Genomic DNA, 60,948 nt, shown 5'->3' with positions numbered 1-60,948 from the left:
AATGTGATCAGAAGTACAATATATCCCGTATAGACTTTTTCTTTTCTTAACTTGCAATTATGAATTATTTCTAATGGTATATACCACTTTATATTTCATGATACTTTCAAAAGGATACAGTTTGCTGGTTCCTTAAAAAATCCATTTTCCACCATATTGCCAAATGGTAAGAGTATGAACACAATACACATATATCTGTGTCTTCAATATTTGTTAAAGGGAGTAGTTAACAAAAAGTGTTCTCATATACTGAGTGCCAAGGGGGGAGCACATGAGTAATTTTTTGACCTCAGGCATGGAGAGACTGATCAAGGCGCCATTTTGTCTGTGCTGTAACAGTGGTAGCTGCATATCCATTCAGTTCAGTTCATTTCCTCCTGAAAAGTGCATCCCATCGCAGTACAGATACATTTGCTTTTATGTCTTTGGATAATGGAATAAAATTCTCTTCCATGACAGAGTCTTCATACATTATACATGTTCCAGCTTAATAGTGAAACACAGTGGGGAATGCCAAACAACAGCAGTTCAGAGAGACCCCATATTTTCTCCCTTGCAGAGCAGCCCTAGGGACGCAAAAATCTCAAAACTTTGGAGCGAAGAAACTTAATAAATGACTTTGGAAACATTTCTCTGGATTCCTGGGCTGTGTAATTGAAGAAGTTTTGTGGATGGGCAAGAACATCAAAAAGAGCCTTCATGAGCTTCTTGTCCTAAGGAGAGGATTTAAATATTTACAATGTGTTTACCAGTCTTGGGAAAATATAACACTGTACTCAAAGAGGGTAGTTGTCAAACTAAATCTCTGCATTTCACTTTCTGTCCAGAAGAGGGTACTGTTATCACATATATCTTAACAAACATGTCACTAGAGCTGCATTTTAGACTGGTGCTGCTGTCTTTAAAAAAAAAAAAAAGTCAGAACTTTACAAATGTACTGAATTATCTTTTGTAGCTTTAAAGCAATAAAAACACATTTTGTTCATCATACCTTCAGAATTTCTTGGTGATTCTCAGAGGCATATAATCTTCCATCCCTAACAATGTCTTCAATAAGCTCCTGGTAGTCCTCTGAGATAAAGCATATACATAATATTATATAACATTTTGTTCATCAGGGTCATACTGCAAAATCTGTTTAACTCCACCCTGATAAAATACCATTTTTGTCTTACCATCGTAAGTTACATAAGGCACCTGGAAGCCTTTCCCACTGTTCCCCTCATTGGATCTGAACTGGATCCAAAGTCGCTTTGAGCGAGAGGTGAAAGCAATGGGCCGTTCATACGTCTGACATGTCTCATAAGTCGTCACAGAATTCGGGAGAGCTGCCAAGAAAGGAAATAACAAATCTCTCTTACCAGTCCACTCGCACTCATACTTCCACAGTGCTCTCCCAGTAGATTTCTCTGCCCGCAGGAGACTAGGAGACTAAGAGATGACCCCCGCCCCCTCCAAACACACACACACACACACACACACATCCCCCAGCCCAGAAACTTCTTTTCGATATCACCATGTGATTAGCAATGGGCTAATTCACATACTTTAACACATGATCATTGAGAAACAATTTTACTGCTTCACAACACTTACAACTCTTCCTCATGACTAAATAGTCCCCACACTCATCCTCAATAGGGAGGTAAATCTCTGGCACCACAATGAGGATCCTGCGTTTGGGTGGAGGGTTGATAGTCCAGGTGCACTCAACATTGGCAGGATAGTTCCCTGGGTAGTTGGGGGACTCGATAAAGCCGGTGTAATCCCCCAACTCTCCTCCGCATCGCCTATCTGTGACACGACAAGACCACGTAAAATGCTTTTTATCCTTTGTGTATTGTGTATCAAAACTAATTATTTACTGTGCCATGTCAGTTATTCTCTCTCAACCCACATACATGAACCCATACTTACTTTTGCACTGCATAATGTTTGTGGAGCCATCAAAATCAGTGGTGGTGTTTCCAGGACAGGCCACACAGTAGTTCTGGCCAAACTCTGTCTGGTAGGTTCCCACAGGGCAGCGGATGCAGCGGTGTGTGCTTGTGTTGTAGTAATGCCCCGGTGAGCACTGGACTGTTGGCATAATGATGTCATATTACAGCCCGGTATCCGCGACGTACATTTAAAATCTTCTATATCGCTAAATCCAAAGTCAGAATAAAAGTTTGTGTAATTCTTCCCATTCAAAGCCTTCACAGAAAGTTGAATTTACCTTTAGTCTCACAGCTCTGAAATGACACTGCACCCTCATGCTTGGTGATGAGATTTCCTCCACATGGGAAACAGGAAGTGCGCCCCACCTCTGGTTGGTAGGTGCCCCGAGGACAAGGAAGGCATGGCACAAAGCCATCGTGAGAGTATTGCCCTGGAGAACACTGACCTGGTAGTCAAAGAAAACAGCGAGAGAAAAACAAAGCAGGGTTACTAAGCCACAGTGTAACACAGAGGATTACCCATTCAAACTGCACGGCAATGATGTAATGCAAGTTCATTATCTATGACTGCACAGCCTTTACCATGTCTCCTGGATGACTTCAGCAAACTGGCTGCTACTGATATAGTCCCACTAGTCTTTTGTTTTGTCTATCTGCAAACAGCAGAAGATGAGATCTGAGCCATAGAGACTAACTGGTTACGATAACAGTGTTTGTTAAGCAAGAACATGCTGGTGATTTTTCTCCAAGCGAGGCAGATTGGAGACTCTTTGTTGTTGTAAAAGAAACCAGGAAAAACAAGGAAGCAGGGATCCATTATTTCACACAACAAAAACATCTGCTTTCATGATTTTTATCAAGACAGGTACTCTTCCTGCCCATTCTATAACAAAAATAAAATGTCATTCATTCACACTCCTTCAAGATCTCCAAGATTAAATACACATATACAGATATTTACTTACATACAAGTACTACCAAAAGTTTTAAAAATATATCGATATTATCAAACCATAAACTTTGGTGAGGGAACATCTGAAGGTTAATAGATTTCGTGAAAGATTTCTTTATAATGTCTCACCTCCACACTCCGAAATGTTTCGAGCCCCTGCCGACCTGGGAGTTCCCCTTCCCTCGGGCCCTGGACACACCTCACATGACACCTGCCCCTCTTCATCTTGGTACGTTCCAGCGGGACACAAAACACACCTTCCCAATTCCCCGTCAAAGTACGTTCCAACGCTGCAGCTCACTGGAAGAAACCAGAGGCAAAGAGGATGAAAAGAAAGTAAACTTGAGACACTTGCACACACACATCCAGGCCCTGTTCAGAGGCCCCACATTAAGCTGTTAAAAAGGCACTGAAAATCAACCTGATACAGCTATGCCAAAAATTCAGACAAATAAGAGAACAGAGCTTTTCCACAGCTGTCTAGTACCCACATCAAACAATTTCATCCACGTGAACAATCCCATCATAAGTACCTTCTTCTTACCAAAGCAGACCACTGTGGTAGCTCAAAGGCAGTGTTTCACCTCTTACCTCACAAGAAATTATAGGGGGAGTTTTATTTAATGTTTGCTTTGTAGACTGTACTATTTAGAATAATTTATAGTGAAGCTTTCAAATGTGTTTTGCACACTCGAGAAAACAGCTGAATCTCCTTTCTAAATGGGACAAGTAAGACTGGAAAAAGTACCTTCAGATCAAAGCGATTCATTTCGGATCTTAAACCAAATGAGTGAGTAGATTTGGAAATGATCTATGTCCTGCTAACAGTGCTGTGCTCGGAAGAATCCTGCTTTCACTCAAGAAGGAATCCATGGCAATGAGGATAGTTTGACAAAAGCTTAACTGCATAGCCATTATATGCTCCTCCACAAATTGCTTGATTTTCAGAAGAAGAAAGAAAACGTAATTCTCTCAAGAGCAGTTCATTTTTTTTCCTTTTGTTTATTCTGAATGACCATGAAGAGCCACCACCACATTGTCTCCATCAGCTTTTATTTGTCAGAAAGAGAGAGGGAGAGAGAGGGAGAGAGAGAGAGAGAGAGAGAGAGAAAGAGAGAGAGCAAGAGAGGAGAGGAAAAGAGGGAGATGAAGAAAAAACCTTGAAGCTTTTCAAATGCAAAGAGGCGATTCTATTGAGTCCTCCAATTGATGGCCCAAAGAGGTTTAAAGGACCTTTCACCTCTATTCAAGTTCCCAGCTCTTGCCTATTTGATGACATAGGCAAACACTATGGTATCACAGTGGTAAGGAGCTGAACCCAATAAAAGGGGTCAGGACTGTGAATCCCCCTATTCACTGAAGCCCAATCGCTGCTTGCGCCTATCAGGCAAGAGCCCAAACAGCTGATGCTAATTGATTCCCATGGTGTCGCCGAAGTCAATTCTCTCTAGCAATTCACTGGCTGGGGTCACGCAAAGTGGCCCTGTCTGAGGAGGAATGTGGCACTTAAACTACTCGCTTGAATAAACAGCAGTCCGAAATGTCTGCCCCACAAAAATAAACACCCAAACAATAACTAACACGTTTATTGAGAAAAGGGATGTCAGCAAAAGCACAAATTTAAACAAACACAGTGGGTTTCAGTTACTTGTATCAGTCTAGCGCTGCTTTTGATGGGTTGTTTTCCGTTCTCTTATACTTCCACCCAAACTCTAGTTAATCATTTTGTCTCCCATCAGTATGGTAATTTTAATCACGTCTAGAGACTTCCGTATTTACATTTCTTCTTAACAAAAGGGATTTAGCCCTTGGTTCATTTTGTCAAAACAATCTGATGGCACTGATTCACCACATACAAGAGGAATGAGTGCATCTTTTTTAGGTACACAGATAAAAGACTGTTGAGCGGGAGGGAGAAGAGTAAGTAGGTACTATTTTCCTTCCTTGAGGCAGTGGCCATGTTGATGTGGGGATTTTCCCCACTCCTGCAGTAAGAACAAGTCCCACTGGGATTCACAATGGAGTGGGCAAACTGAAAAGGCTAAACTGCACTTAGTGAGCCGAGCCAGTGGGGGAGGTGGGAATGGGCGGAAAAATATAGCTCCTTTTAGAAAGGGGGTTAAGGCTCTCGTTCAGTGGCTCTTAAAAACTGCACATTCATGGTCTTACTCATCCATTCAGTTGCTTAATGATGATCTCCATTTGCCCTGTAGGAATGGTAGTATGAGGGAAAATATTTACTCTCTAGCCAATTCTGTTGAAAATATACGTAAGTTGCAAAATGTATCACAGAAAAAAAAATGTACTCAGAAAAGCCAACTGTAAACACTGTTTTAAAGAGTGCAACTTAAAGGTGTCGCCATGCCTTGATTTCTAAACAGCTCAAAACTGCACACATGGCTGTGAGGCTCTTTGTGAAACTATTAGAGAGGGGGCTCCTCGCCGCTGGTTCTCTCTCTCTCTCTCTCTCTCTCTCTCTCGTCCACTCGATTCTCATTCTTGAGAGGAGGCTCTCAGAACTAGAACTGATCAAACGCATAAAACCCCCTCCCTGGTCCAGTCCATTACAGTACTCAGACCCTGTCTAACACTCAGAGCAGTCAACTGCAGTTTTGCGTAAAGCTCTCTGATGCTTTAAACACACTGGCCAGGAGACAGAGAAAAAATGATAAAAGCTAAGCGCTGTAAGGCTGTCAGCCAAACAAACTCACCCAAACAAACTCAGATATACCTTCCCCCTATAATGCTGACGGTTGGCATAATGTTATTCCTTATGATCATTATAATATGACTATTAAGACAAAAAGATCAAGCTTCAGGAACCTCAGCCACTAGGGAGACTGAGGTTAGTTGTGTGGGAAATATTTCTATCTGCCTATGTCTACTGAGCTCACTTAACATGTTAATGAAAACATAAGGGACTGCTGTACCTCATAAAACTCAACTTTTGAGGTACTTTTTCCAAAGGAGCCTGTGAGACAGAGCTCAATTTGTGTAAAAAACATTGTACATGGCAGCCTTCAGATATTTCAATGCCAGCCTTCTCTCTCTGTTCAGGGCTTTCTATTCACAGAGGAGTAGAACTCTACCCTCTGGCAGGAGCCTGGGGCAGCCCTGTGTTCTGCAAGCTCCTTCTGCACAAACCACACTGTTCAAAACCAAATATAACATTGACCATACCTGCACAAAAGCCATTCAAGGCAGTCAAAATGCAGCATTCACCATTTCCATATGTGTCTCTCATTCAGGAGTGACGGGACAGAAAAGGCTGGAAATAAAGGTGCTCTCCCATAGGAGAAGAGTGGGAAGAGGCTCTCAGATGTTAACTGCTCACCACAAATCTTGTCAACCAGCACCTGTCCTGTGCTACAGTGCTCAGGTAGGTCAGCAGGTCGGCTCATCTTCTTCGCCAACTCATACTCAGAACCAGCGAAGTGCAGGTGGAACTGTTCTCTGTTTATTGACTTGCGCAGGGTACGTATTGTCTTCCGTAGCCGCTTCTCAGAACGGCGTCGCGCACAACTGAGATCACAGCCATCTGCTGAGAGAAAACACTCAATTCATCCATAACTACATATATATACATACAAATACTAACAACATAGTACAGTTACAAGAACACACACACACCTCTTGTAAAAAAAAAAAAAGACAAAAAGCACCCAGATCCAAATGTGAATTAACTATCCCCAAAGCACCCTCCACCTACTCGGCCACCTCAAAACAGGAGATACTTTCGACTGCTGACATGTTTAGTAACACAGATGAGAGCAAAGAAAGGAGGAGCAAGCAAAGCAGTAAGATGCAGAAGAAGGCTGAAGCTCCGGTAGAGTCAACACAGCAAAACTAACCTGTTACCTCCTCTACGTTCACATCAAGCTCAAACTCAGCCGTGATGGAAGAGCCCTCCTCCTCGCCTGCCTTCCGGCCGTGACGACTGCGCAGCCGCCTGCCTATAGAGCTGCAGCGCAGGCTAACAAAGCTGAATTGGACATTTTCTGTGTGCAAGGGTTTCCTGTCTATGGACACACACAAAACTCTATGTCCAAATACACACAGACAGAAAACAAACTTTATAATTTAATATCTTGTTGATATGGAGGGTTCCCTCTTCGTGTCACTGTATCAGAAAAATTATACCTCTGGTCATTAGAATAAAAAAACACTTCTTTTTTTCTCTACTTCATTCTGCCACTGAATAAGAAAGCAATGAAAAATAACAGAGGGACAAGAAATCCTTTACAGCATTTGCCTCTAAAAGAAGACATTGAAGGATGTAAAATACCATGCTGCGACCCTTTTCAGAACCAGACTGATCCAACAATCAGTGGTCAGTTTGATTGATGGCTGGGTAGGACCCTGGTGAAAGGCATGCTATGGCTAATTTCATTTTGCCCTGCCACTACTGGACAATGTGAAGAGACATTCAAAACATCCAGCCCAGTCTGGTCCACTTCCCCAGTGATTCTAAGATTACTCTCTTGAATGTCTCCCTTTTTAACATTATGTTTAACCGGGCACAAAGTCTGGTTTGTTTTGTCTGGCACGAGAACTGCGGTCACTGTGAAGTAAACATATATTTGTAAACATATAAATTTTTGCACAGAATACATTTAAGGCTTGCACATTTCGGTCTTTTAATTGTTTACTGAGACATTTGCAGGACAGGGATGGATCCAGCACTCTTGCTGCTCTGAGGCCGGTTTGTACCTGACAGAGCTGTATTGAAGCCTTCTTTCAGTTTCTCCTGACTCCGTTTGAGATTGCACTTTCCCTGACTAGACTTAAACGTTGCAATGGTTTTGATTCGTAGTGTGGAAGTAGCATCTGAACCTGGATCGAGAGAGAGAAGTGAAGAAATTCTGTTTCCAAAGGCATAAAAGTGGTAATATGCAATTATTAAATATTCCTGGATTCATTTAAAACCATATACAAATGGTATGTGACTTAACAGCATCCGTCCTTGTTAGTGTTTTTTTTTTTCAGCCCAAGAGCAGCAGGGCGTATAACCTATGATGTGTACTTACCCAGGCAATATGATCCACTCTCATTCCATTGTCCTCCAGTCAGGCAGGGTAAAGGCATTCCACAGGTCACTGTGTAGGAATCCTCAGCTCCTGCAAATGCACATGAGGGCATGAGAGCACCAGTGAGACAGAAAGACCGCGGAACAATGGCAAGGACATTCTGTGCAAACAGATGGTGTGTCACAACTTAACAAACCAACGAAGGCACCAGCGGAACAGGTCTACTTACCACTGCTGATGTGAATCTGAGACTGACAGCTGAGATAGCAATGGTCACCTCCTCCCTGCTTTGTGCAGTTCAGGGTGGGTCTAGCAGGTGGTATCACAGCAGGGGAAAAACCTTCGACTTCTGGATAAAAATCATAACACACTCACAGGTAAACAAACACCTCCCTGTGGAGGAGATGAGGGCGCTAAAAGGAGGAGGAGGAGGTCAGAGAGACCGACATCACAAAGCTCATTGGGGTAAACACATCAAGCAAGGAAACAGATGGAGCTTAAGAAGTCTCAGTCACTTAGGAGACTGAAGTTAGTTTTGTTGGAAATCTCATTTATCGGCAGAGGCACAAAGAGTCAGAGCATGAGGTAAAGAGAATGAAAGACAAAGTATCTCCTGTTTTTAGCTTTTCATGGATTCAAAACAACGTGTGGGAGGACACAAATGATTTTCAATTGAGTTCATTCAGATCCCTAGCACACAGATGAATATCAGATGAATATCAGATTAGAAGCTCATAGGTGTATTAAAGTACAATCTTACCAATGCAGTCCTTCTTGTTCCAGTGCAGTTTGTAACCAGGGTGGCAATGACATTCAAACCCTCCCATTGTATTCTCACAACGGTGTTCACAACCTCCATTATTTACACTGCACTCGTTTATGTCTGAAGAAAGAACACAACACAGTATCTCTGAACATCTCTGAGCACCATTTCAGGCCATGTTACAAATGAATACCCACTCGGTTACACCTACATTTATTCACTGAATTCAATACTTTGTGTGGTCTTACCTCCGCAATGAGCAAGGCCATAGAGGGTGTAGCCTTTGTTGCACACACACTGGAAACTACCAGGTGAGTTCACACAAGTATGGTCACATGTTCTCTCAAAGAAGCACTCATCAATATCTGTGATCAATCAGAAACAATGAGGACAGAGAAACCTTCATAGAAAAGTACCAATAAATCACAAACCCTCTGAGTTATAGTTTAAAAAACATTGACTAAGAATAGTAAAGACAATAAGAGTGTTGTTTAATAACAGTGTGGAGAAGTGCATTCCGCTGAGAGGTTGTATCAAGGGGAACCTGTGCGCTTTCACAGAACTGTATTTTTAGAGCTAAGCTTTATACTCGCTCCATCTTAAGGATCTTCAAAGGCATCCAGCAAGTCGAAACTGGCACTGTTCAATCAGCTCCCAGCCTTTCTTATCTCCCTTTCTAACTCCACGCCCCTGCCCCCACACTGTCATACTGAATATGAGGAGTGATGTTGGACATGGGTGGGGGGGGGGGGCTTACCCTGGCATGAGCGCTCATCTGTGAGCAGTTTAAAACCCTTCCGGCAGCTGCACTCAAAGCTGCCGATGGTGTTTCTGCAGAAGTGGTCACAGCCGCCATTGTGGAGCTCACATTCATCTATGTCTGAGGTACAAAGAAGAGCATGTCTTTAATGGAACCGGATAAATCTAATACAAACACAGCTGAGAGCTAGCAATGGCTAATGAAGACTATTCTGTATGAAAGAGACATTGAGGCGCCTATTGAAAACAGCAGTGTCTGACCTTTGCAGGTTTTGCCATCAGGCTGAAGGGTGAAGCCAATGGGACAAGTACATCGTACACCTGTGGATGTGTCCTTACAGGTGCAGTCACAGCCCCCATTGTTCACAGCACACGTCTCTGAAAGCACAATTCAACAGCTGAAGTAGAAGCCTTTGGAAACCCTGTCTTACTACAGCATAATGTATGTAATCAGCACCTAGGAAACACCAGGTGATGATAAGTACTGAAGATCAACTCTGTGAAACATCAATAAATGGATCATTCGAATGATGATGTGTTCGATAACAACTTCTAAGGTCATATCATAAACATTGAAAGGTCACTGTTTCTCCACAGAGGGGAGAGTTTCTGGCACAGAAACACAGAGAACACTATGTCAGAGACTATCAGTTCAAAAATAGACCAGGATGATTGTCAGAGCTTTACAGTAGACCTTCATACCTTCCTACCCCTGCAGTGAGTAAAAAAACATGTGAAATGTACCATACGGTCACCAGGACATATTTTACAGGAGAGATATCAGAAGTGAGAAAGTAAAGGTTCTCCAGTCATTTCACAGTTTGCTCTAAAAGGTGTGGGTGGAATGCTCTGCACTGCTGTGCGACAACTCTCTATCTACCTAAACACACATTTCACCGCAGTTCCCTATCGCTTCCTCCTGAAATGTTTATCACTGGATAATTGAGTGTATTCATACCGTCCGCTTATCCCACAAAATCACTCTGCACATAAGAGAAGAGCTTTACCCATGAGTAATCGTCGCTTGACGCGTTTGTCCACTTCGGCAAGCGAGGTGGCGTTGTGATCTGAGGTGTCAGCAGCTGCTTCATCCCTTTCTGAAATAGATATGTCACAGAATATCAGCTCTGAGATCTCACAAATGTTTCTCTATCTCCCTTTCTCACAGGCACATTTCACTGTACACAGAAACAATTTGTCCTTCTCAGCATATGTATAAACAGAGGCATGTTTATGCCTAAATATACAATTAACTAAGGTTACCTGAATTATGCAATATCATGAATGTAGATATACACCAAAACAGACTCCAAAATTCATATACACAGTAACGTTTTGCTTGTAACATGGCAAATCAAGTACAGTGTTTATCACAACAGTGATGTGCTTGGATGAACATCTACTCTGACTTACGTTTAACAAGCCAAACATTTGAGATAAGTGTGGAAAATGCAGTAAATACAGCAGTGAATGCAGGTCAACAGCAGACCTCCCTCATAGTCTGTCTCTATGTAACCACTGCAATGTTTACACTTGACTCATGTTCACATTGTATGCTATGAACGCGATAAAGCAGAAAAATCATGGACAATGCTGGTAAGATGGAGCAGGAGACAAGGCTAGTGTAATCCTGGAGCCCACACACAGCACTAAAGGAACAGACACAGCCTGCAGGCTCCAGCTGTTGCTCTTCACTATCTGATGTGAGATCTTTATCACACACTCTATGTTGAATCGGAGGAAGGACAGATCAGCTATGAGCAGAGCTCCAATCCGTGCTAAGAGAATAAAGTTGTTTTATCCACAGACTTGCAGGCAAATTCAATAATCATGTAGGGTTTCAGAGTGAGACATAAATAAAGGGGAGATACTACTGAGGCTGAAAAAGACGGGGGGGGGGGCTGAAATGGATGGGAGCCGTGGTTGTAGCTGTCGAGTCGTCTCGACTTCAACTTGGCCTTACCTATACAGGATCTCCCATCTGCATGCAGGGCATACCTCGCATGACACCTGCATATAGGACCCTGCTCAGTGTCTTCACAGATGTGCTGACAGCCCCCGTTGCCATGGTTACAGGTTACTATAGCAACAACATAAACAGAGTCAAATCAACAAATTGGTCATGTGCTTCCAGTGGTATTTCTCAGCTCAATGGTGCTTCAGAATTGTATTCACACGTACAGATACAGCCTCTTTGGTTTTTGGCCAGCTCAAATCCTGGCCTGCACTCACAGGCCACACCCCCTTTGGGTGTCTCCTTGCAGATGTGTGCACAACCATGCTCCTTATTCATACAGCTGAGACCCTCTGTAAATAAGAGAAATAGTTTAAGGTTCACATGGAAAAGATAGTCAGTTTTGTGTTACCACGTATTTATATGAATATTATGTTTTTTGCTGTTTTTTTACTGTGCTATATTGGTAGAAAGGTTGGTTTGGTGATAACACATACTCTACTATAAAAATCTTTGGTTTGTGTCACTGTAATAACACTGAGATTCTTTTCTTTTTACAAAGAAACATATGGTGTTACAATAATTTGAACAAAATTCTTAACAGCATGCCACGGTTAGCATTTTCATAATAGTTTGAGTAAACAATGTTTTAAGGGGTTTGATGTATTCTACCACTGAAGTGGAGCAGAGCCAATATTGTGGAATAAAAAATAGTGTCAGTTGGGCTAGTTCAGCTTCATTCATGAATATTAGAAAGAGGTGGGATTGAAAGAGAGGCAAAAAATGGGGACAAAAGCTGCCTCAAAGACTTGAACTTCAGAGAAAAGAGAAAAACGGCAAGCAAAACTGTCCGATTAAACAACTAAGACTGCTAAATTAAAAGAAAACACACAATATATCCATGTTTTAAGAAAAAACTCAAAAAGCCTTCTGAGCAATCTCTAGCAAGCTTTTGAGCATTAAAACAACAGTTATGCTAACTGTCATAATTCACACTCATTCCAAACACAGAGTAGCACACATAAGCTACTTCACTCCTGATTCCTTTCATTTATTCAATAAATATCGTTTACTGCTAGCCTACCATCAAAAGCACCCCAGCAATTACTCCAGAGGGCAAGGTCTCCCCATTCAAGTTACAACCCTGTGGATGTGCTCACAGGATTTGGTAAGTTTGGCAAAAGAAACCCAATGGGGTGGAAAACCCTGCAAACTTGGTTCAATTTACAGAGGAAAACAACAATACTTGCAACTCAGAAGCTTCAGACACATAAAAAGGTGCTTTATTCTCATCTATGACACTGACAACAAAGCCCAGAGTGTTGCAGTTATTAACTTGTTTTGTTCCCCAGAACATGGGCTCCGTTTCCCACAGCATGAGTTCTTTAGAGCAGGAGCACTATAGATAATGCCACAGAAAGAAAACCCAACTTAAAAGCTGTCATCGTCTATTGGGCTGTCAATCACATTAGTATTTGTGAACATACATGAATTAACTTCATTTTATCTACCCCTTTGCTGACACAGCTTAACAGTACCTTTACAAACACTCCTATGGACATTCAAATATAATTTTCAAAGTATTTCCATCAAAATATCATTGCATACCACGTTTTCTGTAAGGCAGGTTTGAGTACTTTTTTTTCCTTTTACACAAAGTTGCTGTGTATTAAACCTTGAAGTTTTAAATGAAGGGAGATTCCATCTCACTCATCATAACTCATCCAAAATTTCCAGCCTCAGGGAACTTTCTATATAGAGATTCGCCGAGGAGATGGGGGGGTTTACACTCCTATACGTGTGTTTGTGGTACTCACCCACAGACCGATGGATGCATGTGTGCTGGTTGTCACTTAAGAAAAAGCCTTCCTTACAGCGGCACTCATAGCTACCCATGGTGTTGACGCACACATGCTGACAGCCACCATTGTTGAAGACACATTCGTCAACATCTTTGAGGAAAATAACACAACAGAATTCTGACCACATTTTCTGGAAAAACTCAGACTCCTCAGTACTTTCACGAAAAGATTTCCTCTGTGCAGTTTCAAACGAATATTACGATATATATGGTCATATTAAGCAATATTTACTGTACAGGGCTTCACCTCTAAGTTTCCATCACAGTGTTTTTTTTAATCGCTTACTGCTTGGAAGAACATTATCCTATCGCAAATTTCAACTAATTTCCAAGAGTAAACATAACTTTATTTTATTCCTTACCGAGACAGTTATGTCCATCGTGTGCCAAATTGAATCCATCGTAGCAAGTGCATCGATAATTGCCTGGTATGTTGTTACATTCGTGCACACAACCACCGTTGAACTCGATGTCGCATTCATCAATGTCTGGGAAACGGATTCAGATTTGATAAATTTCTGTATTCATTGCTGTATAGTAAAGAATTTGTCTATTCATTACAGTATGAAATAATGCCGATGCAAATTGCAACATCTAACATTAATTTTATTAAAACGCAAACCAAATTTAATTTTTACTCCTCTATGACATCTTACGACAGTGTGATCTGACCTGAGCTGAATATAAACTCAGTCTTACTACTGTGATTGGTAAGGAGAGAACGTTACCTTCACAATGTTTACCGTCCCCTTTAAAGCCCGATTTACATGTGCACTTGTAAGATGCTTGAGTATTTTGACAAATAGCATCAATGTGACAACCATCACTTCCCTCAGCACATTGGTCGGCATCTGTATTTTAACAGCAGGCAAAAATGCATGAACAGAGTAACAATTATATTACCACAACAAATCTGTGTGATGAGACAAGACACGTGTTTCTGTAAAGGAACGCTTCTGCAGTAGAAGATACTCTAGAAAACGCTGCTATTATTACACTTAACTTTCCTAAGTGAATAATAAACATACAAGAACATTGAGAAATCCAGGCGCAGCAGAAAACAAAGCGCAAATAAATTCCACGTATTTCAAACTCGTGCGTAAAGAGGTGGGCTTACAAAGTGAGGAATCTTACCACTATTCTGAGGAAGTGCGGCGCTTTGGCGAGTATTTAACAAGAGTAAAAACAAACAGAAGTCCCTTGCAATACAAATAGCTCCCATGGTGATATGATCCAAGTTTAGAAGTATCCTCAAAAAGAAGCGTTTACACTGAGGAGGTGCAAGAGTATACGCCTCATTTTCATTCTAGTTTGTCAATCGACTTGCGACAACGAGAGGTTTAAAGGAAGAGGGTGAAAGGGAGAGAGAGAGCGAGAAAGAGCTCTGTGTGTGTGTGTGTGTGTGTGTGTAAATGGGAGGGGGGAGAAGCAGACGTTTTCGCTATTGATCTCTTTTAGGCAATTTCATATGGGGCAGAGCTGACCCTAGTCACACAAAATTCACTTCTTTGGGGGTGAAAATCATATGTAGTTTTAATGCACAGAGAAGAATTCCAGTTTGAATTCGTTAAACGTTAATTCCAGTGATGTCTTAAAATTTGTATGAAAGTGTTATATTATATTATATTATATTATATTATATTATATTATATTATGGTATAGTATAGTGTAGTGTAGTGTAGTGTAGTGTAGTGTAGTATGGTGTACTATAGTATATTCACACGTGTCGCACAGAGAATAAAGAACATGCAAAATAATTTATCAGAAATTTCTCTCGATGTTCTCAGATTTTCTCACTCTGACATTGTTAGTCTTCTACCCCAAAACAACTATGAAAGATTAAACATTTGAAATCAACAACTGAGCCATTATGCAAATGATTTACCACATTATTATATTTTACTTTAATGCATTCAGTCAGCACAACCGTAGAATTAAGCATTACGATAAAGTGTGTCTTGTGTGTCTTGTGTATTTTATTTCAGAGAGAGAGAGACAGAGAGAGAGAGCTCTTATTTAACTGACATAATAGATAGATAGATAGATAGATAGATAGATAGATAGATAGATAGATAGATAGATAGATAGATAGATAGATAGATAGATAGATAGATAGATAGATAGATAGATAGTATTCTCTCTCATATATACATGCGTACATTTATTAGGGTGATCTAGATCGGAGTAATTATTCCTGTTACGTATGACAGGTAGATGTGACCCTTGATGCATTAAGGTTTCTGATCATTCAGATTACCTCTGTGCTGCTGTCTCATTGTATTTCATTTAGTAAACTCGGTTTTAAATGCTACAACGACACCCTCAGGCAAATGTCTGAACCAACACCACTGAGAGCGAGGGGAGGACTTTTCATTTTTTGACACATTATTTCATTTTTAATTCAGAAATAGTTTACTGAAACTCAGTGGAATGGTTGGAATGGTTAAACTGGAGGTTCACTTTTATTTATCACTATATGTAAGATAGTTGTTACCAGTTGTTCCGACAAGCCGATATCATCACAAGGATAAAAAGCCGTAGTTATTTGGTAAGCGTAATGGAAAGGGATACATTCCTTATAACTGTTCAAGATATGATACAAGTAAATTACGGTGATTGAGATCAAATATCTCATGTGTATTTATTTATTTAGATTACGTGGAGGTTTCGTGCTCATAGTGGTAGGCAAGTACAGACAGTATGAGGCAGGTTGTACCTGCTCTGAGATGAAGAACCATGTTATTAGGTGGAAACACATTTAAAACACATATTCGAAATACAGCTGAACTCTTTGACTGCAGTTATCACATGAAGCTACGGACCGCACGAGGAATATTCGCCTTCCATGAAACAATTCTTTTCATTGGGTCTCCGCGAACGCTGGCAAAGCACTATAGATGTGTGCCTTAATTTCAACCACCAAGCATGTACGGTAGGTGGCAGTAGAGGGCACAGGGTTGTCAGGTGACGATGAAACAAAGAAGAAGAAGAATAACCGGAAGAAGAGAGCCGCCATTTAAAACTGTATTTTGAAATTGTGTCAGTACCACTATGGACCCCAGTACCACAATTCTTCGAGTTAAAAGGAAAAGGGGGACAGACCCTGCGGATGCATTATTACTGGCCTGTAAGCGAATTAGACCCGAGGCCTCGACTCAGCCCGCTGGCGAATCTGTCCCCGAGCCCGAAGATGCAAAAATTGAAAATTCTGTCTTCAAACTCGTGGCAACTGTAGCATCCCAGGTAACTAACGTAGCTAGAGGGCTTGCTAGCTACCTGTGCGATGACTGTGGTTAGGTGATGTTTGGAGATGCGAATTAAGTGTTGTCAGTGAGGGTTTCAGGCAAGGCACATCCCTTTGCCCTGGTAAACAGGCAACTTTACATCATTTGTAACTGTTCGGACAGAAAATTCAAGCTTAAGGGTAGGCCAGCCAGTGAATGGAGTCTGCGATCCAATAGCTATAGCTAGCATTGTTGACATATCGCGTTAGACATCGCCACTTCAGTTAAGTTAGAAACAGATGTTTTTAAATGTTAGCCAGCGTCTCTCAGGAAAAGATGGTCAAAGAATCGCTTTGAAGTACCTTTCCATCCTGCAACAACTACATAACATTTATGATTGAGGTTGACTTGGTGCGATCTGGTTTGTGTGGAAAGTTGCTGTATGAGCTGAATGGTTCCAAATCCAGAACGTTGGGCAAGATGGAGTCACATTTAAGTCTTCTTTTTAGGATGTTCCAGTTCAAACACATGTGCGAGAGGCTCTCAGCCGCCCGCGGTTGGTCCACGCGCTACGGCCATCTGGGGGAAGCTCACAAAGGATCATTGGAGACCTGCGCAGCACCAAGTGGAATACCAGGCGAGAAGAACGCTACCGAATTCTCTCCAGTCATCGTGCTGGGCTTTCAACGGAGCCTGCTCTTGCTGGAGATGGAGACGGAGAAGGGAAATCAGATCAGCCCGACTCAGAGGCTCGTTTATCGCTCGGAGATGTGCAAGTGTTTGACATTGTTCAGGAGGAGGATGATAACATCAAGGCTCCTGGCAAGGTCAGCGTTGCCCTTTATGATATGCAGAATAAAAGCCTGACCAGTACAATATTTTTTAAAATAGCTGTTTATCACAACAGGCATAACTAGGCTGTTTTCAGTTTGGCATAAGCTTAATTTTATTTCACATTTTTTGGTAGATTGTCAGGTGACCTTTAAATGAGATACACCTTGTTTATCTGTAATTTTTGCCATCTTAACAAAAAAAAAAAAAAACCTTTCAGTCCAATGAGGAAGAATTTTGAAATAGGTTCAAAAAATGATTTCTTCTACAAATGCTCCAATGTTGTTGATTCATGCCCTTTTTTTTTTTTTTTATTAATTCTTTAGGCTGTCGCCTCGGATCCAGAAACAATCCTCTGTAACTCGGTGAAGATGATCCGGGAGAAGCTGACAGTATCTGAGGATGGATCTGGTACTGAGCACCGGGAAAAGGATGATGATTATGTGTACGACCTGTATTATCAGGAAACTGTCACGCCAGGCTGGATTCAGGACATTCTATCAGTCAGGCCCTATATGGAGGAAGGAGAGCTGGTAAGTAAAGCAAAAGCAACAGATCCTTGTTCTTACAGTCCCATCTGTTATATTAGAGAGCTGTTGGTTTTAAAGACGGAGCATATGTGAAGGGTGTAAAGGGCTGCTGTTCACGTGAATGGACATGCATTAACAGGTGCCTGAAGAGGTGGCTTTGGAAGAAGAGGTGTATGATGACGAGGATGATGAGAATGAAGAAGGGAACTGGAGGAATGACTACCCCGATGAAGAAGACAGCGAGGACGACAGCGGCACTGAAGAGCGCTATGGAGGTAACGATTTTAAATCCAGCCCATTTTTCCCTCCTGAGACCTCAGGATTGTGACTCTGGCTTTTTAAATAAAGCAAACAGTCAGACTTTCAGCTCTTAATGTCAAAGCTCTCGGCAGAAGAGACAGATGACTATTGCTTTTGACTATTGCTCTACTCAATTCCCCATTTGTCATACCCCCAGTTAGTTTTCTGTTGGGGATCATTTAAGGTCTGGGTTTTTTTTTTTTTTTTTAAGATTGCTGGAGCGAGGAACACTCCTACAGTCGGAGGTCCTGGGGGCAGTACCGGAGAGACGTGTTACGGGAGCTGGAGGATGAGTCCGATGACGAGGATGAAAGGGAGGGCTTTGATTCAGACTGAGACCCTCTGGAGCTCTGACCGTGAGAGTGGCAGTCTTTTCTTTTTTTTTTTTTACTGAGACGTGTTGGGTGAATCTGTGTGTAATTTGTGTGTAAAGTGAATGTGTCTGGTAGACTTAACACAGAAAAAGCATCGTGCTTTGCGTTGTGTGTTAGTGAGATGAGTGATTGTTATTTGCAGTGTTACTGACTGTTTGACATGCACAGTACTATGAATGACTATACGATTACAACTTTGAGTATGTGAATGTGTGGAGTGCTTTTTTTTTTTTTTTGTGGTGTGTGTTGTTTGTACCAACATTCCCGTTCTACAAGGGTTCGTATTCAAATAATTGTAAATATGTAGATGTGTATAAAAAAAAAAAATAAAGCTTTGAAAATAATATACTCAAAAGAACTTGTAATTAATGCTGGCAGAAGAGAATTTCACAATATATGCTCTGAACACACATCAGACAAATTAAGAAAAAAAATGGTTTATTGCTAATCCATACAATAAATAAGAAATCTTTCACCCCGGCTTTCTTGAATACATTTCAAAATTATGTGAAGTCTGTAGGACAGTCAATACAAATCTGATACTTAAAAAAAATAAGGAAGAAAGAAAAGAAAGAAAATCAGCCGTTTGCTTTATTGTGGCTGTAAACACAAGCCTTTTGTAGTACAGTCTGAGAACTGTTTTACTTATGTCAACAAAATGTGACACATCATGAAATCTATTGGGTGAGGTGCTACTGCACATTATCCATAGAAGGCAACTAGACCTCAGACACAAATCAGATTTTTGACATAAAGACTTTGTAGGATATCCCCTTACAGGAACCATCTGAAATGTAATTCCTTATATGCTTGTACAACAAAGAAAAGACAACTGGAGCAATACTTACTAAAAAGCTTTAGCATGCACACAAGTATGTAGCTGGCAGAGCTTCAAAAAGATTATTTTTCCATCAGCTGATAGCTAAGTTACTCTTGTGTATCATCTGTAAATCTGACATTAGATTGATTTCTAGAACATTTCCATGATGAGAGGTCCAGCCCCAATACTGAAAGGGAGAAAAGGTTTAATGCATACACTGAGTAACTGCTGGTTTTCACTCAAATCCAGGTTAGTTTGTCAGCCTCTCCAGAGCTTCAGAGCAAACCATATAACACTCCATACTTATTCAGGACTAAACTTTACAGTGTGGTGAAGACAACTGAAAGCTGGAATACAACTGTGGTACAGAACCGTAAACATTGTAGCAGCAGAACTGATAACAGTGAATCTGTTCTTATGCCTTTCATTCAAAATCAGTTAAGGCATGTGATCAACCCTTAGTAGCTTTAAAACATTCCAAAACGACTTGCTCAGCACATCTGAGTACATCCCTTAAACCTGCAATTAAATATCTGTTCTACAAAAGAGACATATTAAACAAATAAAATGTGGGAAGAATCTGTGAATGAACCCTCTGAGCTGTAATTTAAAACAACTGGACAATCTATACAGTCCCTGTAAACCCATGGGGTAAAACATTGCTACATTATATAAGAGGTCCCTCAGTTTGGAGAAAAAAAAAAAAAAAAGAAAAGAAAGAACACGTAGCATGCGCCCTTGCCCTTCTGCTATACCACATCCCTGAGGAGCCCAGATGAGTGTGTGTGGAAACAGATTCCTGAAATGGGAACACAAACCGAGATATTCTGTGCACAACAACAGAATTCATGATAGCTTTCCATGTCAAAACCAATAATGACGACTCTCATATGTGCTTGTGTAAATGTGTTTGCGTGTGTGTGCTTGTGTGTGAGAGAGAGAGGTTTGAGGGATGTGCAAGGGTTCCCTTAATTCCATGGCATAGAGGTCTCTCTTTCCAACCCCCTTGTCCTCCAGCTGTGTAGTTACATATGCTGTCAGGTGAACGTGTGAAAACTTGGTGAAATGGAGATTATTCACTCTTGTCCAATTCGGTGAGAACGCAGAAACATGTGAATTGTGTGAAATGTGTAATTGCACCTATATGAAAGAAAGAGACACAGTATGATACAATGTTAATGTTAAGTTTGTGCACGCTAGAGTCCATAACAGAAATAATTTTATTTGACATGCCATGACACTGCTAAAAAAATAAATAAATAAATAACATTGGACCATCTGTGCAGGGTGTAGAGAATAAGAAAGTAGAGATCAGTGTACTCACGCAGTAGTTTGGTGATAAAAGGAGGGCGATTTGATTCAGGCAGGTAGATTCCCAGGAAGTAAACTGGCACGCCAGAGAGAGCAATGGCAATGCCAATGAGGGAGTTCAGTGTGTCACTGTAAAGTGGCACAGCCACCAGAAAAACAGTGCACATGCAAAAGATAATGGGATACAGCAGAGACAACTGTGGGGCGCACACACACACACACACACACACACACACACACAGGGGAGAAGAAAAAAAGACAATTATGATTATGTTTATGTTGTACCATGGAACAATGAAATGAAATGTTAGTCGTCAGCTCACCTTCAGTGGTCTGGGTCTGTCCGGCTCTTTCCAACGAAGATAGATCTGACCAGCAATAGACAGGCCTACAAAGAACCAGTAGCTGAAGCTGTAGTAGTTGATCAGTTGGAAGACGTCCTCTACGGTCAGATATATCAATGCCATCACACACTGGGAAGAGAACCAAGACATGAGACTAATCTGCCATGTGATATGCACAACACATATGAGGGAACATTTTATAAGATTTCAAAAAACTCTGGAAGACAAGCTGTCCCCACTGTGAGAAGAAAATCCTTGTATTGATAACCCAAAAAGATTTTCGACTGTATTCCAAAAGAATCAAAAGAAGTAGTGCAAGTGGGAACAGGAACTCACATTGAAGAGCAGAGCAGGGATCGGTGTGAATCTCTGAACGTGTATCATGGACAAGGCATCTGGGAGGTGACCTTCCCGGGAACCCACAAAGAACAGTCTGCCAATAAATTCAAGGGTGGAACACACTAATAAAGGATAACAGAGTATAAACATTTGTACAACCTAGTCTTATAAGGACCACTACCACCAAAACAGAGGCAGGAGACTTTTAGATTAGTTCAGTGGGAGATGTTTACATCTCACAACACATCCCAGTAACATACTGTACAACTTTATAATTCCAAAGTTCCTGTTAGACTACATACGCAGCGTACACACCCCCGGGTCATTAACATAAAGCAACTCCAGATGGTGTCTGCAACAGAGACAGACCCTACGAAAAGCACAGCAGTAGAAGTAATCCAGAGCTGCAAACAAAGGGGGGGTCTGCTCTCAGCTCTTAAACAATCTGTACTGAGCTAAACACCATCATAAAGCCCATACGCTACAAGTCATAGGAACCGTGCCCCTCAAACCAACCTGTACAGTACAGCATCAGTGAAGGAATCATAAACTGTGTCTGAATGCAAGAGCTGAGTAACAATGAGGGGGAATCTAACAACACTCAGACTTTTGGCCAGGTATAAACAGCTATGAAGTGGTTAAACAAATGGAATAAAAATGCTTTCTAAATGCACTTTTCCTCCGAGTAGCACTTGACATTTGTAGACAAAAGGGTCAGATACCTATGTAGTTATGGGTACCGCCATATCTTTACATTCTCCTCCAAACACATTATGGTTTTCCACAATGCTACACAATTCATAGTGTAAAATTGCAGGCTTCACGGTTGTTGCAGGAAGCCCTCTCAGTGACATAGACTGAGGCTGACTTCTGTCAGACGGGTAATTTGACCTGATGTTTTCTCTAGCTCACCTGGATGCAGCGATAATAGAAGCATTGAGTCCACCATAGCAGGACAATGCTACAGCAATTGGAATGGTCCAACTCATCACTCCTAGGGTGTGGTCCGCAAACGTCTGAAAACGGTCATGTGCATATTAGGAATGAAGCACAACCGTTCTTGTGTCACGTATGCATTTACTTCCATGTCTAACAGTAACACAAAATGACTCTTTCACAAACCCTACTGAGGTGTCAACACAATGCATGATTTTCTACACCCATAGCAATGTGTTTTCTGAGTTCATGACACATATTTGTCTTATCAGCTTCATGAACTCAGAGAAGCTGGTGCGGGGTGTTGAAAAACAGATCTGTGAAACTATGAAGCCTGATTGTCTGATATGCTTCTCCGGACTCTCTCTAAACTCACCACAGCCACGGCGTCACTGGCCAGAATGGCACTCATGTCCAGTACTGCATAATAAGCCACATTAGTAAGAATGTAGATCACTGTGACGACAGGCATGGAAATAGCAATGGACAATGGCAGGTTCCTATAGAAAACAAAAACGTGGAAACCATATAACATGTTTTTATTTCAAAAGAACACTGACAGTTTAACACATGTCCTTCCCATAATTGAATTTAGCAGTTTCCTCCAATCTCAAAAGTAAAAGAAGATCAAGGTATAGGACTGTTGGCTTGTGCATGTCCTGGTGTATTGTTTTTGTTTTTCTTTTTGTAAATGTGTGTGTGTGAGTGAGAGAGAGAGAGAGAGACAGAGAGAGTCACAAACAGAGAGGGGGAGGAAGAGCCCTGCAGATGCATGCGTAAGAGCAGTTTGAATCAGTATACCTCTCCGGGTTCTTTATCTCCTCTGTGACAAAGTTAAGCGTGTCCCAGCCTGAATAAGAGAACAGGGCAGAATACAGAGCCAAGGCAATGTCCCCAGGGTTTGTAGATGAACCTTGGAAAGAAGCCTCGAAGTTCCCTGTACTGCCTATGAGACAAACATATACCAAATACACATATAAATAAACAAGACAACAGCAAAGCAAAACATGTCATTTTCCAACAGTAAAATAAAATGTAAAACAAGATATTAACTTCACTTGGAAGTCCCCAGTGGGACTGATTATGTCATCAGGAATACGTTCAGTATGTGTTACACTTCTGACTTCCTTTGGTTACAACCCAGCAGTAAACTGGGCCACATTGATTCCACATTCTGATACAAGGTTCACACTGTCAACAGACGTGCAACACTGTCTCTCACCCTGGCACAGTCTGACGATCCCTGTGATGATGATGACTATCAGTGCGGCAACCTTGGCGTACGTGAAGACATCCTGAACCCTCGTGCCCCACTTCACATAAGCAGAGTTTATAAACGTCAGGAGACCTAAACCGGTCAGAGGTCAAATTAAGCCATGAAAACATAGATCGCAGAGCTATGGCCAAGAGCTATGATTATGAGATACGAAAAACAACATTTAAGTGTCATCATGTGATTCACGTATAAAAAAAAAAAATCTACTTCCTGAAAGATTAGTATTCATGCAAGCCCTGTTACCCAGTGATACATTCCATACCTACTGAGTTTAAAAACCTCTGAGTTATTTTGGAGGACCGTTTGATTGGACTGTGCTTCTTTTTTTTCAGAATCAGTAATAGTTAAAGTCTGAGTATAAACCTTGTAGGTTCAAGACAGTTCAGAAAAACACAAGCAGAGCTGAAAACCTGAAAACCGGAAAATTAAAGCCTTCAGGCATAGAATGTACAGAGTCAATGAAACCAAGACAAACAGACGTAGTAGGAGAGGTTTTCACAAAACCAGAGAAATAAGTTCAGTGACCTCCACAATAAATAACTGATTTACCACTTGAATAAATTAATAAATAACAGATACTCAATGCCTCTATTGTGTATATATATACAGAATGTGCTTCAGTCGTTTATCAGGCTGGATCCAAAAAAAAAAACAGATATAGCATGAAAAGACAGAGATCATAAAAAGGTCAAAGCAAAGAGAAGTGGAGGGGGAGCTGAAGTGGAAAAATAAAAAGAGATTTAGATTGTTTGGATAAAGTTAATTGAAATGACATTTGGGAAATGGAGTAGAAATGAACTAAGAATGCGAGTACTGCTGTTTTCTTGTGTCTTGGTATTTCAATAATCTTCTTTTTAAACCACCTCTGATGAGTTGGGTCTTGTCACTCCTCTGGGATAAGTATTATTCAATGTTTTCATGCACTACTGTTATTATCACAAGTAGCTAATAGAGCTCAGTTTGGGGTATTTTTATACTAGGTCCATTTTGGCTGATTTAAGCGAACTATGGGCTGTTCACTAAAAAGATCAAGGCACATATAAATGCTGAAAACATAATGAGGGCACCTAAAATGAACCAAACTCTCAGATGGTCTTGGGACAATTCATTTAGTGGTTCACTTGATTTTCCCACTGTGAACTCTAAGTGTTTCTGGATCCGTTCACATGCGAATGAGTTTCTGTCCCCTGAGCTTTTGTCCCTATACACAAATCGGAGGACGTACACTTGCTCTGTCTGCCAGAAAGCTTGAAAAAACAAACAAGAAACCACTGTGGACGAGGAGATGCGCAGTCAGGACACAATTTTTACTTACTGAGACTCAGGAGGAGGAAAACAATATGTAAAAACAGTAAAGTTTTTTTCTCACTGAAAAAAAACATGTATAAAACACCTTGAAACTGGATATCTAGTACTAACAACCCAACAGAATGTGTGAAAACATCCTGCATCCAGTTACATGACAAAATCACATCAGCATACCAAAGCAATCTGGACCTCTTGATTGTTATCTATAGGTATTTTCACACACTATCTAAGAGTACTTCACCCTCTTTCAAAGAACCAAGCTCAATCCTCTTGATCAAAAAGTGAACCAACTGAAAAAGATTGTAGTTCTCTTTGCATTCAAATTGTCTGTTGACTTGAAATTTCTTTTTCTAATCCCTCTCCACTTTTATGGGATCTCAGTCCACTTTCTGTTCATATTCTTTTGAAACCTGAACTATTTTCAACTGTGAATTGTCACCAAACATATTAAGAATGTACATTTAAATAGGACTACCTGTGTAATATTGTAACTTCATTATCATTTGAAGAGACAAATAGAGCGAGAGAGGCTGACAGAGAAAGAGAAAGCGGGGGTGGGAATAAAGCATATTTTAACATAGTTCATTTCTTCACTGTAATTCACTGTATTTCTTCACACCACTGTGAAGCCATCCTGTTGAAATTTCAGGTTTTTACTTTAACAGAAAATGGGGGGGGGGCACTTAACTGTTTTTAGAGGTTGTTTTCCTCTGACCTCTGTTTCCTCTTTCCTCTAACTCTTTATCTGTCTCTAGCCATGATTTCTTGCTTGTTCTTACAAGTCTTCAGGTAGACAGAGAAATTTTGTAGCAACTGATACCTGTATGGTGACTGTTGGGGGATGAAACTGTCATGAAAATGGAAAAAAGAACCAGGAATGCTGTGTGTTCACAAAGGGAAAATGAAGAGAACCATGGAACATATTTTAAACAAACTGTACTCAGACCATCTCTTGCTGGAAGCATCACACATGCTCCCAAAAGTTTGGAAAACTGCTAGAAGTTCACTTTAACAAAGTCTGAAAACACCCTAAACTAAAATACGTTAAGTGGTAACATAAGATAAAATCTCAAACTGGCTACAACATCCGAACCAGAGCCGTGATTTCCAAAATTACATGTTTGCTTTGTCTTCATTTCTAGGGTAGAAAAAAACAAATGTCACCACTTTGTCCGACCAAATAGACCCTCAAAATCCCTCCAGGAGAAATCACTCACATATGCAGGCAGCTGCGATGAGGCGGGATGCAGAGTACGGGGGCTCACAGGTGGGGAAAAGCGGCTGCACCAGGTAGTTGGCAAAGGTGATGGCAATGACCGCCTGGCTTGTAGGCTCAATGATGAGCAGTGATGTCCACAAACGGATAAAAGCAATGAAACCTCCGAAGGACTCCAGTATGTAAGCATAACTGGCACCTGACTTGGTTATGGTAGTTCCCAGCTCAGCATAACAGAGTGCACCCACTACAGAGAATACACCCCCTATGGCCCAGATAACCAGTGATAGGCCATAGGAGGCGCTATATATAAGTACACCTTTTGGTGAGACAAAGATTCCTGAGCCGATCATGTTTCCCACAATGAGACTGATGCCATTGAGCAGTGAGATCTCCTTCTTCAGCTGCATGCTTTCTTTCGGTTCCGGAGAGCCCAGGGTTGGCTCAGGCTGACTGGGAGAAGTGTCACGACCATTCAGCTTACTGGTTTCTGTGTGATTCTCCATACTGTCCTCCGGCCTCAAAATTGGCTTGGATGGGGGGGGAAACAGGGGCAATGTGTCTGACCTATCTACAAGAACAAAGAGCATAAGAATTGATCATAAGAATCAGACAAAGGAGACAAAGGAGTCAAGCACACATCACATGTCATTTCAGATGAAAGAGTAGCCTAAGCTAAACGAACGTGTGTCAGCGTGAATCTGTGTGAATGTGCAGCTCTGACCTCATGTGGAATATTAGTCGTGAGTCAGTGAGCTAGGAAGAGACAAGGTGAGGCAAGTAAGAGAGAAAAGGAACTGACAAACATTTTTAAGTAATCTGGACAGCTGTAAGGTCATGCACAGCTGAATCACTAAAATCACAAGTAGTCTCTAATTTCTTGTATAGCCCTAAAGTCAAGAGTGTCAGAACAATATGTATTACATGTGTGTCAAATGTGGTTATGATGATGCAACACTAGGAGCCTTTATAGAATATGCCATCAAAAAGGCTGGATGATCAGGGCAGACAACAATCTCAGCAAATATGAATATTTACTTATATAATTTAAAAAGCAACTGAACTCTACAATATTCAAATTCAGATGAATATAACATGATTTAAACACAATGTTGCCCGACGAGTTTAACATCTCCACAGACTTATCTTTTGTTTCCTTCCCTGAAAAGATTGGATCGATTACCTTTCACATCTGCACGAGTGACACATTAATTCCCAGAACTACACGGACAAGAGCAAACGTTGCCCTGGAAACCCAGCAACGTCACCTTCACTGCGACCTTGTGACATGTTTTGGAGGGCTGTGCTGTGTGGTGAATAAGTCTGGCTGATTCATGGCCTTAAGGCATGGCACTGTTTTATGTTGTTTTGCACTTTTTTGCATGGTTATTGTCTCGTTGTTTGTTTTTGCCAGATCACAGAGCCAAATACAATGCTGTAGGCTTGTTTTTTTCTCCCACCAAAGCCATAAAACAATCTGTACTGAACAGATTTGATACACTTAATTACATTAAATTTAATTTCATCTAATTTAAATTAATTTAAGCATAATCAACACAGATGTCAATCTCATATGTTTTTATAGAATTATAAGCAATAACAAACCATTAGACATTGTCTCCTGGACATAAATGAGGACATTTCAGATTCTTATACTAATGGCACAGATTCCACGGTTCTCAGACTTTTTTAGGTAACGCTCGTTCTTCTTCTGCTTGTAATACTTCAGCGACTCACCAAAAAATCGGGTATGTCCACCCAAACTGAGCAAACACATGTCTACTTGCCTATCACTGAAAGGCTATTAATCATGTACCTGCCAATCGACCTCTTTACATGTCATATAATCTGCGGCGACGGTATGGTTTTGACTTTTTCCATCAGCTAAATTTCGACTACATCCTCGAAAGGCCACATGCCATATTCGCTGGTCGACTTAAAATTCAAACCAGACGGCGATTTTTGTGTTTCTTTTCTTTTCTTTTTTTTAAAAGTTCCATCTCGAATGACTAGACCTACTTAATGCGGAGACGCAAATAGGCTGTATCGACTTTCTAAGTTTGCTTTCAGAGGAGCAGAACCCCAACTTCATTAGTTAATTTAATTAATTTTTTACGTGAACAAGAATTTATCCGGCAGACTGAAATGGACTGGGATGACACAGCACATAACAATCACACAAAAACACAGTGCTTGGGAGGATCAGTCATCTCCCTCGTCAACATCGCTTGCTCAACATCTGATCCAGCCTATGCCATACTGCTAGTGTTAAATAATTATTTTCATGCTATATATATTTCTAAAATAGACTTTTTGTGGATTAGGCTACGTGCTTGTCGGTCAGCGCTTTCAACAAAGGATTTATTCCTTTAATGAACAGGATATGTACGAATCTAGGCATATGGCAAATTTCATTGTTTGCGCAGAGAGCACATCCTGTTTTTCAAACGAAGACGGCAGAGACACCTCCGAAGAACAACTTTCATTTTAGCAAGCGATCAGAAAAGATACTTTATTCTAGCATTTGCGGCGGCACATATGTCGCATCTGTTCTAAACGCTGCAGTGAATCAGGGTATTAGGTGATATATTTTAACGTCCGAGGAAAAAAAAGAAATATCAAAGCAGGTAAGAATGTGCACATTCCAATTCGTATCAAAACACATTACAAACATCCACATTGTCTTCAGCATCTGGTAACAAACCTTGCTTACCTTTTCTTGTACACCGTTTATCGCTCCCAACTAAGCACGAACTGAGACACAGACAGCATCTTTGACTACGAAGGAAAGGCGAACGCTGTAGACAAATTGCCCAAAAGTCACGTGACACCCATAATATTGTAGTCACGTGAGTAGCCCTTTAAACATATGTATTATCTCTCCATCTAAGAATGGGGATAACGATTACACCTTCCTTTAAAATCAGGTTAATTCTCATCTGAATCAAAGATAAATTTTGCAGAAACTCACTGTGTTCACGTCATATGGCACTTATTAAATTCCCTCCCAAATTTGATATAGCCGGCATGATCCAACAGTCTCCTGATATACCATGCTGGATCTTTCTGTTTCTTTTACTAAAATATATAGAATATATAGCATAAAATATGTAGAATAATATACATAAAATAAAGGCAGTAAAACAGTTTAATCAGAGGTACCATACAGCTGTCCTGGCAGGGTATTTTTTAGCATTTTTATATATATATATATATATATATATATATATATATATATATATATATATATATATATTTATTTATTTTGTGGCATTCTCTCATCACTATATCAGCTGTGACCTCTTAAAAATGCATTCTCTCAGCTCTTACATTAGCTTCCCACTTCCAAAGCAACATTAGTGGCAATTTTAGCACATACAGCTAGAGGCTCCCTTTAGAGAGGGCTTTCACGTAACACCAAATGATGGTATGGTGTGAAGAAACAATATGCAATTAGATACAGCCTGTGAGGAGGCATGTGGCACTGTATAGAACACAAGAAATGAGCCGGTAAGACCATGTGCTTGCTCACACAGATGTGACCATGGCCAAGGTTCGATTTTACATACAAACAAAAAAAATGTAAAAGGACAGAGGGAGGGAGAGTTCTCTCATGAATAAAGGTACAAAAACATATCTTGATTTTTTTTTTTTTTTATTACAATTTCACACACAGATACAAATATATCATTATCTTGCATGTTAACATAAATCATACTGTAAGAATAAATAATTCTGACATTCTTGTTACAAGATACAGCACCAGATCAGACAACTGAACTGGATGGTTAACTAACAATGTGAGCCAATGTTCTTTGACGTACAATATGTACATTCTGAGCAAGCACCCTGCACCATGCTCTTAGAGAGACACCCATAAGAATAGATAGATACCTATGATGAAAGAAAATGTATCTGAAATAAAAAGGGCTTTTAAACATTGATTATTTCATGTGTAAGAACATACATGAAACTTCATAGGAGCTAAGTTTTGCTGATACATACTAAATATTAACACATTTTAAGCTTTGCAAGTGACAGCTTTAAAACTGTTTGCAACTCAAACATGTTTCTTTAAAAAAAGTGTGAGTGTGTGTGTGGGTGTGTGTATGTAAGAGAGAGAGAGAAAGAGAGAGAGAGGAATAGGGAGAGCTGTCATGTGAATACAGTAACAGACAAAGCAGTGTGTCTTAAGTACAATAAATGATAAATGGCAAGTGTACACGATCAACACCAATGAGTGTTTAGCACTCACAGCACTGGTGTCCTTTTCATATGGGTCCAACCTCAGATATGGTCGGCTGCTTCTGAAGGAAAGGTGTGGGCTATCTTTGGTCGTTCGGGTTAACAAGAAAGACATCGCTCCACTGATGGAGTATTCTGCAAGACTAAAGGTATTTGAATAGCCCCAAGTCAAGCATTTAAAATGTGTAAAAGGAGTAACAATGGGACCCTGAGATCCTAAATGGCTAAGGTTTGATGTAATCAATTTGTTCATAGAGATTAGGTTTTCCTCACTGCTATTCATCAAAGTCAGTGAGTAAGAATGCAACAGCACAAAGGTTCAGCATATCCATTAAGCCCTTCTGCAGTCATCTCTTCAGAACACTTTCGATTGAACAGTCTTAATAAGTGCCCGCTCAGTACCACAGAGAACACCCACACTCTGCCCTCTGTCTTTATGGTACCAGCTGAATACGTCCCCTGGATCTCTCCACAGAAACTAGACCGAGAGTGGTAGCCACTAAGGCGGCAACATTCTCCCCCAGACACGCACAAGTATCCAGCAAACTGCGTGTACGTGCCGCCAGTGTCAGATCAGCCATGATCTGTTCGTAGGCCTCACGGGTCACAGCCCGTCTGGCCCGCAGGACATCCAGCAGGTTGTTTAGGCGACCCTCTGTCATGTAGCGCACTATGGTTTCACGTCTCTCCTGGAGCAGGCGGCCGCAGCTCCATCCCACGGTGTCAGGCATCTGGCATACAGCTACAGACCAGAGGAGGAAAAGGGTAAAAGTGAATGACCATTTGAAACAAAAGAGTTTTGCGGTGTATTTGCATGTTGGTTTGAAAGTAATGCATACACTATTCATATTTCATCTTTAAGCTGCCATGAGACCTGATTCATAACTGAAAAGAGGCACCCGGTGAGAGCTGATACTGTTTGGCCTCAGATCATCACTGGCACAGCCACGATATCCCCTGAGACCACTGTTTAGTCTTTAAATGTACACACGATGCGTAGATTCCTTATTTCACTCCTGGATTTTCAGAAAGATCTCACAAGTAGGTCATCAAACTATAGAAACATGATTTTCAATTCACCTTTATGCAATTTACTCACGCACACACAATAATTCAATATTATATTTCAATGTCTGTGAATATTTTATTCATCTCTCAAAACTCTACGGCTAAACACCTTGTGATTTTTGGCTCTGGTCTCTCGCTAATCACTCATATCAAAACCACAACCAAAACTGCCTTTTATCATTTCCGTAATATCGCTAAAATTAGTATAACTGATGCAGAAACCATTGTTCACATATTCGTCACGTCTCGCCTTGATTACAGCAAAGATCTGTACTCTGGTCTGCCTGACTCTATTACCAAAAGTCTTCATCTGGTCCAGCATGCCAGAATCCTGACCAGAACAAGGAAGTTTGACCACATTACATGTGTCCTGGCTTCCCTTCATTGGCTCCCAATTCATGCAAGGACAGATTTTAAGGTCTTATTAACATATAAAATTCCATGTGGGCTTGCTTCGGCCTACCTATCTGACTTAATTACACCCTATAATCCCCCTCGTACCCTGTGCTCTCAAGATTCTGGACTATTAGTCATTCCAAGAGTTAAAAAGAAGTCCGCTGGCTACCAAGCCTTTTCCTACTGCTCTCCCTTCGTCTGGAATGGTTTACCTACAGAAATTAGGGAGGCAAACTCTCTTCATAACTTTAAAACCAAACTAAAGACTTATCTATTTTCTCTAACTGATGGATAATATAATTTTGATTTGACTTTGTTATGGACATGTAAAGCCCTCTGAGACTATAAATAGTGATATCGGGCTCTAAATAAACTTGAATCATTATTGTTATTATTATTATTATTATTTAATCACACATATAATCATTAATAAATAGCAACTGATGAATTGGATTAACCGATAAGCAAGAATAACAAGATCAAAGTTTTAAACACTGATGAACATACTTAAAGAGCTTAGATAAACTTCTAAAACTGTGCTATAGTTTGGTGTACTATGTTCACACTCATAATAAACATCTTCTGCGTTTATAAAACTTCACACAGACATTACAGAAAAAACCTAGTGTATAAACAGACTGAGATTTTCTTTCTCATTCTACTTCTCTTCTAGAGTTTTCTGAATTTCAGGAGAAGCGTAATGAAACAAAGACTCAGTTAAAAACAGTGTATATAAAGGAACAAAACTAAGACCAATCTGGAGAAAAACAAAACCCCTCTGGGGAGGAAACGCGCTGGATACAGATAAGGCATCGGTGAGACTGCCATACAGGAAGCCAGCCAGTGCAGTCCCACAGAACTGCTTACTATGCAATGTGTAAATACACCCAGACAGCCATGCACCATGCGTGGGAACTTAAAGTCATGTTTGTGAAGGTCTCATTTGTTTTTTATGCTCTTAAGCCAGCAATATTTTGGTATATGTAAACAAAGGTTGCCTAGCTAAGTGGCGCTGCCATTTAAAGTCAGTCACAGACGAGCCGAGGCATCAGAGCCGTCGGGTTCGTCACGTTTCCAGAGCTTTCAGTGAGTTACGACGTTGCGTGTGCTTTTCTTTTTGATAACCACATGCTAATTCAACCATATGCGTGATTTTCACACCATTGCAAGTGTCACTTTCGTTTTATGACTTTAGTAATTGGTGAGTTCTGACGCTGGCAGTCAGCCATGCACAGAGACACAGGCGTCCACTCTTACCCGGGCTGCTGACTCTAGGACGCTGCAGAGAGCTCTTTAGCATGACCGAGGAGGAGTTGTATGAAGGGTTTCGCATGTGAGGCGTTGTCCAATCTATATCACCCTTCCATAGACCACAGCCGCTGTAAGAGGCACTGAGAGATCCGCTGGTGGGAGCAAGAATCCTCTCAGCATCTAAGAGAAACACACAAAGCAACCTCAAACACCTGAGCCTCTGTGTGACTGAAAAAGAAGTCAAATCGTTCCTTGGTTTGCTGCTGTGAAATTAAAAAGGTTCAGTTACACTGTAATACGTTTCAATTCTTCAGCGATCTTTGCATTGTCACAGTTATGAATCCAAAGATAAAAGTTGATCCTTAGCAGTGTGACTGTTGGATATAGTGAGCTTGTTAAATTACATGAGGGTAGTCTGTACATTTGCTCCATTCATTAGACAATAAATTAGAGTCTGTTTATATTTACTGACCTCTGCAGCATGTTGCGTTGGGACTAGCCCTCACTGCTGTGGGGACAGAGGGGCTTACATTTTGGGAATCAGAGCAACACGGAACTTTTGTAACATTTGTCTGAAGTGGGTCTCCTGGTATCACTTTTGTGATCATGGTTTTTTGCCCTCTGCAGACATCATAGCCCTGGTGAACAGATATCATCAGTGATCTGGACCCAGATGAAAAATTCCTCTTCTTCCACAACGATTTTAATTTTTAAGAACAAATACTGTAGACTGTCACAAACAAATCAAAGGTAAAATCAAAGTATTGGCTGACTTAGACACAGATATGAGACAAATATTTACAACAGAAAAGAGCTCTGACCAAGCATTATTAGTCAGTTCTTTTACCTCCAGATTGTTTATCTCTATAGGCATCTCCCAGGTCAGCCTTTGTTTGCAGCTGAGCAGTGCCCTCTCCTGGTGACAAGAAAAACACACATAAACACAAACGCAAACACAAACACAAATATGCCGCTGATGAAATAGCTCCCTTATATATCACAAATGGTTCAGTTGCTGAGTTGTATTTGGTGATACACTAGAGTATTCATGACTATTCCTGACTATTCATCATTTGATTTGCTCATAACTTGTAAAAGTCATTTTCCGTAGGTTGGAATACTGCACAGGCAAAGTTCTGTTATTAGAGTGAGCAAGACACAGAGGCATGTCAACTGTTTTGTTAGCTACCAGAAAGTAACATGAACAGTGCAATTTGTCATTCTGCTAAATAAATAAACAAACAAACAGACAAATCTCTACTATATCATATACTGGTTATAATGTTGTTTGTTGTAAAAGACCGATGAGGAGCAGAAGAAAGGACACCAGAATTTTTTTTAATTCACGTCACAAATTGATAAATTAAACAGCAAATTGTCTGCCGGAGACCCTCACTTCCAATAGTTATGAGAGGGTAGAATAGGTGTGTCAGTGTATATTCAGATCTGATATTCACATATGAATGGTAAGTTGTACCTTGTACATCCTCAGCTGAATGGTAGCTTTGGCTGAAGCCTGCGGTTCGAATGTTTCCATGGCTTTCCTCAGTTCCAGGACACACTCTAAAAAACAGGAGTGGGAGGTTAGGAGTACATATCAGAAGAAAATTATCATGAGTAAATTACATGCTGTGAGGAGAGTTTTTCCACCAACCACTGGCCAGCGGCCGTTGTCTCGGCTCTGTATTCAAGCATCGCATCATCAGCTGGGTGAGGGCGTGGATCTGGGGCGTTTCTTGGGGGAGTAAATCTCCCTCCATGCCCAGCTCCACCCCCTCCTGAGCAGAAAGCAGGAGAATCTGCAGCTGATCAATACCTGTCATGACAACATATAACAAGAGCCACTTATTTCCACAGAGTAAACATACACAAGAATACTAACAACTGATTCAGTCTGAGATGATGCCACTCAGGTATAGTGACCATGTTGAATGTGGCCTTTAATGTGTCTCTTAAGCTAAAAGACTTAGTTAGTATGTGAACAAAACATTCTTATTGTTTAATACAATTGTTGGAAAATATAAGTATACATCCATATCAGTATAAATTGTTCTCCTCACACTTAATAAAACACCAAAGTACCATAAATCAGTGACACTGAAGTCCAGTTATATGGCAATGGCAGCTGTGATCACTTACCTTCACTTGGACGCCTTCTGTTTAAAGTCTCCCAAAGCAGAACACCAAAACTGATGAAGTGAGATTACAGCCCAGATTTAGTGGCCTACATATACACAACTAACAAGGCCAATGTATGAATGACTCTGTGTGTGTGTGTGTCTGTGTGTGTGTGTGTGTGCGCGCGCACGCATCAGGTGTGGTCTCGTACAAGAATCTCTTTGAATCACAATATTTTTTTCTGAAGTTTTATGTGTACCCAACTCACCTGTACATGTCAGCCTCCACAGAGGGCATGGAGCCTTGTATTACTTCTGGAGATAAGTAAGCCAGGTCCCTGAAACAAGGGCCGCACCCATTAGAGAAAGATGACTTAATGTCCCTCCAGTGACCCCAGTCACACAACTGTAAGAAGAGTACATACAAGCACACACTGATGTTATATGAGGCCTAAATTTACAATACATAAACAAAAACCCACACAGGTTACAACACATTGAGTACAACACAAGTTCCCCATTAACTTATTACATTCAAAAGGAGCAACAATAACACTCCTTGTAACTGTACAATATTCCAAAATGTAGACGCTTTCAGTATTGTTACCTTAGCCCGATATTGCTGGTCAAGGAGAACATTTGTGGCCTTTAATGCCATGTGAGGCTGAGAAATTCCATGCATGTGTAATAAACCCTCAGCCACATCCCACAAGATCCGGGTCCGGAGTGACATAGGGATATCTGGATACAAGGATGTCTGACATGGAAAGAGACAGCACTTGAAGAAAAACTGTTGTGATGTGTTCTAATAATAATAATAATAATAATAATAATAATAATAATAATGAGTATCTCTATGAAGTGTGAAATACTGAACCTACAAATCATATACATCTTAAGGAAGTAACTAATACAGATACATTTAAGGGTTTTGGCTATGCAAGGATAATTTAATCTAAAACTTTCCAAAGGTTACTATGCATGTTTCCAAATACTAAAACAAAGAAGGCTGAATTTTTAAAGTAAGAACATACTTTATTTTAAAGTAGGAACATAACACTCTTCTGCTCACCTCATACAGCAATGAATGAAGAGATCCTTCAGGCATCCAATCCCACACCAATCCGACAAGGCTGCATGCCCTGTGTAATCCCCAGGGAGCTAAAACCCGCTCAGAACGCAATTTAGCCAGCAGTTCGGCATCCCTTAACCGCTCTTTCCAGTTACTGTGCAACAGAGAGTTAATGTTTACATACTGAAAAGGGACCTCTAATTAAACGCAAATTATTCAGCTGACGCGAAACTACACAACGCAACAAATCTTCGAATCCATCCATAAGTCGATCAAATAAAGGATCAGTCTAGTAAAACGAATTAATATATGAAATTTAAATCTACAGTGCACATTAAAAAAATTGTAGCAATCTACCTGTCGTGCGAGGTGCGGCCTTGGAAAAGCTTGATAGCCATGTGACATTCTTTTCTCCTGACATGGCCTCGTAAGCAGGCACCAGCGCTAGTCTTAACGAGGACGACGTTATACAAGTCTTCCTCGTAAACTGTAGCTAAAGAGGTGAGCTGAGCCATACCACTGAGACCCAGAGAATGTGTGTTAGGATTTCCTTACGTTTCACATTGACTGAATAAGGGCCACGGACGGTTCGGAGCGGGGACACTCAACCGAATGAGACCGAAACTGAAACGGTGATGACTTCTCTGCATAGTGGTGACTTAAACTGTTTTTGTTAAAGCCCATTGGCTCCTTGGTTTTCGGAAACCCCCAGAGATCTGAACTATTAATAGAATATTGCGTCTATTCTCCGAAAGAATGGAATGAAGCGTAGAATTGGATTTCCAAGTAAAAAGTAATTTTGTTTTTAAAGTTTTTAAAGCTAATGAAGCTCTGGATATGTCAATGAATGTAACCAAATATAAAAACACTGCCAAGAAATTCTCCCAGCACTATGAGGCTGCATATAAATTAGTTTCAAAGTAAGATTTTCACTTCCAATTCGTGGAATGTAGACTCTTAGCTCATAACTATGAACCAGTTTCACAAAGCCATGTGAGGAGTGTTATGCCTTTTTTAGTCTTACTGAGGTTCCTATGTGACCATACCAACAACTGACCAAATATCATTTGTGAAAGTTTCTGAAACAGGACTACTGTCTATAGGGAACTACGTGTTACTATCAGTTACCCAGGGACTGAGTATCTAAATGATTTCCCTAAGGCCTTTCTAGGAGCTCTGAAGCAGCATTTTGCCAACGTGAAGCCAGTCCATGAAAGCTGATTTGGGATATGCAAGTCTAATCAATAGTGATAAAAACAAAATCACTTTTCATCGGTTCAGTGATAAATCATCCTTTTATTAGCTTTAATCAGTAATGGATTAAAATGATTGCTAGATATGTTTTTGTTTCTGTATATTTTCAGTAAAGCTGTATAGAAAATTTTATTTGTTTTTTATTGCTGTTTTTTTTTTTCTTTGAACTGCTGAGGTACTTTAAAATCAGGACATAAAACCCAGCTCTAAATAAACAGTAGAAACTCTGGAAATCCCCTTGTCTTTCTAACTTCAGATGTTTCACCTGAGCATGTATTTGTCTTGCTTGAGGGCTTGCTCATCAGACAGAAAAAGTACACAAAGTTATCATTAGAGTAACCAGTGAAAGGCCAACTTTCAGATTTGTCTTTGCTAGAGCATAAGTTTCAACTGACATATTAAGGTGCAATCATTACAACTTGCATAAAATCCTAGTTTATATCTGACACCAGAGAAAGAAATCTGTACATTTTTGTACAAAGAGCTGAAGATAAACAGACAATCAATGGTAAATACTAAATTTAATTGTTGTGCGGATTCATGTATTTGCATTTCTTTGAATTCACACCTGTGTGAATTGATGTGGCTGTTATAGTTGTTCTGTCCAAATTCTTCATGATGACTCTTGTTATTGTGTTGCAGTTCTAGAGCAGTCTAAAGTATACATCAGCCAGACAATGTGACTTAGGCTGCACATGATCGCAGTGTGGCTGCACTTCAACTATGATCTAATCCAATTGAGCCACAACAACTTCCCTAATTATTTGGTTTCCACCGAAATTGCAAAAAGTGGAATCAACCCCATGGCCTTTTTTCCCTGAGTACTAGCATTTCTTCCTTGTTCAGGCTTTACAACCAAGGTGGAGAGGAAGTGAAATTTAAATGGTGTTCAAAAGGGGACCCCCTAAGGGACTGAGTCTAAATGTTTCAAATCTAATCTAGTAAATGATTCATATATTTATCATGTTCTTACCAAATTCATTTCATAAGAGGGAAAAGCATAAATAGCATAATAAGCACATTTACAACATTATAGGCATACTATGTTATCGTTAGTCAAGTTAATGTTTCGTCAAGTAAACGCTGAAAATTACTTCTATAGTCCTGTGATGATTTTATTGAAATGACATGTGCATGAGTCAATGAGTGGATGACACTTTCACTGTTCTGTTGAAATGCTCCCAAATCACATTGACAGAACATTCCAAATTAAACTGATGAGAGCTGATAAAACAGTTAGAACAGTACAGCTGTGTCAGTTTTGTGAAATGCAACTCACAGCCCCACACACAGGAAAATTAAAAATGATAAAAGTGAGACTATTTAAGCAGTAGAAGAGCAATGTCTTCTGGTAGTTAATCTGGTACCATGAAAAACTGAGTAAACCCTGATGTAAGTGGTGATTATATATTTCTTTTAGTGTTTGAAATTGCTGAGCAACTGTTTCCATGTATGTTGTTTGTATGTGTGTGTTGTGTCAGTTTGTGATGATTACTGACTTACAAAGTGTTTAAATAGTTTCAGCGCTTGCGTGCCAACAGAATATAAAACATTTTGTAGATCGTGAGTATAATGTTCCACATGGCTGTTTCATCTTGTCTTCCCAACTCATGCGCTGAACCTTAAATGGATATGTTGTCTAAAGTAAATATTGTTTATAGTAAATTGTGATGTAACTATTTTATCCAGTTTGGATAATCTGTATAAAGACATCAGTGGTAATGAACACCTCACTTCTAATGAACTGTTTATTTACCTTTGAAAGAAACACAAATATTTGTACCATTTTGCTAGCGTTCACTATAACCACAGAACATGTTATTAATTAATAAACAATGCAGATCTGTAACTGGATTTGTCATCAAAATGTGGAAGCACCATAGAGCAGACTTTCCCTAACTAAGTACAGTTTAGAAGAGAACAACTGAGGAGTAAAATGCTCTTTTTGTTGAGCTGTTTTTTAAGTACTAAAAATTGCGTGTCAGTTGCTGTTTTTTGTGAAGACAAAAAAAACAGGAAGTATTACGATGCATGAAGTGATGAAGTCCTTCTTGGTATTTCCCTAAGGTCAGTCCCCCCACAATGAACATTACTCTATCTGCCAAGAGCATGCATGTCTAGAGCAGGACCTCAACCATAGTAGTCCATGTGACGTTAAGGATGTGGTGATGTTATAGCAGTGGTTATGGTGGTTATGGTGTGACAACCAAGAGCCAATGGTCAATGTGAAATGTATTATTTATGTCTGCAAAAGGCTACTACAAAGCATTGTAGTATATGTCTTTATCAAACATTACTGCTCAAGCAACAAAAGCACCCTCATCTAAACCATAAACACTATGCAAAAAATCAAGAAATTTTGCTGAAATTTTGAAATCTACATGTTGTTTTAGTGGTTCTTGTGGTTAATTGTAGTTGTAGTTTGCATTGATGTAACATGCTTCAATCTCTCCTGTCAAGAAAGGAGTCATACACTTTATGACACATCACTTTTGTGTTAGTCATCTGAAATGTTGGTTTGGCTAAGTCATGGAATTGTTCAGTCTCCACAAAGAATTGATATCTTCTCAAAGGACAAGTAGAATATTCTCGATGCTTGGAGTTTGTTACAATGTAAAAAGTATATGACGAACAAAAGTGTGATTGGTCTGGACAAAGATTTTTCTTTTTTTCAAAAAGTTGAGCAACTTCCTTCTTTGTCTCGCTTAATTGCTTTCATAACATTGACTGTGTGTAGGTGATGCTGCCTGTGGTAATCGAGTGAATCCCCCGGCACACAGTCACGATCTCAGCAACAGCAGTCCTCTGAGTTCCATGTTGGCCAGGGTCTGCTGTAAAAACCCTCATGTAATTTTCCACTGACCTACTGCAATCCTGCTGTGTGGAAGTGTGACAGCTGGTCTTGACTCAGCTCTACTGTCTTTTAAACACTATCACAAAATGTTGATTTGAAACCTTGTTTTCCAGGGTAAAGGATGTCTCTACAGACTCACTTTTGGGGGGAATCCATAAGTGGGGGCAGGGGAAGCGTCACGTATGTGTAGAATCGTTCCCAGTTACAGTAACAGCACAATGTACGGCATGCTTCATGACAGGACTTTTGACCTCCACTGATCAAATGTGCCACACGTATTTGTAAAATGTTTCAATATGTGTAGTTACATTTGTCCCCATTAACCTTTAAAATAGTACAGCTGGCAAAACATTATAGTACTATCTCTTTGAAGCTGACATACGACTAGATTTTTACGCACGAATGTGAACATAGTCATACCATTAAATAAACACATTCTACTGTGACAGAATATTAAAATAATGCATTGTGTACATACACAGGGTGTTTTTTGAAGTAATTATTTATTTGTGAATTTGACACATTTGAAACACGTTTAAGCAAAATCAAAATATATACACTTAGAAATTGGATAAGGAATACTACAATAGCAAATGAATTCTAAATAAACCCCAGTTTCATTATAAAGTTTCATCATAAATAAAAGTGCAATATATCACAGTAGCTAATGCCTGAGAGAATTGTACAATATAGAGGAAATTAAAGGATCTTAATGCCATAAAACAAAATTTATCAAAAGTCATATTTCAGATCAAAAATCATATTTCAATCATATTAACAGACTGGCAAAGAGTCACATCTTCTTCAGTGTGTACAGAGTGTGCAGAACAATAAACATAGTTAAAAAAGAACAGAATTTCTGACAATTCTGAGACACGCCTCAGGTGTCTGGGTAGCAGGATTCTAAAGTGGATTTAACTCCGCTGTTTTACTCAGAAGATTTGCACAAAAATCAAAAAGTGAGAAATAGGCTGAAGTGCTATGATAAGGAGTCTTTAAAAATTAAAGTCAACAATAACACAGACATATAAAAAAGAAAGCTTACAAAAACTGAAAATGAAAAATAAAAGCTTATCGAGTTATAAAATACTCATATTCTACTCTATGCATTTAGTTTGAATGGATTCAGTGCACTTTCCTACAAAAAGATATTATAATACTGCTGTCCTGAGGATTTGAAACTTCCCAGTTTCCACTGATAACAGTTTAATGACAAAAGGCATAAAGAAGCACACAGGCAACAATTTCTGTGCATTACGTCCACTAAATGCTTAAAAACATCTCTATGCATGAGTGCCCTTTCAGACCAGCTTTGGGGACTCTTGCTCAGCTAGAGGAGTCTGTCTCTGACATTAAAATACAGATGACCTGACCATAGTGTGACCTGCGTTTCCATCAAATTCCCGGAATGCTCTCTCTGACACCTCTCAACTCTTTTCCTGAGTCTGCAGCATGTGCTGTCTTGTGGACCCTGTGCTGCTTTGTTCTAGTTCAGATGTTCTCTTCCGTATCCGCTCAAGAACATAGTACCGCAACATGAGGAAAAAGCCTGCATAACAATAAAGGAGCATTCGTTCATTCATTCATTTTCATTCATTTGTTTTTCTGTTCATCTATTCTTTCATTCACCCATACAAACCAAAGCATATAAATCTAAGACATATTCAAACAGTCTCATGTCAGATAATCACTAATTCTGTAATAACAAGAGGGAACATGTTGTAATTCACTGGGAATTTACTAAAGTAACTCTGCTACATTGTATCACATCTTAACAAAGCCTCTATTTGGTCGCTCTCTTTTTTGTTGTTGTTGGTTTTTTTTTTGGCTGAGTCCTGGCACATATAGCACTGAGCTCTAAAGCTCCAAGGGCAAGCAGGGAACAGAGCCTACCTTGCAGGGCATTGATGATACAGAAGAGGAAAAGAATCGTATCAGAGAGCGGGCCAAAGTCCAGGAAGATCAGGCTCCAAGTGATGCCAAAAAGACAGCAGAGGCCCCAGATACTGAGGAAGGCCGTACGATTCTTCCTCCACTCGTCCCTGTCCTTCACCTTTCTCACAACTAAACAGAGCATGATGAATCCACAGCACATCAAACCAATCAGAGGGGCCACATTGGCAATATAGTGAGTCAGAAGGCCAGCATCAGAATACTTCAGCCAACACCTGAGAGGAAAAAAAAACATCATCGTTTTAACCTATTAAATCTCAGAAAGGGGGAAATGCTGTTGCTTTTTGCTCACTGATGGTTTCTTGGATTTGGATGAGAGGATGTTTGGTGATACAGATTTAAACAAAGGTCCAAGGCAAGCAACAGTACTCAGTGATCTTAATAATTAAAACAGGAATAAAGATCATATAATAGCATAATAACCCCATCTATTGTCACTGCAGAATGAAATGCATAGAGCTGCTATAAAGTAAATGTATGTCACTTTTTTAATGAATAAACCAAAATGCATAAATATACACAGTGGATGACAAGGATCACTCCAACTCTAAACAACAGGAGCAGCAATGTCATATGCACACTCATGCTTGTACATGTAAGTGACATGTCTTAAAGGCAAACTACACAATTTGACTGCTAAACGGACTCTGTAACAACGGACCTTTACCTGTTAAACACTTCTCTTACTTACATTTGATAAGGATTGTTGATATCTTCATTTGGCACAATTTTCCTTTGGCCATAAATATCCAAAGAGAATCCCAGAATAGAGACTATTAAAGCCGGAATACCTGAAAAAGACATGGAAAGGCAAGAACAGCTGCTTACATTAATGATACAACACATATTTGACTTGAAGATTTAGATATATCTGCATTTATAACTGAACAAAAATCTGCATGTGAGGAGACATTTCTTTATTTTTACGAAATTAATCACCGTGGATACATTAAAAAAAAAAAAAAAAAACAGAACTGATTTAGGCAAATGTTTACCATCGCTATGCAAAATTGTGTTTGTGTCTCCACTCACCAAAGCCCACAAAGTAGAAGATCTTTGGATTTGGTGAAGTGCTAAACACCATGTAGACCAGCCAGAAGGCATGAAACACCTCTATCGCCATCCAGCAGGTGGTGCAGAGGAGTGCATAGTGAAGCAGGGCCCCTGTGGCCCTACACACCCCCTCACTCCCCGCACTGGCCAACACACCCGTCAGGATGAAGAACAGATTGAGCATGAAAAGGGCTAACACCAGGCCATAGTGAACTGACAAGGACTTGTCTTTACCATTCCTACAAAGCAACGAAAAAGACATAAATATAGAGAACTACTAGACTGTTTTTCCTGCTCCTGCTGCAGAAATCACAATATCACCTAAAACAGTATTTACAGTTTCGTATTGTTGCTCAGTTATTTAGTTTCTGAGTCACTGTCTTGCTTTTTAAAATAGTTTAGGCGGCTACTGAAGATTATTTGTCAAGACAGAGTGTTTGTATTTGCTGGGTAAAGTAAGGGCTGCATTGTAGTGTCTTGTTTACTGTTAGTTACCTTTGTCTACAAAGGGACAAGAGCAGAATACTACAGCTGAAAAGGGACACAGCACAGCACACAGCTGTGATGAACGTCAGTGCCTGTAGATGGCGCACTGTGGAACGTTGCTCTATTTGCTGTGGACAGGAAAAATAAGACAACAAACTGAGGACCTTGCCACAATAATAGAACTACACAGCCCGACCACTGAAGATTCAAAGACCAAGACGAAGTCTTCTTTGCCAATGATACATTCAAGCGCTGCTGATAAAGATATTAGTCATTGTATTAGTAAAACTGAAACTTACCACAAGAATAGCAAAGTACGTCAGGTGATGACAACAGCATTCAGTCTCCGTTGAGCTGATCTTGACTGTCCTACAGCCGTCTTTTCTCCAAATAATCTCATTAGCATCTGTTGTGTAAAAAAGAGAGAAATTCTGCAGCACTCGGATACATATAAGGCTCTGGAAGACAGACCAAGGCTGCTCTAGCATCAGTTTCTTTTAGTTGTAACTTAGTTGTGGTAATATATCCATAAAGTTATGAGTCTCTTTTGTTGTCGTACCTTTTCTCGTATCCCATGAAACACATGACACAGACTCTTCCACCTAACAAACAGGGAAGAAACATTTCAGTCAGTGCAATACATTATAACTGCCACCAGATGGTAATATTTTACTTTTCTTTTTTCGTAGGGTGTCTGTGATATTGAGTTCCTAAATCACTGATCATTCAGTACGCTGACACACTATTGGGAGTAACTATAATTACAGTCATTACTTATGTACTTCCACACCAGCTCCACATAAACTGGATTCAGTGAGAAGCCGTGTGAATGTCTGATACTGATTCAGATGCCTTCACAATTCAAATCAGCCAAAAGGTTTGTGACAGTCAGTTTCTTTTCATTCTTGACGTCTTTTAGATCAAGGTGATGCAAGAGGTGTTAGAAGTGATTTTCACTTTGAGTATATGTGACAAAAAAAGTAAACAAGCTATTTTGTTCTCCTAACAGCGAATCTTTCTTTCAATACAACTTACAGAGATGTCATGGTGATGGAATCGGATTCTGACTGGATCTGTGAGATTTTGGATAATTTCATTCTCCACTGAGATTTCAACAACATCCTCCAGAATCCTGGATGTGGAGGGTCCCCTCTGCCAAAAGAGAAATCCAGTCTAAGTGAACACTTCAAGAAGCAGAGTAAAATGCTTTCAAGTGAAGTCATACAGTCAAATAAAACTGAATGTTTCAAAGATTTTGTAAATTACAAAATTGTAAATTCAATATTTTACATGAGTAACTGCTAATAGGTTGTTTCAGTGACTCGACAAAGTGCCTTCTCACCTGAGAAAACGTGCTATTCGGCAAGTAGGTACAGAACACTTTGGAGCGCTTTCTCCCAGAAGGCTTCAAAGCAGGGGGAAGGTACACTGAAGGGTTCACCTTTCTTTTTTGCTTTTGTGGGGCCTACATTATAAAAAACAAACACACACATATAAATACATACGTACATACATACACACATACATACACACTGACTGAGCAAAAGTTTACACATCTTAAGACTGTCTCTCTCTGTCATTATATGCCTTTGTGGGATTGTGTTGAACATTGTGAAAGGTGTCAAGAGTATTTTAAACCGTGTCATGTTTGCCCTGTTGGCTTAATGGTACTGTTCTAGCCTCTATCTCTCCGCTACAGTTTCATGCATCGAACAGCTATTTTACTTATCAAGCTTTCACAGTCATGGGTCTACGATTGCACTTACAGGTAAAGTGACATTGGATCCTCCAAATCCCTCTTCCATCTCCACAACAACAGACTCAGAACAAGACAGGTTCTTATGCCCTTGCCCCATACGTGGCCTACAGGGGAGACAAAAACATATTTCTCAATTGTCCAAAACATTACATACTTTGGTAAATGCTAGTGTCTGGATGAGTGTGTGTATCTGACTTGACTGTGCTTTGATACCAAACCATATTTGTAGGAAGGAACATCTATTTAGTTTGGTTTTTATTCTATGCCCAGGGTATGAAAATGTTTTTACACTTTGCAAAAATTCCCCCTGTGAGAGAACAGCTCAGCAATACTAATACTGAGTATGGGTTACAAGTGCATCTAAGTTTGAAAATAATTGACTATGCTGCATGGGAAGCAGGAGGTCACATTTTGTACTGAAACCACAAAAGAGCCACCACCTAAAAACTGTAGTTCATTCCAGTTTGCATTTGATGTGGACCTCAAAGCACATGTAAGTCACATGCACAGCATATTACAAAAGACTAAAGGAGTGAAACACACAGACATGTGTGGTGGAATTTACGGAAACATAAGACAAATTTGCCAAATAAATTAGCAATCCTACATGCCCATTCTTTGACTTGGTGAATAAGCCCCGACACACCCTTTGACCTAAGCAGAGTTTCCTGTTTACACAAGAGAAGGACTGAACACCCAAAATATGGAAATGTAAAATCCATTTGAACTGAACATGGATCTTACCCCTTCATGTTTTCGGAGTCACAGTAGTTTTTTCCTTCAACTGTACCTGCAAAGCACGACATGTCTAATCACACCCAAAAAAAATGTTGCAAATTGTTTCTACTACGTTTATTTGATTCACATCAAAGTTATCATAAATTCCTTACTGCAGTTTCCTTTGAAACCAGTAAACCAGTAGGTGTCACGAAGACTGTCAGTGATGCGGTCGTCCTTTATAGTGCCATTCAGAATACCATAATATGAGCTGCTGTTTTGTGGACCAGGGGAAATGTCACCGCACCAGGAAGTTTGAAATTGCGGTTCACACAGTGTGAAGTTTTGTCCATTCAGCTCTACTTGCAGCAGGTCCCACGCTGGTTCCCAAAACACACAGAAGTGACTTGTTTTTTGGAATAGGGTGGGGCAGAGAGGGTGTACTTTGGGTGGCACACATTTTGAGGTGAGTTCGCCCTTTATAGACAAAGTGCTTTCGTTGGCCGAAATGCTGACATTACCACAGCCCGGTACTACGTCAGATATAAGGGATCGGGGCCTGTTACCATGACGCCATGTTCCACAAAACTTAAAGTTTATACCGGACTCGCTTCTTCCTACATAGAAAAAATAAAAAAAAAGGTTTATGTGTTATAAAATGTTCAAATGAGCTTTTTTTCAGTTTCTACAGTACTAAGACATCTAGCATAAAAGTGCTCTAAACACTGAATTAAACAACGCTATTAAAAGCTGACTACTTACCTTGCCAAAAAAACAGTGTCACAAAACAGATAACCTTCAGCATCCCTCCCACCTTTTCATCCTGCATTGTTAATGGACTTTAGGTCCTGCAAAACAGCAAAGAAGGGCAAGTACCTATTAGAGACGCATTTCTGCATGTTACATCTGCATCATCATAAACAATATTCACCACATAATTAAAAAAAAAACAAAAAAAACAGTTGTTGTCCAAACCACAAATCTTTCTGTTCCTTATCACAAAGACATGTGCATCTACGACAGAGGCCGCTCTCATGACAAGACATCAACAACTGGCTTCTTATCGACAGAACACATTTGCTCATTGCTAAAAATACATTCTGTTTTCGAGGTATACTTCCTATCATTCATTCTCTCTCACGTGCTTTTCTGCACACTGTCAAAAGCCATGGAGTAAAACAACAGAACATGGCACTGTGTCACTTATATTCTTCTTTATATAAATCTTCATGATTGCACACTCACACTGTGAACAGTGAATTTGTCTCTGCATTTAACCCATCCAACACACAACAGACGCAGGAGCAGTGGGCAGCATTCCTCTGCGCCCGGGGAGCATTAGGGTTAAGTGCCTTGCTCGAGGGCACACAGCCATGGATGTTGGGCCTGGGAATCGAACCTGGAATCGAACCCCTGCTTTAGACCACAGCTGCCCCTAAAACTTTGTTGGCAGCAGTGGGATTCGAACCCACGCCCCCTTAATCCAGCGTCTTAGACCGCTCGGCCATGCTACCATAAATTTATATAGGGTTAAGGAGTAGTGCCTAAATCATACAGCCATTTACAGCTCAACTCATATTTCCTCTCCAGCACACTTTGAAATTGTTACGTGCACACTAAGTTAGATACAATTTTCAGTCACTGATAATTCACTCACGAGGAATCTCTAACATTGTTTCTGATTTGACCTACATTCTGTTAGTCCCCTTTTAGGTAGTCCACAAATGGTAAAGCATCTCTGCAGCCCTACAGACACCCGCACCGTAGTGACTGGTTTCTGAACAATAAAGAACCACCGAAATGTTCAGAGAGTTGGCACCTCACCATGGTGCAGCAACCACTGAGCCCCCTACAAACACTACACTCTAATTTGTGAATCATGAACACGCTACCCTCCTTCATTTTACATTTTCATATGTATAATCTGCAGAGACCTTTTCAATTTTTAACTTCCGAACGATACACTATGAGGCAAACAACAAATGCAACATGCACATAAACTATTTAGTAAGCACAGAACATGTTTCATTACCAAATGGTAAACTCCGCAAATACAGCAGTGCGCATACACTCTGAACTGACTTTTAACTAAAAGCACGTACTTCCTCTGGTTAAGAGCCATTCTCTACACAAAGGTGCAACTTCCAGTGGTTTAATACATCCGAGGCTTTTAATGTCTGCTTCCTTTACGCCAAAAAAAAGAGTAGAAAGTTGTGATTCTCGTTCTATGATGCCATCACAGTACTTGCATAGGAGATGTGGTAACGCTTTCATCGGGCAGATGTATGTACTGCAGAAACATCACATAGGGCAAATAAACCAAACTCACATGGCAGTTCACACAGCTCATGTTCTCAAATGTCAGTTCCCACAAGAGAGAAAAGGGACTGTGTCAGTGCCCTTTTTTCTGTGTTATTTCCGTCAGACACAGTGACAGGCAATGCGATTTGACACAGATCTGAATTATGTCAACAATGTAAAACTGTTTTTTGGAAAGCAGATTACTCTGACCGAAAGCTCTGAGGTAAAAACACAAGCGGTAGCAGACTTGATGTGTCTCCATATAAATGACATGTTGCAACACGTACAGCTCAACAGCCAGAGATTCCACTTGAACTATGAGAGTAAAAATGACTCAAGCTCTTTTTCTCCTTGGGAACTTTCTTGCTGAGAAAAAAGCTATTGAGTCTGACACAACGTGTCAATAAAGCAGAGAGAAGGACATAGAAGAAAAGCCACGAAATGATTAAATGTACCATTGTGTGTCAGAGTTAGCCTAGCATTACTCAGCACTCTGTCACAGAATTGATGTGCTCATCGTGAATTACAGTTAGTTCATTAGAAAAGTGACCAACAACAAACTATTCACAAGTTCTTCTGCATGAGTCACAGTAATACAGTGCCATAACCAGACTAATCTCAAACAAGGGGTACACACAGAAATCAACCAGTTCAGCTCCGTTTGGTTGTGCTGCGCTCTGTTTGAGAGAGGCAGGCACATGTGCCCACCCTCTCTTTCCTTAACCCTGTTCTCCATTGTTCAAAGCAGGCCTCACTATACAAAGAATGTCCCTTTTCACAAATCTCTCTAAGTACTGAGCATGCGTGAGCTCGTGTTTCCATCTGAAGTAAAGAATCCTAAGTCTCAAAGCTGAATAAGACAGAAAACATCTGCAAATTCACATTTGCTTAAACTGTATAACATTTATAGAGTATATTTCTTCATGCTATGATATCAGATAATGGCATTTTCATTGAAAATCAAGAGAACTCTGCATATAGTAATAAGCTAAATCTTATTGTAAATAGCCTCCAACATTTCAGCTGCAAACACATTACAAGCAGTTTTTTGTCAGGTGGTTGTGCAGTATTATGTCAATGTCCCATCCATGCACTTTATAGGCAATGATCGAAGTTTCAATTGTCACTCCTCCACCCACAGTTTCCACTCTACAACATGACATTCTTTTATCCATGCACAGAACTCGAGAACTCACAGAACCTCTGCATGTACACACATAGCAACTGAAGCACTAAAAATGTTTGAATGGCACTTACACATTCAAAAGTTTACCGGTTTCACACAGAGCCCTGAGCCATAGGACAGACAAAGTAACTGTGACTCAGAGGCACTGAATATTTTCACTTGCGGTTGTTGTGTCTAAAAAAGCCAACAGCCTAGCAAAGTTCAGGAATGTCAACAAAGAGCTTTAATGGCAGCAGCCCATTGACACCACCTTAACAATGGTAGGAGTGCACAAAAAAGCTACTCTGTATGTGACTGATCGAGCACTCAGCACTAATCTGTATTGATATCAAGCAAGGAATAAGGTCAGGGGTCTCCAGACATCCGCGTCCACACAACCACCTTCAACCACAGAGATGTCAGTCTGCAGCGCATGTGAATTGTAACTAAGCAGACCAACAAGGCACAGGTGCATTGTCTCGGCAATGCAATGTGTAACCGTGAAAACCAAGGCCACAGACATTTAAAAACAACAGACAAACAAGTGGTAACAGCAAACCAAGATGATCTTCGAGACTAACATACTCTGAAAGGCTTCTGAAAGCAATATTTTAGTATCACGCTACATAAATGGAACACAATGTTTAGATATCGGAAAGTATTTAGGCGTGCTATTGTTCCATTTTCATGAAAAAAAAAATCGAGAGTGCTACAGAACAAAGAAGTCTTAATATGTTAGCTATGAAAAGGTGGAGGGAGGGTGCAGTGGGGGGTATGCGAAAGCAAGCATTCCTTTCTATTGAGGTGTACTATGGAAGAGGCTGCAGGGTGCTTGCCTTTTTTTTTCCCCAAAGGAGCAGACAGAAAGGACAAGACGGACCCGCATGTCTCTTTGATTTATGCCCAACCTCAAAGTATATATCTGTGCTGCATTCCACCTACACTTCAATTTCTCAAAACAAATAAAAGCACTTTTTCAGACATTACAGAGTCAACCACACACTCGTGAGTATTTTGAGATATGCCCTTTTCTGACTAACGTGCAGACTTTGCATGCAGAGATGAGGAAAAAAAAAGGAAATAAGAGAAGTCTCTCTATAATGCTTTGTCTGGAGGTTGACAAATGAGCCCCATGGATTATTTGCCTGCTAAGAAATTTCACAGTGCACAAAAGAGTATGGCACTGCTTTATTTCACGATATATACACCATATCATAGCATCGTTTGCACATCAAAAAGATTAAATAATGTGATTTGCTTGTTCTACATGAATGCATTAATCTGTAGGATGTGCATGGGGATACCTCAGGATTTACAGGTTAATACGTTTTGCACATCATACAAAAGAGAATAGTCTGATATTGCATGCCTATTAGTTTAATTAGAGTTAAAAGCGAAAACAGGAAAAAATAAATTTTAGCGGTGCAGCAGACGTGTTAGAAAACCTCAGATTTACAGTTTACGCGGCCGTTATTCCCGAGAACTACATAGACCAGAGAGAATACCACTGTTTAATGAGCGCACAGACCTTCATACATTTCTCTGAGAGCTATTTTTCAGGACAGAGTAAAAAGCGACTCAGCTACGCGTTACTGATTGCCCGTCTACAGGTTAGGTTAGGTTATAGCATATATATATATATACACACACACACATACATACATACATACACACACACACACATACATCCACACACACACACACACACACACACACACACACACATATATATATATATATATGTGTGTGTGTGTGTGTGTGTGTGTGTGATATGATACAAATAATATAAAATGTACACGTCAAAATAGCCTATTTAATTACTGAAATTACTACTTTAATTACTAAATTTATCATTAGGCAGTACACCTGTCATTCAATGAAATATATTTGTCATGACTAAATGCTTGCTTGTAGTGAGGCGCAATAGTGACTGATGTACACGCAATAAAGACAATTGCATCATTTGCACTGCAACACAAAGATAAGCTAAAACAGTGAGATTGTAAAGCGCTGCGAAACAAAGTTAACAAAAAAAAAATCTCGGAACATTTTAAATTTTTATTTACCCTTTATGTTTGATACTGTAGTCTCGACCACGAAGCGAACACAAACTGTGCACTGTAAAAGTCTATATGTTTGAAAATCAGCAATAGCATACCTTGCGTTGGGTCCTGTTGACTAGACAACCAAGTCTTCACGTCTTCTGGTCAAACGCTGTCGTCAACTCTTTGGACTGCGTGTTTCGAAATGAAACGCACAAGCAAATTAGACACGAAGGCGCTTTCTCTTTGGTCGAACGCTAACTGGGAATTTACCTGTACAACAAATAATGGCTGAAAGTATTGAAACCCCACGTCCGCTCTTTCCACTACCTTAAGACACAGTTCACCAACGTAAGCGCTCAGTATGACCAAGGTGCACCTACGTGAATTGACCGCCTGTGGTTGTGATACTAGGGGAGGAGTCACAGTAAAAGTGCCTTTAACTTGAGGTTATGGCAGTGGTGGTTATATGTCAAAACCCATTAGTTCTGTTTACGTCAAAATGATGATAATGGTAACGGGAATGGAAAATAAACCCGAACCTCAGCAGAGTCAAATAATATGTATGACTACATTGTAAATATCAAGATAGCTGAGTATTTTCCTGTCTTTTCACCTCATGGCTGACTTACAAGACAACTGATTTTGGTTCTTCGAGCTGACTAGATAAAAAAAAAAAAGTTTATAAAGTGCTGCTGATATATCTGTATTTAGATCATTTACATATGGAGTATTTGGTGAGTCACCCAAAGTCTAAAAAAATTGTCAAATGTCAAAAGCAAACCAAGTGTGAACATGCCCTTTTGTACCACCACAAGGTTATCATAACTGTAACAGTGTAATGATTTTACAGTACTATTTGCATGTTTTACAGGTTATCCAGACATAGACAGAGCCCAGGTCCTGAACGACTGATAACATATCAGTGAGTCATTGAAAAAGGAAAGAGAGAGAGAGAGAGAGAGAGAGAGAGAGAGAGAGAGAGAGAGAGAGAGAGAGTGTCAAAGGGAGCACCTGGCCTCTTGTTTGGTTCAGCTGTCTGACTATGCGTCATGAAAGCTAGGGGTTAACAAAGCTGTATCTGTGTCCCTTAAAAGCTGGGCGTGAGGGATGAATGGCAATGAAGAAAGCTGTCTGTTTGACCATGCAGGCGTTAGCTTATGTTGGATAAGTCCCAGTTAAAAACATTATGCCTGGTCAAAGGTAGGAGTGAGAACAAGACTGGAGATAGTCCTAATCATCCAACCAGATGCGTCCACCTGTCCCACTCTGCTAACACTTGGGGGATTTCCTCTGGTTGCTGAGAGAGCACACAAAACCACCTCTGAGTTAGAAAGTCTATCTCACTATTTTGCTTATTGCTGAAAAAACAAAGGTCTCACACAGAGAGAAACACACCAGTCAAACCACAGACACTTCTTCTCATACAGAGAAGGGCAGCAGCAGTTCTTTCTTTGAAAACTGTGAGACATGTTAAGTACTAAAATCTGACGTCTTTTGTGCAATCATCTCATACAGAAGAACCATTCAGAGACCTTGTTAAAATCCTTTTCTTGTTGTATGTGCCTCTCTTTCTTTTACTGCATTTTTAGGCTTGACTGATTTTGCTGTTTGTTTGGAGCCCTACAACTACCTTACTCACACGCACTTTAAAAGAAAGTGCCACACCTACTGTGCCTCAGTTAATGATGTACTTTCAGTGAGGATAGCAGCTCTAATTAATAGACATGTCTGTTTGCAGCAGATCATAAAATGGCAGCTCTCTATTGAAGAACTAACACTCGTGCTTCTTTACTGCTGCCTTTGGTTTCGCTTCATTTCCTTGTGACGCCTGTTGTGCCAACTCACTTTGGTTTTCTTTCAGGCTCTTTGGGAAAATCCAAACAGATTATGAGCATTAATCTGTCCTACCTGGAAAAAGTAAGGCAGCTAAAATTAGCATTCACAATACAAAAAATGCACATATGTACAAAAGACAAAAGTATTAATGATTACATCTGATGACAACACGCACATACATAAGTGCTCAAATGGAATCTTGCATGTTTTCGTGCTGATAAGTGAAAAAGAAGCTGGTTTCCTGAATGCAATGTCTAGCACTGATAAATATTTTGAGGCTCACCATAAGATAAACAGGCTGTTTTCATCTGCTGATTTGGTTTTCAAAGTAAATATCCAAAGGAAATACCAACCAAGTTATCATTTTTCTATATCAGTGCAAAACTGTGTTCTCATAGGAAGTTCGAGGTTGTTTATCATTTTTCTATGCTTGCGCAAAATTGGTCTCTCAATACTATATTGTAGCTACATAAATTTGTACAAAGACATATTGTATTTCGGTTTTTGTTACATAGAAGTATCTGAATGCATCCCATCTGGACTGCTATCAGAGCATTGATTGAGTTGCCTCATCTAAATTCTAACATTGATCCCCATGTGCCCCTCCAAATCTTGCTCTCTCTCTCTCTGTCTCTCTCTCTCCCTCTCTCTGCACTTGTTTCATAATATAGACTATAGTCTGTCCTCAGGCAGTACAGTAGGCAACACTCACCCCCCATTTCCTTCTCCAAACATCTTGTCACTCTTTTACTTAATGTCTTTCCTTCATTTTGTACCTCTTCACCTTTCAGCCTTTTGGTCAGTTATTTGAGTGTGACAGATGGCAAGTGTGTTGTCATTGTGGTTGTCTGACAACTGTGGTCCATATTTCTCCATTGTCATACAGCTACTAACCAGAAAACAGTTTCGTTAGACTATGCCTTACCAAATAAAGGGAAAAAACAGATGGATGTCCATGCCCATGTTATTAAAACGCATTTTAATGAAGGTTAGGGCACAACCAGACACACTGGTTCTGCATCGGGGAATTTGTCCGTTTTTTCTGTTACCATGGTTACATGTCTATCTCCGCTGAGCAGCTGTTGAGAACCAGCCCCCTGGGGTTGCTATGTTTGCTGACCTTTTTTAAAGTGATAATGCCCATGCTCATTATTTTTAGATTAATCAGTTTAAAAAGATTATTGTTACAGATAATGGAGCAAAGAAACAGCTCTGACAGTATTATATCAGTGAATAGTCTTTAAAATGGTCAAAGGTGAAATGAAACTGCAACACTAAATGATTCTCATTCCCCTCAATCCACAGAAAGGCGCAAACTCACTGCTGACACGAACACTTCCTCAAAACTGTTTGCTCTTTTATAAATATTCATTTATTACTTACTGGATTGCACTCCATGTGTACTGTATTAGAGACAGTTAGGAAAGTCCACAGAGACGGTGACTCTCCTGCAGACAATGTCTGACATCTCTGAGAGCAATCAATGTCCCATCTCTTTTCTGGACACATTAAAAGACTTCTGACCCTCCCCCTCCGTTCATCCACAACCACCCATTCATCATTATTTGCAAAAAAAAAGTTATGAAGAAAGCAAACTGTCAAAAATGAGAAGAATAAAAAAAATGCACAGAATAACATTGCATGTCTTGTTAATTGTATGTTTAGGTATCATTTGTGCTTTACAGAATGACTCAACATCTAAATTTTTCCATATGAATCAATAATATGTTGTAGCTTGATTATTAATGCTTTGAGACAAGTTTGGCTATCACTTTGGGGAAACCCTACCACTCCCAAGTTTGTAACACAGTTCTAACACATTTGAAGTGTCCTTGCTGAACGTTTGCACACCAATGAACTGGTATAACCATGATTACCATGGTACAAACATCTGCCTTGTGTTTTGTTTTTGTTTATATCACCTAAAATACGTAGCTGAACCTAAGGAACGCTGCTGCATATGCCTATGTCACTGGTATATACTCAGATACACACCCATTTAAACAAACCCCAAGCAATAGGACGGGGACAAAAAATCAGCTGGTGACAAAAGGGTATGGTGTTAGATAAGTTACAGAAGATTATAGCGCCATCTGCTGGTTATCTTATTGCATTTGTCTGGAGTGTAAAGCAGGTTAGTAGTGAAGCATACCAGGATTAAATGCTGCTTATGTGACATTCCCCATTTTTCAATTTGTCTGTAACCAAGACACAATCAGTGGTTAGGAAAAGGGATATTCAAGCATATAGCTGCACTTATGCCCCTTATAGACGGTGTTTTTTTTTAAACATGAAGATTAATCATTGTACTTCAGCAGTTTCCCTTACTCTCAGCAAATATCAAATGATTATGTTCTTTTTGTTCCCCACATGGCACACATGCCCTACATAAGAGCGCTCATGCTGCCTTTGAAGTTCAAGTGCGGGGGTGGGGGGGGGGGGGGGGGGATAGAGAAAGGCCACTGTGGAAGACAATGCAGATGATTCAAGGAAGTGAACAGAGAGAGTGCTCATACACACTGTGATAGTTTCTCCTCATGGATTACACAAATGAATCTCTATTTATCCACAATGATGTGGGACCCTTTACATTCTGCACTTACATTTCTAACATTTCCTTTCCCTTACACCCACACTAGCACAAGCCTGAATGTAACTGAACAGAAACATGTCTACATCACCATCCGCATCCATTCTCACCCTCATACTCACACACATGCACGCGCTCGCTCGCTCGCTCGCTCGCTCGCTCACTCGCTCACTCACTCACTCACTCACTCACTCACTCACTCACTCACTCACCAGGGCAGTGCTGCCCTGCAGTAGATGTGCAGTGATATCAATGGTGACTTCAGTAATGTTACAACTGTCAGCTTTTCTCATTTACGGTTACATCATGCAACTGCTCATGAGACTTCAAGAGGCTGTGATATTGCTTTTGTTGTTGTTGTTTGAGATATTATTTTTGGTAGATATATACTTTAAACTGTCCTTTTTGCCAAAGTATAGTTACTATCTACAATTAATCTCAGCCGCTCTATGGCCAGCCTTGCATTGTGTAGCACAAAAAAATCAGTGACCTATATAAAGCAACCGCAGCCAAAAGACTTTCTGCTCTGTATGTTCCTCATATTTGGGAGAGTGAAACACATATTACAGTGTAATCACAGTGGGAAATGATTACCTTCCCCACCCCCACCCCCCCCCCCCACCCCCACCCTCCCTCTCTCTCTCTGATGTCCTGTTAAGCATCAATGAGAATTTTTCAGCTGTTAGAACAACTGCATGAATCTGCTTTCTTTCAGAATAATCTGCTGTTGTGCGTGTTCTTTTATATTCTTCCTCATTTTCCCCATTACAAAATTCCCAGTCTTTAAATAGCATCATAAAAGGCTGACAAATACAAAAAAGCTTCTTGACAGTTTTAAATTTAACAATTTAATGAAAAAAAATCTCTTTATATTCATCTTTCTTTTTCTCTACCCTAATGGCTATCTCTCTGCCCCAGCAACAGAGTATGATTTCCATTAAAGTTAGTTTGTAAATGGGACCTCATTTATCATTCAGAAACAAATTACACGCTTAACAAAAAATGTCATTTATACCATCATTTGGACTAATTTGCACTATGGCAGAATCCCAAATCCCTTCATACCCTCTTTCACTCACTCTGTCTAGCACACTGGAAATTGTTGGATAGGTCTAAGAAATTTGGCAGACAATGCAATACTGATTCCTATCTCTGTTAATATAGTTCCTTTTTGATTGAAGGGTCTAGAGGCAATGGCTAAATCTCAATTTAAGATTTTGTTTTGTGATTTTCCAATAAGACACTTATCTCACTGACAACCATTTTATCTTCTTTGTTTTCATATGGAGACTGTCTGGGGTTTTTTTTGTTGGGTTTTTTGTTGTTGTTGTTTCTTTTTTGCTTTTTTTTGGTTTTGTTTTGGTTTTTTTGTTTCTTTACCACATTTACCAGGGCCACCACAAATGTGATCAAGAAATGTTTCCTGTTTTCTACTCACATTTTAAATCCCTGAGAATCTGTGTGTTACTGACTGCTCTCTGCTTCCTGGTACTTTATCAGAAACTAAGAGGGAATAAAATCCAGTGTGTTGCCAATAATCTGCCACATGTTAATTTCCTCTATCACATTTTGAACCAGGGTAACAGATGCAAACACAAGTCAGAATTATTTATTATAAAGACATTTTTTTTCTGATTTGGGACCATTCTGGAAATCAGAAATGAGGATGCGATTGTTTAAAACGCGCGCACACACACACACACACACACACACACACACACACACACACACACACATTTATGGGTTTGGGAGGAATGGAAGTAAGAAGTCATCTAATACTGACTCTATTTGGCCCCTAGGCACATCATCCTCTGATGTACCTCTAGGACTTGTCATGTTACATGCCCACAGACTCCTTCTAAATGAATCCAATACGCCCTTGATTAAGCATCTCTCCAGTTCCCTTCCTGCTTCCAATTACACCCCCTCTACACTCCCTTGGCCTCCCACCGTCTACCCTGTAGGGGGTTATTTTCTGCAGGCCCCACATGTGCTAGGGCTGGGAGACAGACTTGCTTTGGCTGGCAGTCCAATCTCCTCTCTGGACTGTATGTTCACAAAGTAAACTATACCTGCCATAGTCAATAAGATCAACTGTTTTCTTGTGACAGTGCACATTGTCTTAAATATTAATAGTCTCACGGTCATAAGTAAGCAAGTAACGGACATATCATCTCCAATTTTTCGATACTTCCTTTATCCCTGTTTATTAAGCACACGTATTAAAATTATCAGTCTATAGAGATAAAACTGTTTGATGTATTAAAACAAATATATTATCATACTAGGTCTGCAGTTGTGCCGCATTTACTCCGTCCAAGTGAGGGTGAAACTGAAGAGGAAGAAGAGGAACAACTTCGATTACGGCAGGTACCAACATGCTGTGGATTATTACCATTCAAGCGTCATCAACCAAACAACAACTAATACCATTAATCGATATGAGCTGTATGTCAACCCGCCACCTCTGTTTGAATCTTGTGTAGCGCCTCCTTCGTAAAATCCCGCCCCCTTTTGCCTCCCTGGCTATCCAGGCTCTTCTTTTGCTGGGAAAATTCCTGTAAGAAAGCAACAGAGGATTGGAGCCTGGGACGGTCTAACGACAAGAACGAGCAATAACCCTCAGGAAAAGACGTTAATAACACATTTTGAAACTTTATCCAGGTAGGTTCATGGTGTTCTAAACCCCAGCGCGCTTGACCCCCCGTAATGTTTTATTTTACATCACATTTGGAGAAGCTTTCTACACAGAGGTGTCGAATGACATTCAACACGACAAAATACTGCAGAAATACACAGTGATTGTCATTGTGAGCATGCTAGCTTGCTTAACTTCTGGAAAGCCGTATTGTTACTCAGTGAGCTCGTTAGCAAGATTTTTTTCGTAAATGGTACCGCTTACCTTTGGGTCGAATTCGGTTCTGATATTTTATTGCTTATGGATGATCTGATTGAACCTTGCATTAACAAATGTTCCTCGTAGACATCAGGAAACTAGGTAAAGGAAGAACAGGAAAGTTCAAGTTGTCTTGTTAGCTTGCTTATCTTTAATTCCGTGCAAAAATGAGTTAATCTTTCAGATAAGTATTTGTCTGATTTTGTACGATATAACGTTGGAATTAGAGGCCTTGTGGTATCGCGGTGAACTCATGGTTGGAGTTTATGAAACGCATTGCAAAGGAATTGTTCATCAAACAGTTCAAAGTTCACCACATCGCGGAAACTCCTTGGCTTAATTTATGGAAGTGTTAGGACAATTTACAAATAGAAGTAATACACTGTTCGAACACAGAAGGAATTATGTGCTAGTCTTACTGTACTTTTCCCATAATGAAACGTTCTTTTAACGAGTAATCTTCAGCATTAAGTGAACGTCTGTAGATCAATAAATATTAAAACTTCTAAAAGCAATATGTAATGAATATAACGTAATGTTTTTATCAGTCTTATTGAGTAGATCATTGCAACAAAGTTGGATAGTGTCTTGTGCTCAGAGTCGGTGCTTCATCCAATGTTTTTGCCCTATTTCCTACTGCCCTGTGGGACAGTCTTATATTCTTTGTAGACTTGCCTTATTTGTACCGAACCTTTGTTTGTTTATTTGGATGTCACACAGTGTTTGTTTCTGATATTTTGTCATACGCACTTTCTCTTTCTCTGTATCAGAATAAGTCACAGTCCCTGACTCACTAGCAAATGACAGTGAAAGAGAAGAGTTTTAAAATATAGCCTAACATCTGTTTTCCTCTGAGCAGGGCTGTCTGCCTCTACGCCCAATTGTAAAAACAAGGAAAAAACAGGGCTCATCCCCACAAAAACAGTGTTAATGGGAGGTCATTCATTTTACACTAGGCTCAGCTCACATTTTCCACACTCTGAAACCACAGATGAAATAAATTTCATCATAAATCCATTCATAATAGCCAAGAGAGGTTACCATCTAATTTACAGGTATCTGAGGACATTTGTGTACATTTTAAAGACAAAATGCAAAAAAATTATGTATGGAAAATAATGTTGGATGGAAAAGGTATTGGACATGCTTGTGTTTAAGTTCAGCATGCTATTCTATGTGTTTCTCTCTCACACTCACCATCTCTCTTCCTTTCTTTCAAAGTATGTTCTGGATCGCACATCTGGAACCTTCTTGTCATCCACAGATGTCATGGTTTCTTGCTCTCTCCTTTGCCATTTTCCCTCTATTTCACCTCTCCTATGTTATCACCAGAGAGAGGACAGACAAGGCCATGAACAGCTTAGCCAGTATGACACGTCCAACCTATTCTTCTCTTTCAGTGACTCTGATCAGCTTTTGTATCAAAGTCATATTGAATGGCAGGGAGATTAAGGATTAAATCAAGGGACTCTTTGAATCAAGGGGCTTCTTTGAGTAGCTTAATGGAAACTATGTAACAATAAAAAAGCCATAATGAATTTGGCACAGAAAGTCTCCTTGCTACTCATGATTTTGTATCTGTGTAAATTTGCTTGTGTAGAGCAGTGTTATAGATTGTATACTAAAGACAGTTAATAGCTAACTCAAACAGTTGCTTTAAGTACACCACAAACATGTTTTGTTTTGTTCAGGAGACTGACTCCTTAGCCCTACTTCCATGTCTGGATGTGGTCAGCAGATGGTGGAATGCTTTTGCGATATCCCCTCACACACCGCCCCCCCCCCCCCCCCCCCCCCCACCCCCACCCCAATCTACACAGCATTT

The 60,948-nt window shown here is 40.0% G+C and overlaps 5 protein-coding genes across 5 annotated transcripts; 1 reads left to right on the top strand and 4 right to left on the bottom strand.

The window, feature by feature from the left end:
* Positions 1-566: 566 nt before the first annotated feature.
* On the bottom strand, positions 567-14,478 carry scube2 (signal peptide, CUB domain, EGF-like 2). The gene is made up of 22 exons (XM_030794421.1): positions 14,391-14,478; positions 13,985-14,107; positions 13,619-13,744; positions 13,213-13,347; positions 11,623-11,748; positions 11,405-11,521; positions 10,449-10,538; positions 9,703-9,819; positions 9,440-9,562; positions 8,931-9,047; positions 8,680-8,802; positions 8,149-8,268; positions 7,608-7,719; positions 6,744-6,907; positions 6,227-6,430; positions 3,022-3,192; positions 2,219-2,386; positions 1,918-2,079; positions 1,597-1,794; positions 1,176-1,328; positions 992-1,071; positions 567-713 (listed from the first exon to the last, which is right to left on the bottom strand). Exons 1-22 carry the CDS (start codon positions 14,476-14,478, stop codon positions 567-569), a joined length of 2,964 nt encoding a protein of 987 aa, XP_030650281.1.
* A 1,824-nt stretch (positions 14,479-16,302) lies between these two features.
* slc7a6os (solute carrier family 7 member 6 opposite strand) lies at positions 16,303-18,738 on the top strand. The gene is made up of 5 exons (XM_030794423.1): positions 16,303-16,499; positions 16,990-17,307; positions 17,638-17,844; positions 17,981-18,116; positions 18,353-18,738. Exons 1-5 carry the CDS (start codon positions 16,308-16,310, stop codon positions 18,475-18,477), a joined length of 978 nt encoding a protein of 325 aa, XP_030650283.1. The 5' UTR covers positions 16,303-16,307; the 3' UTR covers positions 18,478-18,738.
* Positions 18,739-20,027: 1,289 nt separating this feature from the next.
* slc7a6 (solute carrier family 7 member 6) lies at positions 20,028-28,836 on the bottom strand. The gene is made up of 10 exons (XM_030794422.1): positions 28,779-28,836; positions 26,067-26,636; positions 23,488-23,613; positions 23,067-23,211; positions 22,642-22,765; positions 22,242-22,345; positions 21,327-21,423; positions 20,970-21,119; positions 20,660-20,843; positions 20,028-20,475 (listed from the first exon to the last, which is right to left on the bottom strand). The coding sequence occupies exons 2-10, from the start codon at positions 26,569-26,571 to the stop codon at positions 20,408-20,410; spliced, it is 1,503 nt and encodes a 500-aa protein (XP_030650282.1). The 5' UTR covers positions 26,572-26,636; positions 28,779-28,836; the 3' UTR covers positions 20,028-20,407.
* Positions 28,837-30,744: 1,908 nt separating this feature from the next.
* LOC115804630 (receptor-interacting serine/threonine-protein kinase 2) lies at positions 30,745-36,729 on the bottom strand. The gene is made up of 11 exons (XM_030765141.1): positions 36,572-36,729; positions 36,215-36,368; positions 35,750-35,899; positions 35,412-35,548; positions 35,165-35,214; positions 34,680-34,841; positions 34,503-34,588; positions 33,873-33,941; positions 33,498-33,663; positions 33,032-33,205; positions 30,745-31,052 (listed from the first exon to the last, which is right to left on the bottom strand). Exons 1-11 carry the CDS (start codon positions 36,727-36,729, stop codon positions 30,745-30,747), a joined length of 1,614 nt encoding a protein of 537 aa, XP_030621001.1.
* A 5,020-nt stretch (positions 36,730-41,749) lies between these two features.
* LOC115804629 (adhesion G-protein coupled receptor G1-like) lies at positions 41,750-46,325 on the bottom strand. Its single transcript, XM_030765139.1, has 11 exons — positions 46,318-46,325; positions 45,581-45,677; positions 45,157-45,279; positions 44,850-44,966; positions 44,374-44,416; positions 44,114-44,220; positions 43,824-43,942; positions 43,308-43,567; positions 42,967-43,066; positions 42,216-42,490; positions 41,750-41,871 (listed from the first exon to the last, which is right to left on the bottom strand). Exons 1-11 carry the CDS (start codon positions 46,323-46,325, stop codon positions 41,750-41,752), a joined length of 1,371 nt encoding a protein of 456 aa, XP_030620999.1.
* Between the last annotated feature and the right edge of the window lie 14,623 nt (positions 46,326-60,948).

This window comes from Chanos chanos, chromosome 2 (assembly GCF_902362185.1).
Source record: "Chanos chanos chromosome 2, fChaCha1.1, whole genome shotgun sequence".
Lineage (NCBI taxonomy): Eukaryota > Metazoa > Chordata > Actinopteri > Gonorynchiformes > Chanidae > Chanos > Chanos chanos.
This window is presented reverse-complemented; position numbering and strand designations above follow the sequence as displayed.

Coding starts and splice junctions, on each gene's coding strand:
- slc7a6os (XM_030794423.1), top strand. CDS start 16,308: ATGGACCCCAGTACCACAATTCTTCGAGTTAAAAGGAAAAGGGGGACA. Junction 16,500..16,989: donor TGGCAACTGTAGCATCCCAG/GTAACTAACGTA, acceptor TCTTCTTTTTAG/GATGTTCCAGTTCAAACACA. Junction 17,845..17,980: donor ATATGGAGGAAGGAGAGCTG/GTAAGTAAAGCA, acceptor ATGCATTAACAG/GTGCCTGAAGAGGTGGCTTT.
- slc7a6 (XM_030794422.1), bottom strand. CDS start 26,571: ATGGAGAATCACACAGAAACCAGTAAGCTGAATGGTCGTGACACTTCT. Junction 23,614..26,066: donor CATCGCAGCTGCCTGCATAT/GTGAGTGATTTC, acceptor TGACCGGTTTAG/GTCTCCTGACGTTTATAAAC. Junction 20,476..20,659: donor TTTTATCACCAAACTACTGC/GTGAGTACACTG, acceptor TCTTTCATATAG/GTGCAATTACACATTTCACA.
- LOC115804629 (XM_030765139.1), bottom strand. Junction 44,967..45,156: donor CGAATAGCACGTTTTCTCAG/GTGAGAAGGCAC, acceptor CTCTTTTGGCAG/AGGGGACCCTCCACATCCAG. Junction 42,491..42,966: donor ATCAACAATCCTTATCAAAT/GTAAGTAAGAGA, acceptor TTTTCCTCTCAG/GTGTTGGCTGAAGTATTCTG.
- scube2 (XM_030794421.1), bottom strand. CDS start 14,478: ATGGGAGCTATTTGTATTGCAAGGGACTTCTGTTTGTTTTTACTCTTG. Junction 14,108..14,390: donor CGCACTTCCTCAGAATAGTG/GTAAGATTCCTC, acceptor GTTAAAATACAG/ATGCCGACCAATGTGCTGAG. Junction 714..991: donor ATCACCAAGAAATTCTGAAG/GTATGATGAACA, acceptor TCCTCTCCTTAG/GACAAGAAGCTCATGAAGGC.
- LOC115804630 (XM_030765141.1), bottom strand. CDS start 36,729: ATGGCTCAGCTCACCTCTTTAGCTACAGTTTACGAGGAAGACTTGTAT. Junction 35,549..35,749: donor ACCAGCAATATCGGGCTAAG/GTAACAATACTG, acceptor CTCTTCTTACAG/TTGTGTGACTGGGGTCACTG. Junction 35,215..35,411: donor GTGGAGGCTGACATGTACAG/GTGAGTTGGGTA, acceptor TCACTTCATCAG/TTTTGGTGTTCTGCTTTGGG.